Source organism: Malus domestica, chromosome 11 (assembly GCF_042453785.1).
Source record: "Malus domestica chromosome 11, GDT2T_hap1".
In the NCBI taxonomy this organism is placed as follows: domain Eukaryota; kingdom Viridiplantae; phylum Streptophyta; class Magnoliopsida; order Rosales; family Rosaceae; genus Malus; species Malus domestica.
Genome location: NC_091671.1, coordinates 1,909,234 through 1,981,322, shown reverse-complemented (window position 1 = coordinate 1,981,322; position 72,089 = coordinate 1,909,234). Strand labels below are relative to the sequence as shown.

The following is a 72,089-nucleotide window of genomic DNA, read 5'->3' as shown; positions in this document are numbered from 1 at the left end:
AACACGGTGGCCACTTTCGTTTATATAGTTCCGATACAATGGTTAGTGTTTGTATATACACAAAATTTCATAACTTGTAAGCTACATATGCAATTCAAATTAGAGGCGCAGATTCAAGGTAAAATTGTTAGGATATGACAAGAAGAAAATTTCAAAGTGGAATTCTTCAATTGTTTTGGAGGAAGGAAGAATGTGAATTAGACCTTTCTCATACTACCATGGAATGCTTATCCTCAGATATTTAGCGTAAGAAAAAAATCATACGCCTTCCAGAACAAAAGGAAGATAAACATGCGATCCAGACAACTCCCATGGCAATTTTTTTCCTTATTAGAAATTTCAAGGAGCTGAAGACTATTTCAAATCAAGAAGAGAAAGCTGTATGTATATCGTTTACTTTTCAGAGCCTCAAAAATAGAATTTCATCCCACATATACATACCCACCTCTCATTTTCACCTCTTACCTAATTAGCTCAGTTTAGAAGTGTTTTTCGAATGACCAATGTACTTTTGAGATAGCTAGAAGTACCGATGACATTACTTGGCAAAAAACAACCAAAAGTGCTTTCTAAAAAGCAACTATCATTTTCTTTTAGGAGTTGTTAATAAATATTTTTAATAAACAGTTTGTTATGTTTCTATTAAAATCACTTAAGAACAAAAATGTTTCTTACTCGAGCAATCCCATACTAGCCATTAATTATATATCATATATTTTACACAAAATTAATTATGATGTGGGATTGATACTCTTCTCACATCAGATTACAGTTATTAATTAGTGTCAATAAACGATTAATTGTAAACGAATAATTGACTTTTGAATGTTGGCGTGCCTTCACTTTGTAACTTCCCGTAATACATATTTAGTCATATATTGAAAACTTATCTAAATTGGCGAAGACTAATAGCTGTTATCATATATTATTATACGTCTCCTCCCACGTTTTCTGGTTCAATATCATCCTTCATTTGTTTTTCTCAAGTGTACTTCCTCTATATAAACGCCATGCCAAGAAGAGCAAAAACCAGTCTGGATCACCAGAAACCCTTAGTTATGGCAATGAAACTTGATTCTTTGCTGTTGGCTGTGCTATTTATAATTGGCATTGCATTGACAAACGCTAAAAAATCTCCTGTTATACCTAGTCGTTATAGCACTACCAGCCTCAACAGGACCAGTTTTCCTAGAGGGTTCATATTTGGCTCAGCTTCATCAGCTTACCAAGTTAGTCATATGCCTTTTATCTGTGTTTTATATATTAGCTTTCTTTTAATGCCAGATCACCAATTAGCATCTTTAACAAATATACTGATGTCATCATTGTGTACTACAGTATGAAGGTGCATGGAATCAAGGTGGTAGAAAACCAAGCATTTGGGATAACTACACCCACCAGTATCCAGGTACCTCCACAGATGCATCCCGAATCAAATTATATGTTTTCTATACCAGCGACATTTTACTTTTAACCAATTTAAATGCCAAAGAAGGAGATTTGGACTAGGATGCATGAGGGGGAGCACAAATTTCACTCTAGCTAATGTGGTCACGCCCACGTCTGCAACCAAAACCACATTGTTTCTTTTTTAAATAACTTTTTCTAAATCTCTGGTGTCGTTCTTTTGTTCTATAGGTTTCTCCAATTAAGCCAAATTTAATTTATCTCTTCGCCGGCCTGCTGCATGCATGCCTTTTTTATCTTTCAAAACCAAACGTAATCTTTCATTCGGAACCACTTCATGAAATTCTGTTTATACAACAATATATTGTAATTGGATATTTTGGTTAAGTCATATGGTGCGCCAACTGTAATTAGTTATTGAATTCCCCCTTTTTGACAGTGGAACTTAAATCTCTCATTTACAAAGTGGAGAAAATTACCTTCAGATTGTAGTGCTAGTGTCGACTTCATGAAATTTAGTTATTCTTGACTTGTTCTGCTTTATATAAGTGTAATAAAATAGCCTCGTGGGCATTCATCATGGCCAGGGTGCAATCAAGTAAAATTTCTTTGGTCGTTTTCTTTTTCTGTCCTGACGGGATACCTGTATTTCCGGCTATAAAAAAATGAGGAAAAAAGAAACCGACTGAAAGTTCATATATAATATCTAAGTGTGTGTGTGATAATTAACATATCCTCTTTATACATTTGTAGTTCAATCTATTTTTATAAACAAAAACGGCGACTTCATTGTGTTGTTACCTAACAATAATTACAAGTTGCATGTTTATTTATTTCAGTTGATATTTAACTGAACCTGGTCCGGTGCAGAAATCTTATAACACATATAAAAGAAGCGATTTTTCCTTATAGATGAATAGATTGTGAGTTGCAGTACACACACACATAAGTATAATTTCTGCGATCATCTTTCTCTAAAAAATAAAAATTTCTTTGGTTAAATGCAGAAAGGATCAATGGTAGCACCACTGGAGATGTAGCTGCTGATCAATATCACCGTTATAAGGTTCAAAAATCACATCAAATTTATTCTCCATACCTTCTTGAATCTTGATTCAATAAGCACACGACCATAAGAAAATCCAGGACTTAATTCTCAGATGAGATTTATTCTTGTAGTATCTTTTGTGTTATCATATGTAGGAAGATGTAGGGATTATGAAGAATATGGGCTTGGATGCTTATAGGTTATCTATCTCATGGTCCAGAGTATTACCAAGTAAGTGGGTGGTTGTACCCCGCGTTCACGTATTTGTTTCCAACAAATCCTCAATATATTGCAGACAACTGTCCTGTTTTACGCCCTTTGAAGGTATTTGATTATTTGTTTCTTCTAACTACAATTAGATGGAAAGCTAAGTGGGGGTGTGAACCAAGAAGGAATCAAATACTACAATAATCTCATCAATGCACTCCTAAGCAGAGGTGATACAGCTGCCCAGTATCATATATCCTCCCACCTTACAAAATATCTAATAAGAATACGTTATAACCGAACTTTTTACTTTTAATGGTCATGTTATATATAGGTCTAAAGCCATTCGTGACAATCTTCCATTGGGATCTTCCCCAAGCGTTAGAAGAAGAATACGGGGGTTTCTTAAGCCCAAAAATTGTGTGAGTGAACGCTTATATCCTCTGCATAAAGATCGTTTATTTAAATGCGTACTGATATAATTAATGCATAAGCTTCAAAATCAGCACAAAATAATTGATTTTGAATCTTCCAATATGCAGCAATCATTTTCGAGATTTCGCTGAAATTTGTTATAAGGCATTTGGTGACCGAGTGAAGCATTGGATGACCTTGAACGAGCCATGGACCTATGCAGTTAATGGTTATGCAGAAGGAGCTTTCGCACCAGGAAGATGTTCAGCTTGGATGGAGCGAAACTGTACTGGTGGAGATTCTGGTACTGAACCATATTTGGTGGCACACAACTTCCTCCTTGCTCATGCAGCTGCAGTAAAGCTGTACAGATACAAATATCAGGTATTAATTATTTTTTATGGTCATACTATTGGTTCCTCATTCAAAACTCTATGTGACACGCTATTAAGTTATAATTAATACAACATTGAATAGTTTATATAGTTAAATAGACAAGGGTTGTACCTTTTTCTTGCTCTGAAAAAACCAAATTTGCGTGATAATGTGCAGAAAATTCAGAGGGGCGTAATAGGGATGGCACTAGGGGTACATTGGTTTGTGCCTGTTTCTAACAGCACGCGCCATCAAAATGCTGCATTACGATCTTTGGATTTTATGCTTGGATGGCAAGTATATTAATAATTTTTATATTTTAACACAACTACCTTAAGTGGCCACCAATACTTTACATGTATAATATTGACTTTATTCTTTAATTTTTCTTGTTTATATAGGTTTATGGAGCCATTGACAAGTGGTAGTTATCCACACACCATGAAAGTTCTTGTTGGAAAACGATTACCTGTATTCACGGCAGAACAATCCAAGTTAATAAAAGGGTCATATGACTTCATTGGAATAAATTACTATACTACTCATTATTCAAGCTATGCACCTCACAATAATTCTCTAAATGCAAGTTACTTGACTGATGCTCGCGTTTTTCAATCACGTGAGTACAACAACAACAATAAAGTCTTATTTCACTAATTGAAAAGCTTACTTTGATCAATTCAAGTTTAGTAAATTCTAATATTCATTAATTTTGTGCAGCATTGCATAATGGGGTCCCTATTGGTCCGCCGGTACGCATCAAATTATTAGCTTATGTTATTAGTATTCGAAGGATAATTGTTTTCATGTAATTAGCTCAATTATCTTCAAATATTGGGTTGCAGGGTGCTTCAAGCTGGCTATATGTTTATCCTAAAGGACTTCAAGAACTTTTAGTTTACACAAAGAAAAATTATCAAAATCCTCTCATTTACATTACTGAGAACGGTAATTATTTTTAAACCTTGATTAATTAGATCATCAATGTTTCAGTTAAGTTCTATAAAGTGATATAAACTTAAGGATCGTACGTGATAACAAATTATGTTTGCAGGCATTGATGAGTGGAATGATCCCACATTATCACTTGAGAAATCTCTCAATGACACCCATAGAATTGATTACATCTATCAGCACCTCGATTACCTTAACAGAGCAATCAAGTAAGTTCTTTTTTAACAAATAATATTATTTATACTAAGAGGGTGAGAGATTGGGCTAACAATAATGTGGTTCAAATTTGTCTTTGGCAATAATTAAATCTAAGATTTCTCACTTACAAATGAAGAAGAATATCATTAAACCGTAGGACTAAGTGACAAAAAAAATTATTTTCACTAGTTATTACTAAGGTTATTTATATATATGGTCTAGCCTTCTTACATTTTGGTTATTTAATCATTAAACTAGTAATCATTGTATTTAATTTTCCTCTCTTTTGTTTGCAGGGATGGTGTCAATGTGAAAGGATACTTTTCATGGTCGTTACTAGACAATTTTGAATGGTCTGCTGGATACACAGTACGGTTTGGTTTGATCTTTGTGGATTTCAATGATGGGCAAAAAAGGCATTCAAAACTGTCAGCACGATGGTTCAAAAATTTCTTGAAAGAGTAGAAAGAAGGCCGATTGCAATTATTGTTCGTGACATAGACATTTAAGCATATCATTTCCCTTTTTAAATATTTGTATTCCTTCAATAATATGAATTTTATTTTTGTCTACGGACAAAAATAAATGTATGTTTTGTACCAAAAAATCAATAATAAATGTCTATGGGGATCAAAATTCTAACTTCCTTGCAGCAAACTTATCAGTCTGCGTATAATACAAATATGAGATAATTATTTCAACCTATGACATTCAAAATCCAAAGAAAAGTAGCATGAAAGTCAGATTTAGATCGTAAATAGAATAATGCTTGGATGCTTTCTTAAGGGATGCACTCATTCACCGACTTACTTATAACGTAGATATATGTTTGTATGAAAAAACTACATGTAGCATACTCACAACCCTACGTCCTAGGTGTGTACACGAAAGCTCCTATTTCTCCGAATATAGCTCACAAGGGCTCAATTTTAAGACTTGAATGTAATCCGTTCACAACTTAAACTACGTGTACCGCATTGACCGCTTCTTATTGAAATATAGGGCCAGGGAAAGCTTTCCAAGTATATCCCCTTCTTTGTTGTCCAACATTTTAGGTTAATATGCATGGAAGCGTTTATAAGAATCGAATCAGATGGCATAGCTTTCAAATTAATATCATTAATTCCTCAGTCCTTTTGTTATTTCATGGTTTCTACATGATTTATATAAATACCTAAAACAAAAATACGAACTTAACTATGGCACTCCAAGGCAGTACTATCCTCTTCAGCTTGCTACTAGTTCTTGGCTGTGCAGTGACAAGTAGAGCTATCAATCAAAGCCATTTTGGTACTACATGTGACACTGGTGTCCTAAAACGAAGCAGTTTTCCAGCCGGTTTCATTTTCGGGGCAGCTTCAGCGGCCTACCAGGTAGTACTTGACTTTGGCTTTTTCGCTAAGGTTATGGTCAGATGACAAGCACGGTTTTGATTTATATTTTCTGTGCGCGCACGTGTGTTGAATTTAGTATGAAGGTGCTGCAAATGAAGATGGTAGAGGACCAAGTATATGGGATGCATTCACTCACAAATATCCAGGTTTTATTCTTTCTTCAATTATCAAAAGGATATTGAATTTCATTTAGCGCTGTTTAAGACTTTAAATCCAAATCTTGAGATGAGGTAATTGATGGTCAATAAGCTTAATTTGGTTCTTGGTTGCTAGCTCTTAACTCGTATCCACAACGTTCGCACGGATAAAGAAATGCGAAATGCAAACAAATTAAACATTGACGTTAGACATACTAATATAGCTTAAACAAAATTAACAATAAATACCGTGTTAGTTGAAAAACTACAATAATATTTTAAAAGGGCAATATATTTATTGATTTTATTTTTAATTCTACATGTTAACGGTCTATTTCAAATATCTTATATGTTTTAATGGGAAACAAAATAGGTAGGATAGCAGACGGCAGCAATGGTGATGTGGCTACTGATCAATATCATCGCTACAAGGTACAATTAATTAAGCCCACACCATATATATATGAAATCATGTACAAAGAACAACAAGGTTTCTTTTTTATATGCCTATACTTTCTCTCTTTTTTTTTTATTGGATTCTCTAACTTCCTTGCTGTTATAGGAAGATGTTCAGATTATGAAGGAAATGGGATTTGATGCTTACAGATTCTCAATCTCATGGACTAGGTTGTTACCAAGTAAGACGATTCATAAAACTATGTGTGAGATTTTTATTTTTATTTTTAATTTTGATTCGTTCTTTGTAATTCCTACATTGCCTTGAATTTTCAATACCTGAAAAATCATAAATTAAATTGATTATGAGAGAGGGGATCGTTGATCCCATACATAATATAGATAGGTTACTAATATTTTTCCTTATTTTTCATTGATCTGTATTATAAGAGATTTTTTTCAATGTGTCGGCCAATACACCAAGAGTTAGAATACAAATGGTTGAATACTTAAAAAAAGTTCAATCACTTATATTATGGCACTGGCTGTATGAACCGTGTTGCCGAACATGGAGTTTTTTTCTCCTATCAGAGGTGGGAGAATTAACGCTTCTCGCCAACTACAATCCCTTGCTTAATGATTTTTCATATCATACGTGTTGAATGATTTTTTTACGCCATGTGTTTAGTTGATGCTTTAACATGTTTGTCCATACATTAACTTGGATCACATTGATCAGATGGAAAGTTAAGTGGCGGTGTGAACAAAGAAGGAATCAGATATTACAACAACCTAATCAAAGAGCTTCAAGCCAATGGTTATGCACCCGACTCCTATGACTAATAGATAGGATAATGTTAGGAAGATCAATTTTTTAAACTAAATTTTGTAAATCGTATGATGTGTATTGATGATTGAATTATTACTTAAGTGTCGATTAACGTGCTTATTTTCTATTAATGACACATCATATGATTTGCAAATTTGATTTACCTAACATTACTCTACTGTTATGCGTCCTTAATGAAAAAATTAATAAAGAAATCAGCTATTGATATTCATTTTCTTTTTTTAATATATTAATTGGTGAATGCAGGTCTAAAGCCCTTCGTCACAATTTTTCACTGGGATGCTCCCCAAGCATTGCAGGATGAATATGGTGGTTCGTAAGCCCTCGAATTGTGTAAGTGAAAGTTCAACTATTCCCGTTGCATATCGAACCAAAACATTATCACTTTTTGATAAGACTTGCAAATATACGCTCATTCGACAATAAAGCCTTGCTATAATACATCATAGAGATTCACAAGTTGTGCTGTCTGTGGATCGTGTTGTGAAGAATACGAATAATACATCCCTTGAAAATATTTGTATAAGAATGTAACAAAAAGCTTACTCCAAAATTTATGATTTTCTGTTTGTTTTCATTCTCCTCCCAATATACAATATACAGGGAACATTTTCGGGACTTTGCAGACTTATGCTTTAGGGAATTTGGTGACAAAGTTAAGCATTGGATCACGCTAAACGAGCCGTGGAGCTATACTACTCATGGTTATGTAGAAGGAAAGTTTCCACCAAGTAGAAAATCAGGGACTGAGCCATATTTGGTGGCACACAACCTACTTCTATCTCATGCAGCTGCTGTAAAGTCGTATAGAGAAAAGTATCAGGTCATTCTTAGAAATCTCTAAGGCATTACTATAATCCAATTATATATATAGATGTTTATGTCAAAAATATATTTAGGAAAAATTAGTATCCGGTCCCTAGTTCTTACTGTTTATTAACTAAGATCTTATTAGTTATCAAATTTTGATTCAAGTTCCTAGCATTAATGTGATAATGAATTTACATGTTTATTATATAATTTTTTAATATAAAAATTAGTAATTAATTTAGGATTTAATACTCACACCTCTATTAAACTTCTAATTAATTTTCAATTCAAACATTTCCAAAATAATAATAAATTAAATTAAATTAAGTTTGTACCTATTAGTTTTTTTTATATATAAAAAGATTCTTAATTTTTAATCTTAAATGTACCCATTCATATAATTTTTCAATTTTTTTAATCTTAAATGTACCCATTCTCAAATATAGCAATTTGTTATATGTAAAATGTACCCTTTTTTTAATATAAAATCCATTCAAATTTTTTAATCCATGTTTAAACTTATATGGGTACATTCTTTTTCGTTGATTTGAGAATGTATCCATGTTTTGGTACAATAACTTTTTTTGTTAATTTTGGTTAATGTACCCATGCATATATGTATACACACACACATACACACACACACAATATAATAGAGAGTATAATTTATATTTTATTATTATTTTTAATCCCATAAAATCTCATTAATATAAACAATTACAAATTTCAATTTTTAATTTTTAATTTAAAAAATATAGTTACTTACATTATTACATTAATGTCAGGGATCTCAATCAAAAACTAAAAACTAACAAGGTTTCAATCAAAGAATATTGATAACTAGGGATCGCATCCAAAGTGTCCCATATATTTATTATTTGCAAATGCTCAAATAATAATTTGTAACGTGTGCAGGCATCACAGAAGGGCATAATAGGAATAACGTTAATATCACATTGGTTTGTGCCATTTTCTAACTCAAAGCAGGACAAAGATGCCGCACAAAGAGCATTGGAGTTTATGTTTGGATGGTATGTACATTTAAAGGATAAATATATATTTTTAAATATAACGATAAATTATACTGAAGTGGGGGATAAATTGGTTTGAACTCATCGTCAATGAGATTCGAATTTAAGACATTTTGTTTACAACTGAAGAGGAATATAAATAAACTATAGTAAAAATGGTAAAATTTATAAAGCAAAGCAAAGTAATTGCAGTGACTAATTAATTATTGCTGCAATGGAGGAAACTATTACTCTTCTCACTCTACAAAATACGATAAGACATCACCACATATACTTACTCGAAAGAAAGCTTTTTTTTTATTTTTTTTTATGAACAAACGATTGTATTTACACGAAGGGGAATGGGTGAGCTTGGCCTCACAATGGGTTAGTAACAATGTGGTTCAAATTCGCCTTTGAAGAGAATCAAACATAAGACCTCTGATATATAAGTAAAGAAGAATACTATTAGACTGTAGTACTAAGTAGCACATGAAAGAGAGTTTATATCGAGCTATTATAAGGAAGGAGAAGATCGACAAAATCGGAAATTGTCATTTCGCAGGAGTGTAGAAAATTGTTTTAGAAACCATTTGTTAATTTAGGGCTTAGGAAAATTTGAACTTTTTAGTATCACTACAAATGATAAATTTGAAGAAAGAGGTTCCACCATAAAATTAATCCGTATGACGAATAGCCTAACTTACTTATAAGCCAATGCAAAGTCCCTTCTTCTATTAAAGAAGAATTCATTGTCAACAAAACTAATTAGGTAATATTTGAGATGAGTAATGAGACTATCCAATAGGATAATTTAATTTTAAACTCGTGTTTAGCCAAGTTGACTAGAGCACAATGTGCTCCACTCAAGTTTGAATTCACCTCCCTAAAGTTTAGTTTTAAACTCGTGTTTAACCAAGTGTAATTATAATATTGTTTGTTGAAAGAAAAATGTAGTAATTTATGGTTGGTATATTCCATTTTTATATAATTAATGTAGGTTACAATTTCCTTTTAAAATAGAGAATTTTAACGAAAAGCTCTCAGTACTGTTCACTTGAATGAAAAACCACATTTTTACACTAAAAAGGTCAATTATGGTACTATTCACTTTACCTTTTACTTTGTCCTTGTCGTTAAAACTTAAAGTTTTCAAACCATTTTCATTAGTTTTTCTTTTAAAATATAGGTTTATGGATCCCTTGACGCATGGTCACTATCCGCATAGTATGCGATCTCTCGTCCAAAATCGATTACCCAAGTTCACCAAAGAACAATCCAAGATGCTAAAAGGTTCATTTGATTTTCTTGGAGTAAATTACTACACAGCATATTATGCAGCCAATGCACCTCCTCCTAATGCCAGAAACCCAAACTACACGACGGACTATCGTGCCAATCTCTTAAGTAAGTAGAAACCTAAGAGCTTTGGCTGACGATGTTGGCTTTCTTTCTTTATTAGATATACACTCACAAGGCTTTGAACTTGTCTATTGCTGCAGCTGAGCGTAATGGGGTTCCAATTGGTCCAGAGGTATGTACTGTGTGAGCCTTGAGTGTATATATATACCTTAAACTAGTATAGTAGTATACATAGTTTCTGCAAATATGTTGATCAAGTTTCATTAAGTTTCACCCTCTTGATATTTATTTATAGTGAAATTGCTGAAGTTTCACCCTCATGATATTGCAGACTCCTTCAGATTGGCTTCATGTTTATCCAAGAGGAATTCGAGAGCTATTGCTTTACACCAAGAGAACGTATAAGGATCCACTAATTTACATTACTGAAAATGGTAATTTGTGGCTTTTAAATCACTTTGTGTTATCAAATGTTGTCCAATATATACTAGACTTACTAGATATTAGAAATTACGTAACAATACCACCTATCATTGTAGGAATTGATGAGTCGAATGATCCCAAATTACCACTTAAGGATGCTCTAGTTGATAATCAAAGAATTGACTATTATGATCGTCATTTTGATTATCTTCATACTGCGATATTCAAGTAAGCTTATAACAAAAACAAGATTTCATTCTATTACTTGATGACTAAATAATTTCGCTGATATATATGGTTGTATATATCTGATTCATATTCATATTTTCGAGCAGGGATGGAGTTAATGTGAAGGGATTCTTTGCATGGTCATTGTTTGACAACTTTGAATGGGAGTTGGGTTATACTGTAAGGTTTGGCATCAACTATGTGGATTTCAAAGATGGGATGAAAAGATATTCCAAACTCTCAGCCTGCTGGTTCAAGAATTTTCTTAAAAAATAAAGTCATTTGAAGTGGATAAATTGTATATTTTATTTTTTCCTAGCACGTCATAAGTCAAAAGGAAATGCACATGGTGAAAATGTGAATTTTTGGGGGATTATATCCATCATGTGTTGGGTAATAATCAGCAATCAATGAAAAATGTATATATATAACAAATGTGTATATATATATATGTATGTATGTATATATAGAAATAAAAAAGAGATGTACGCGAGCTTTGCTGCGAAGTTTGAAACATTGTCGAAGGTGTAGAAGGGTTTGAAAATATATGTGCCAAAGAGTAGTGTGTTTATACATATATTCAATAAAATTTCCATCTACATCAAAATAACCTTCTTCCCCCTCCTTGTTCAAGTTGAAAGTTTCTTTTCGAATCCCATCCTCAACAAAGTCCTCGTAATTCTGCCAAAAGATGCCCCCAATCATTGGCTATCGTTTCCATTGATCCAATTAGCAGAAGTATCATGCAATCTTCTCGTCTGAAAAAATTCCTGCCAATTTAGAAAGAACCATTCCAAATTACAGATGTACTCTATTAATTTAACCAAGAGCATGCATGGCACCACTACTATTAAGAAGCAGCAACTTATAAAGACAAGTTTCTACATTCCGTTGTTAAATTGCTACCAAGAACTTGCACGGAAAAGTGAAAATGACCAGAAAGATGATGTTTATAAATTATATGCACACTGAGAGGAAAAATCTTCTGCAAGTGAAAAAAACGTATTTATATAAAACAGACATGTCGCTTCAGCTTGAGCTTGCGCATCATCTGAAAAAGCCTCTTGTATCCATTCCAATTACTATTCTGTGGAGCATGTCCCTGTACTATTCCCCACCAGAATCAACCATAAGCGCCATCTACATTAACTGATTCAATACCCTTAGCTGCTTTTGTGGAATTTAATTAATTTCATGAGAGAACTATATATGAAAGAATTATATATTCGGTAAAGAATGCAACATATATGGAATATATAAAGCAAATGAGGAATCTATATATGAAGTGTAATTGAGAGTAACAGCATATAAATGAGTAACATATACAGTGTTGTACTGGAGAAGGGTGTATACATATATGGAATATATAAAGTAAGCTGGAAATGGAATGTGTAATTCTAGAATCAATGGTATCTGCAATTTTATAATCATTGTTAATTTTTGGATTTATTCATGCAGGGTGTTTCCGTTTTAGAAAGTATTCGTAGATGTTTTTCTATTTGTTTAGTTTATAAATCAGAATGTGAGAATTGATGGGTTCATTTTGTGTAACACTACAGCTGCAAGATTGGTTTTTTTTAATATTTTTTGTTCAAATGAATATAGTTGAATACTTTAAATGCACGAATTATCAAGTCCATATATGTATGACTGACAATATGAAAATGGAAGGATGCTTACTCTCTTTCGGGGAAAGATGTAACGCATGTGGTTGCACGTCTAATTCTGTAACCAAATGTGCAATCTTGAAGCAGCAAGAGTATCAATAAAAGCTCTTATGTAAGGAAGGTTAGAAGCCATACTGAAATGGGACTCAAGCCGAATCCCTAACCGTGTATTTCTGTTACCCGGAAAATTGCATCTCCCTCACTAGTATTAAATATTAACATAGACTAAAATGATATACCAATGTTATAGAACAGTAGCAGAAAGAATGATGAAAAGAGGAAGACGAAAGCTTTGTATATTCAGAAAAGCAAAATGAATCCAATGTATCACAAATGACAGTTACAAGAGCTATTTATAATAGCTAACCTTTCAATACAGAATGACTCAATTACCCTTTCTAACAACTTTCTTCTAACTAACTCAAACCAATTGATTAACCAATATAGTTACATGAATCAGTTATAACTATATGGTTATTACTCCCCCCTCAAACTGAGCTGAGCTACCGAAGTGAAGTTTGTTGCAGAACCAACTCCCAAGCCAAGAGTTCGGCAATGTTTTTGAAAGATTGGACTATGTAACCCCTTGGTGAATACATCAGCTACCTGATCCTCTGTCGGAATATAGTGAACTATAAGATCTCCTTTCTGGACCTTCTCACGCACAAAGTGAAAATCAGTGTTAAGGTGTTTGATCTTGGAGTGAAAAACTGGATTAGAGCTTAGAGCCAATGCCGAGAGGTTATCGCAGTACAAGGATGGTGGGACGGATATGGTTTGATGAATATCTTTAAAGACAGAGCGGATCCAAAACACATCAGCTGCACAGTGTGCTAATGCCTTGTACTCTGCCTCGGTAGAGCTTCGAGAGACCGTGGACAGCTTCTTAGATTGCTAAGAAATTGGATTGTTCCAAGATACACAACAAACCCTGTAATGGATCTTCTTGTGTTGATATCTGCTGCCCAATCGGAGTCAGAGTAAGCAGTTATATTGAAGTCCTTGCTTTTTGTATACTGTAAGCCATAGCCAATAGTGCCTTGTACATACCGCAAGATGCGTTTGACCAGGAACATATGTAAATCAGTTGGTTGTGCCATGAATTGACAAACCATGTTCACCGAATGGGCTATATCAGGTCGAGTAAAAGTGAGGTATTGAAGTGCCCCAACTATACTTCAATAGTGACTCGGGTCTGATAACAATGTTCCTTCACCAGCAAGAATTTGAGTATGAGGCTTAGATGGCGTGGAAGTAAACTTGCAGGTCTCCATGCCTGCCTTTTTTAACACATCCTTAGCATATTTAGTCTGAGAGATAAACAAGGAACCATCATCTCGATACTGTATATGCAGCCCCAAAAATTAGGTTAACCGCCCCATATCTTTGAGATCAAACACACCAGCAAGATCATCAATTACAGACTGTAGTTTAACTGAGTTTGAACCAGTGAGAATTATGTCATCAACATACAACAATAAAAGGATTATGTCTCCACCATCAAGTTTGACAAATAGACTACTATCGGAAAGAGAGGATTGGAAACCAATAGCAGGTAGAAAGCTAGTAAATTTGGAATTCCAAGCTCGAGGAGCCTGTTTTAAACCATAAAGAGATTTAACCAATTTGCAGACATGCTCAGGACATGTAGCATCCACAAAGCCCTGTGGTTGTTTCATATAAACCTCTTCTTCCAAGTCTCCATGAAGAAAAGCGTTTTTGATATCAAGTTGTCTTAATTGCCAACTGAACTGAGCTGCTAAGGCTAAGATAAGTCGTACAGTGGTATGTCTAACCACTGGACTGAATGTCTCTGAGTAATCCAAGCCGTGCTCCTGAGAGTACCCATGTGCCACCAACCTGGCCTTGAACCGAGATATACTACCATCGGGATTTTTCTTGACCTTATACACCCACTTACTTCCAATAATAGACCGATGAGATGGAGGTGGAACAAGGATCCAAGTGCCTTGAGTTTTCAGTGCATTAAACTCCTCTTGCATAGCAAGTTGCCATTCTGGTTTTAATGATGCAGCCTTAAAATTTCTAGGTTCTTCCCCATCCGTGATGTCAGCAAGAAATGAAAAACCTCTAGACAAAGTTGGATGGAAGTTGGTAGAAAAATCAGCATAGAATAACTCATCAAGATGTAAGGAATGCAACTGAGGTAGAGAAACAAGACATCCCACATAACTCTTCTTAACAATGGTACCAGTTTTTAACCTGGTTTGGATACAATTCTGATTGACATCTGTGATGACTGAATTAGTAGGATGTGAAAAAGGAAGAACTACTTGGAGTTGTGCAGGATCAATGACAGGAAGCAAAGGAGTAGTAATCGGTGAAGAGGAATGAGCATAAGGTGTTCCAGACCCCTGATTTTCTAATGCTGGTGAAACATGATCTTCTGATGTAGTAGTATTTGGAGAAAGTATTTTTGTGCCTGATTGAGATAAAGAGTTCTGTGATTCTGCAGAATCCGTAGGTCTCCTTGCATGTGACACTGGTATAGAAACAATAACAGGTACATCCCTTGGTTGTGCATGGTCCTCATGTCTATCCACCCGTGCAGGGCTTGTGTGTTGAACCATTTTCGCAGGAAATACAGACTCATCAAAACAGACATGTCTAGAAATGATAAACTTCTTGGTCTGTAAGTTATAACAAATCACTCCTTTGTACCCCTGTGAATAGCCCAAGAATGCACACATCACTGATCGTGGTTGTAACTTATTAATGTTGTAAGGTCTCAGCCATGGAAATACAGCAGAGCCAAAAATCTTAAGAGATTGTATATCAGGTACCTTCTTGTACAAAGACAAGTATGGAGAACTGAAAGACAAACTTTTGCAAGGCATATTATTGATTAACAGAACGGAATGTGCACAAGCAAAGTACCATAACTCAGAAGGTAAACCAGAAGCACTAAGAAGAGTGATTGCAGTTTCCAAGATATGCCTATGTTTCCTTTCTGCCACTCCGTTTTGTTGAGGAGTATAAGGAAAAGATATGAGCTGCAAAATGCCCTTGTCAGCTAGAAATGAAGTAAAACTCTTGCTTGTATATTCCCCTCCCCCATCTGTTTGCAATGACTTGATTGATGTACCAAATTGATTAAGAATAAACTTGTAGAACTTAACAAAGATGGTAAACACATCAGATTTATTGCTCATGGGAAATATCCAAACAATTCTTGTATATTCATCAACAAATGTTACATAATACATATATCCCTCTATGGATCTTACAGGTGATGGACCCCAGACATCAGTATGTACTTTCTGAAAAGGAAATGTACACCTATCAGTTCTAACCGGAAATGGAATCCTAGACATCTTGCCTTGAATACAAGAGATACAAGTACTATGATTATCATCTGTTTGTACTAAAATATTGGACTGTTTCAACATTGTAGTCAGTACATCATGAGCTGGATGTCCCAATCTCTGATGCTAGATAGTATTCTTCACTGCTTTGCCCAAATAAGCTGCTGGATACTGTGTTATGAACTGAGAACCCTTTGTACTTTTAACCACAGGGATCTAGAACAATTCATCAGGCCTACTCCTTCCGTGGTACACTATCTCCTTTGTCTTCTTGTCCTGCACAAAGAATTCAGAATCATCACAGATAAACCAACTGTTGTTATCTGCACATAACTGTTTCACAGAGAGTAAACTCCTAGCAATATTAGGCACATGTAAAACTTTATTAAGAATTAGAGAACGTTTAGGAGTGTGAAGCATAGTTGAACCAATATTCTTAATTGGTAGACCTGTACCATTCCTAATTGTTATCTTCTCAGATCCCTCAAAAGGTATTACTTGAGAGAAAGCACTAATATAAGAAGTGATATGATGTGACGCACCAGAATCAACAATCCAAGCATCAGGAGGAAGAAACTGAGAAGTCTGTTGTGCAGTCATTGCAGACAATGATGGAGGTGGAGGTTGTCCTTGATAAGCATAGTTTCCCCTTTGATAACAATCCAAGGCTGAGTGACCCCTCTTCCCACATATTTGACATTCGACAACAACACCCGTAGTTGGGACATTTGAATTCCTGTGAAAACAATTTACTGCAGTGTGCCCTCGTTTGTTGCAAATCTGACATTCAATCAGCACTGTAGTTCTAGTATCAACCATACCGGACCAATTATTATTTCCATTCCCAGATTGTCTTGAACCCCCTGAATTGCCAGAACTATATCCCCTTCCTCGGAAGCCATTGTTATATTTGTAATTGTTACCACCTCTATAGTTATTGTGACCTCTATAGTTATTCCCAAAAGATCCAGACTGTGCATTCAAAGATTGTGATCTAGGTGCATTTTGACCACTGTAATTTGCAGAAAAACCGTAACCAACTGAGTCATTTGGAAACTGAGGTGGAGGTTGAGAATAATATGATTGTTGAACTTGAGGTGGTGGGAGGGACGATTGTGAAGCATTAGGTACAGCAGTGACAGTACCAGTGCCAGCAGTGATAGCTGGAATATGTGCATGACTTTGAGAATTGGAAGATGAAGCAGAAGAACCAAAACCAGTGTTGGAACCCGAACTTGACCCTTGAACATAGAGTGCTGACAGTGTATTCAGTTCCCCTTCAATTTCCCTTTCAGTACCAAGTAACAATGCTCGAAACTCCTTCAACGTGAGTGTAGATTCCCTGGCCAATATAACAGTACGAATAACACCATACTCCCTAAGTAATCCAGCAAGACCAGCAATCATAACATCATTATCTGAGATAGATTCACCTGCAGCACTAAGTTGTTCTCTAATATGTTTAAGCCTCAACAGATACTTATCAACCGTATCAGACCCTTTTTGAATTGTGTGTAATTCAGTTTTCAAATGATTGATTCTGGATTTAGACACAGTGGCATATTTATCAACCAGATTATTCCAGGCTTCATACGCCGTTCGACACCCAATCACATACTCCATAGCCTCATCAGTAAGAGTAGCAAGCAAGAGGCTCAACAAAGCGATATCAGTTGTCTCCCATTCAGTATACGCCCCTGTGATCTCCCTTGTGACCCCATTATTTGAATCAACAACAAACTTTGATGGACAAGGAGTTGTACCATCAAAATGACCAAACAACTTATATCCTCTTAACACCGACTGAAACTGAAAAGCCCACTTAGCAAAATTATCATCCCTAAGCTTGATAGTAAGCATTCCTAAAACACCTTCAACTTTAAACGAAGACGCAGCCATGCCAAAAAAACGAACACTGCCACAAATCCAAAACCGACTAACCAGAGAGATGAACACCGTGGACAACACAAGAAAGATTGACACTTTCTTGCAAGAAAATCGTGAATCAAAGAAATACGAACAACCTTCTTGAAAACTGATATACCAGAATAGCACTATCAACCCGTCAATTAACTATCGCACAAAACACTATATCATACTTCATTCACCAATTTACCAATGCAGGAGAAATCATAACAGAATCCCCAATTCACAAGAATCATGACAGACTCTCAAACTCCATTAAAAAACACAACTACTATATCAGAATTCATTCATCAACTCAGGAGAAAACATAACAGAATCCCCAATTCACAAGAATCATAACAGACTCTCAAACTCCATTATTATCCAGAAACAAAATCAACATTCAAGACACAAATCCAGATGAAGAAACAGGAACGAGATCACCTGAACGGAATCAATTCTTCAACCACAACGCCAATCCTTCGAACACCAGTGGAAATGTCAGTAGCCCAAACGTCCAAAGAACCCAGCGAAGAAAATCATTGGGGGAAACACCAAGAAACTGAACCAGAGTAGCGGAAGAAACCCTAGGATCGAAAACAGCAGCGAGCCTTCTCCGGCTCTAATACCATATTAACATAGACTAAAATGATATACCAATGTTATAGAACAGTAGCAGAAAGAATGATGAAAAGAGGAAGACGAAAGCTTTGTATATTCAGAAAAGCAAAATGAATCCAATGTATCACAAATGACAGTTATAAGAGCTATTTATAATAGCTAACCTTTCAATACAGAATGACTCAATTACCCTTTCTAACAACTTTCTTCTAACTAACTCAAACCAATTGATTAACCAATATAGTTACATGAATCAGTTATAACTATATGGTTATTATTAAATTCATTAATGAACATGGTGGTTAATCCATCAGCTTTAATGGCCATATTATAAAAAAAAGGGCAGAAGCTTTTGAACCCAAGTACGTTCAAAGAAATTAAAAAGTAAATTTTCATTCACCGCTTCCCATACTATAACTTGCTCCTTGAATCTATTGATAACAGAATGAAGCCTTGAGTTTGTATACAATTTAACGCTTTTGATAGCATGAGCCTTGTTCAGCTAGTAGCACAATATTTTTCGTTTTGTATTGATCTCTTTGTTTATCTGCCTTCGAATTGTTCTATCAATGCCTTTTGTTATACCTCAACTTTAGTGTTTTGATCTATTGCAATCATATTCCGTTTCTTGTAGGCTGCCTGGCATGCTCGAGGAACTTCCTAAATCAAAAGAGCCAGTGAATTCGCCTTTGCAGCTAATTTTCCCCTGTCCATAGGCAAGAGCATTGATCCCAACATAAAAGCAAAGACTTGTAATTATACTAAAAATATGCGCGTACCTTTCTGCATAGCAAGGAAGATAGTGATGAAGCACTCTGATTCTGCTATTTAGCATCTTGATGGCATGTGAATTCCTGTAAGATGAGCAGCCACTGCACACAACCCAGGTTGATATCGACTGCAACTACGTGATAACGATGGTCGTGACTTGTGAATACTTGATTTCAACAGTTATGATTGTTTGATATCGATCGCCGTGACTACTTTATGTCAATCGCTTGATCTTGACATGGATGTCATTCAATAACAGGACATGGTCCAATTTGATGAGGAGCGTTGAGGATTATTGATTAAATTTACTAGATTTGAATTATTTTCTCAGTTATTTCCTCAAGACTTTGCCTGCTTGTCTTGAGGATCAAGTTTATTTTTATTTTCTCCTAGTATTCTATCTTTTTTCCTATAGTTGTTTGACCAATAAAGGATTTTGACATTTATCTCATAACCTTATTTTTAACTGAAAAAAGTTGAGGTTTCACCAGTAACTCAATTACTAATAAGTACATGCAAGGTTACTTATTTCATCAATGTATGATTCAATCTCAACAGACCCCTCACGTGTAACTAATACCAAAACTAGGACGTGGACAATACAAATCGGATGATGTGGAGCATGTGTGGCCATTGGACTTCACACGTAGGACCAATGGCGGAACCAAGGATTTACAACAATGGGGTCAAAAATAGCTTTAAAAATCGATCATTCTAATAGACGAAGCTACATGAGGGTGAGGAAATTTCTGTTTTCTGGCTTTTAGGGTTTCCTTGCTCTAGCACAGTGCAGGCTGCGTGCGGGTTCGCATTTTTTTTCCTTAAAGAAAAATACCAGGCTTGGCCAATGAAATGAGAAATGAAGATCTGCATTTTGCAACTTTTGGAAATGGAGTTTTGGTTCTAAGTCTGTTGATGCACAAAATCTGGAGGATCTTGGACCAACGTAAATCCGCCCGTGAATCATACAAACACATAAGAACACAATGATGTATCGTGGTTCACCCTAATGTTTGGGCTATGTCCACACTAATGTTGATTCCATTTCACTGTATGAATGTATGGATTACAATAGATCGGTAAGGGAGCTCTCTGTGGACGCAACCCTTGCCATTTTGCTCTCTGTTTGGCTTATAGGGTATTGCCCTCTGTTTGGATGTGAAGCTTTCTTGTTTCTTTTGTGAAGGTCAAACTTCTTTAATGAGGGTGAGGGAGAGTCCCTTTTATAGAATAATGGCTCCCTCCCCTTTTAGATAAATCATGGGCTTAGGGATGAGGCCTAAAGACGAGGCCCAATATATGGTCCCAACATGAGTCCCCTAAGTCTTCAGTCAAGAGAGTCTTTTGGTTTGAGACTTCAAATCCAATCCATGTATGGGCCAAAGTGACTAGATGTCGTCCAGAATTGGTACTCAACACAAGGCAATGCTCAACATAAAGCAATACTCGGTTAGAGGTATCACACATTACGAGACTGCTCGGCTGGAGGCGATGCTCATTACGAGGCTGCTTGGCTAGAGGCTATGCTCGCGACAAGGCAGTTGCTCGGTTGGAGGCGATGCTCGTTGCGAGGCTGCTCGACTAGAGGCTATGCTCGCTGTGAGGCAACTCGGCCCGTGGTATTCCTCATTACAAGTACCTACTTTATGTCGACATGCACTCAGTATGAGTTGATTCTCAACATGACTCGGGTTCGGTTGTCGGGTTAGAGAAGAGATCATTGTTCGGACTGAATCTTTGTCACCATGAGCATGTGGCTCATCAGTCTATAAGTTAGTAGACTTCTTTAATCAGCAACAATGTTGATCAGTGGATCTAGTTGCTCAATAATTCCTGACAATAAATGACAGTATAAGTATGACTGTATAATGAATAAATCAAATTGACAAAATTTGTCGAGATAAAATATTGTGCTATGTGCCTTTTATAAATAAATAATTTATTTAGTCGTGTGGTAAATCACATGTTGTATAAGTGACATAGTTTAATGGCAGTCACAATATTCTAGGCCATGAATAAATATTGCACATGTACTTGGGTTAAATATATGTCACTAGGTAATAAATAATATATATATATATATATATATATTATTTTCATTCAAGTTGTTGATATCCAATTTGGTCAGATGAGGTGATAAAATAATTATATATTGTAAATGGTGTAGTAGGTGTACAGACTTTGCCACGTTTTATGGTAGTGGTCTTATAGTGATCAAAGTAATGATAAACATCACAAACAATAATAATAATAACATAGTAAAAGTAAGAATCTAAGGCAATGTGACCCAACATAATAAGCACATAAAAGTAATCATGTAACCTTATTATAATGACAATGGGGCACACAACCAATATATATATACATATATATGTATTAGTGAAAGTTTTGTGAGTGCCGCACTCATGTGACAAACATAATAATAAAATATTAAATAATAATAATAATTGTAAGCTTGAAGATCAAAGACAAGCAAACGTTGTAAAGCATGTGCATACTGTAAAAGAAAATGCACACTATAAAGCAAACACTGTCATTTTCAGTGATGATGTGGTTTCTTTTAGGCATGGCAGACAATATCAAAAGAGGATAATAATAGAATTATTGTAAGAAAGCTTATCTTCTGCCTAGTTTTCCATTGGTGGTCGTGGTATTCGCAGGAGATGGGATCCGGGTATCAGTGGTGATGAGTATACTCACTGCTTGCTCTGGCACCGCTTGGGGTGGTGCTTGCTCTGGCACTGTGTAGGGTGGCTGTAGCCAATGCAGCTGTTGACGTGGCAACCTCGGAAGCAAGGCAAGTCATCTCCCCTGACAAATCTCTGAATGTCTAGATTTTTTATTCTCCTACTAGTGCACATAGCATCCTTTAGATTCACACAATTCTGTGGAAACATATACACACCTAGGTACTCTTTGGTAGGACGATTCCAACGGAATACTGCCACAGGTAACAACCCCAGTAACCTTGACGTTCTGTCCGTCAATGGCACCTCTAAGCTCAGCATCTGGGTACCTCCTCACAAACCCTAGCAACCATTTTCTTCTCCAAACACAATTCCAGACAACAACCACCAGCATCGGCACCTTCGACACCCGAAACTCCATTTTCACCTCCTCGCTCAAAGTGGTCATCGACGAACTATATAGCACTTTGCTTATCGAGCCAGCGTGTTCCAGCTGACCGGACGACTTTCTGTCCCCGGAACTTAGTGGGCCCGAGCCCAATGGCCCGGAGGTGATAAGGCCAGTTACCTGAAGCTGTGGAGTCAAGAGGCCTGAGGATTTCTTAGAAATTTGACCGGAGTTGGGTCCCGATCGAACAGATTCGCTGTTGTGTTGGGAGGAGGAAGAAGGGCGTGAGCCTGAGAGCTTAGAAAGAGGAGAAGGTCCTCTAGATGGAGCAGAAAGAGGAGAAGGTCCGCTAGATGATGATCGGTAATTTGGCTATCGAACATTTTGCCTAGCTCTCTAGATTTCTTCACATCACCGCCAGTGTATGGGATGACGTACGACTCCATTGTCGGTTGACGCTCTTTTAGCTACTGTTCGGGCCGGCCCGACACCACCAGCCAGCTGCTGAGCGGGTGAGATGGGATTCAACTACTCATTTGTGGTGTTGTTACAAAGAGGAAGTAGTAGCAACACTTGTAGAAGTTAGAGTTGCAAGTGAGGAAGAGAGAGAGAGAGTTGGGCGTCTCTTGGGTTTTGTAAATCCACGATGGACAGTGGTGAGGTTTCACGGTGGTGAGATAAAAAAAAATGAAAGGGAATCGACATAGCTTTTTGTGTCGTTTCCCACAAACGGCGCCAAATGTTGATGCACAAAATTCGGAGGATCTTGGATCAACGTAAATTCGGCCGTGAATCACACAAACACACAAGAACACAAAGATGTATCGTGGTTCACCCCAATGTTTGGGTTACGTCCACACTGATATTGATTCCATTTCATTGTATCAACAAAGTCTAATGAAAAAGATGAGGGAGGAAGAAGAGAGACTCTCTCTCTGTCCCATCCCACCCACATGCCCTTTCAAAATTACCCTAATTTGTTTTATTTTTTTAGCCATTGGCCAATCAATGTACGCCACCTAACTGGAATTGTCGACATACATCTCCTATTCTCTCAACTGTAAAACCAAAAGGCATAATAATATATTTTGGATGCCGCCAAAACAATGTCTTTTCCCATTTTTTCCCTTTTTGCACCGAAAAAGAAAAGAGTAGTCCAAACTTATTCGAGTCAAGGAATCCCAACGCACCTACCTCTCTGCTAGTGCATGGGACAACTGCTACGAAGAAAGTGAAAGTTCCACTAAAAAATCAATTAGCTATATGAAAAGTAGTCAAATTACTCAAAAAAACCATGAAAGACCCCTACTTTCATCCGTGTAATCTCAAAAAAGTTAATTGATATCAACCCCTACATCACGAAAGAAGTTATTGATATTTGGAATCTTGGATTTTGTCCTAGGTTTTACGGACACCTTGACAAATGTTGTCTGTCTACTTTCTTGTTAGAAATCGATGCGAGAGATGCTTTAAGGTTAATTTGATTCTGTCGGACTAGAATACCATACGCAATATTCATTTGCACCTATCTTAATGCTACAAACACAAGCTACCTGACATACACGTACGTACACATCAACTAACTCTCGAATTCCTTCTCATTAATTGAAAAAAAAAAAAAGTTGTGTGACGATTACAACTATCACTACTAGAATTATGCTTATAGAACACCATATTTTGCACGCCATTTGCAATTGGAGGCCATAGATATAAAGCACTCACTCTTACTATTTTTTGGTGTCTTTATAGTGGGATGCCACTGATATGGGTGGCCTTCTATAACATTACACATCGCTCAAGGGAGTGGATCATCTATGCCTTATATGTATATGCCCATCTCTTCCTAGCACGAGGCCTTTTGCACGAGGCCTTTTGGGAGCTCATTGACTTCGAGTTCCATCAGAACTTCGAAGTTAAGCGAGTTTGCGCAAGAGCAGTCCCAGGATGGGTGACCCACTGGGAAGTTCTCGTGTGAGTTTCCAGAAACAAAACCGTGAGGGCGTGGACGGGGCCCAAAGCAGACAATATCATGTTACGGTGGAGTTGAGCCCGGGATGTGGTGAGGGCCTGGGTCGGAATGTGACACCTTCAACATTGAGACACCAATGATTGGTGGCTGTTAAATAGCTTTATTTCTTAAAAAATAATTTCTTGTGCATTTGTGATTAAATGGGTCACCAATAGAATTTATTGGGCACCAATAAAACAAATAAAAATACAATTAACCTATCTCCCCTTCACAAAAGTCCAACTCATCCCCTTCATTCTCTTCGCTCGCTTCCCCCTTCATTCTCCCTCTCCTCCCTCTCCTCCCACCCATATCATCTCTATCCCTCTTCTCTTTCAAGCAGTAGCGCCTCCGTCTTCCGGTCACCAATGACCATCAAATTATACGTCCAGAATCCTCTTCCCTTCCTCTTTCCATCCCTCAAGTTAGTTTTTACAAATTCGTAGCAGAATTTTCTGAATTTCAGATCTAAGAAACTGTGACCGCGAGTTTTCAGGCCAATTTTCTGCTTGTAGGTTGTGAGTTCGAATGGGAAGGTGTAACAGATTCATCCCTTTCCATTAACTGAAAACAAGGATCCAAATGTATCCTTTCGAACTTGATTTTAATTTTTTAAGTTTTTGTTCTTAATTTTTTTAAGTATTATTTTTCGGAAACTTCAAGCATCTAATTTGTGCATTATAGTGCACTGTTTTGGTAGAGAACCTACCTGAGGATCACTAAGTGGAGAACCTTAAGAGTATACTTGGTGAAGCTAAAAAGTATTTTTTTTTTTCCTTCTTTTTCTCCCCATTCTGTGGCATTACTGTTCTCTTTAGTTTTGGTTATAGCATGGTTTTCAATCTTCCAGTTAAGAGTATACATATCAAGTTATATTTCATATGATAAAAGTGTAACATCTGTGTCTTTCTATCTCAATCTCACTCTCAATTGCTTTTAATTTTGGGCAATTATTATGTCCTTATTGTATAGCTTGTGAAGCAAAAAATACCTGAGCATGATAAAATTACTTAACAAATTTATCTTATTACTTAGTTTTTAGAGCCACCAAGTTTATCAATATTCACCAAGTCCATCTCTATTTCCAGTGCCTAGTTTCCAAAGGCGAAGTTAAGCCAGGCTGGGAACTCTCTCTTTCTCTCTTTACCTTTTGTTTTATTTGTCAAGGAAGTTGATTGGGTTGAACAAAAAGGAATAAAAACAAATGAAAACAAATTGAAATTTGTTGGTGCTTGTGTTGATGTTGAATTTGTAATATATTAAGACCCAAAACTTAGATAAATGGTCCACTTTGATGTAAATTGATAACATCAACCCACTAGTTCAAAATAGTGAGTCTTACCTTTAGAATGTTTTTGTGATGTAATTGATAACCATATCCACTGATCGAAAATTTATCTACTCTCAAGTATATCACTTGTGAAATGTTGAGACTCATGAATTTATCTGCTGAAAAATTGATCTACTTGCCACATCAATTTTTCATGTGGAATGTTAAAGACTCATACTCGCAAGTATATGCTTTTTATGCAGGTTGTAGGAAACAATAAAACTGTAAAGGCATACTTTTGTGTGTATTTTAGTCATTTGATCCATGTGCTTATGTGTTTGCAGGTAGAGATAGCAATTACTGGGGCTCAAGCATTATGAGGAGCATGTCACTCTTAAAAAACATGTTTAGAGGTGTTCAAAAAATGTGAAGTCTTTTAAGTGGCAATTTCCTTCAAATTTGGTGCCTATTTCGTACTTTGACGGATAGTTTCATATTCTTTTAGTACAGCTCATTGGTTTTAGACCTGATTTTTTTTTAATATGTGATTAGTTATGGAAGACTATAGCAAAACTGCAATTATGTGTAGTCTATTAAATATATATATATATATATATATATATATATATATATATATATATATATATATTTGGGTGCCCAGATTAATGGGCCTTCTTAAAAAAATATATATATATTACAACATGACCACTGATGTATAAAAATTATATAATATTTCAAAGGTGTACTATTCATTGTGCCACCGTTATCTAAGTGGTGGTGTTTGTAACAATAGAGTCCTCTACATAAGGCACAATCTCTAATTTAGTGGCTGCTTGGTGGTATTAAGGTTTGACATCAATGAGAGTATCCACAATTGACAATAGACACCAATGAAAATGGGTGTCTTTTAGCCAAATTTTAGTAGTGTATAGTTATATACAAATAAACTTTGGATCAACTTTTTAAATGTTAGCAGCAGCCAAGCATAATGATATCCTAATAGAATAGTTCGCAAAACGTTGTTGTTTAGTGGTTGCCTTTTGGCATCAAAGTTTTTAAGGCTTCATTTAGGATTTGCTATCATAAGATGTACTTTTGCTCAAAAGAGCTTATGTTCGAAGAGCTTTAATTAATACATTTTAATTAAAAGTTTAAAGTTGGTTTGGAATTGTGGCGTTTTATAAAAGCACTTTTAACAAAAGAGTTTACTAAATAATTAACAATTTTTATTTTATAACTGTTTATTCATTTAGCACAATAGAAGCAATTTTTTATTTATTTTTTAAATACAGTAATAACAAATTAGTCCTAAATTTTTCACGAATACCAAATTAGTCCTAAATCAAAGTTTTTAAGGCTTCATTTAGGATTTGCTATCATAAGATGTACTTTTGCTCAAAAGAGCTTATGTTCGAGAGCTTTAATTAAAAACATGTTTACATTTTAATTAAAAGTTTAAAGGCTGGTTTGGAATTGTGACGTTTTATAAAAGCACTTTTAACAAAAGAGTTTACTAAATAATTAACAGTTTTTATTTTATAACTGTTTATTCATTTAACACAATAGAAGCAATTTTTTTTTTAAAATACAATAATACCAAACTAGTCCTAAGTTTTTCATGAATAAACATATGATAAAAATATTTTTTCAAAAAACGCTTATAAGTAGCTGGCATTAATATTTAAAAAGAGATATAGAAGAAGCTATATTCGATCAAATGATATGAAAAAGATGGCTACATAAAGGAGAGGAGAGATGAGCTTTATACAAAATATAAAGCTGTGTCATCATCCCGATTAAAGGATATGAAAAAATGACTACAGAAAGGAGAGGAGAGATGAGTTTTATACAAAATGTAAAGCTGTGTCATCATCCTAGGATTGTGACACCTGTCATCATCCTAGAGCATTAAATCTAGGAAAATTTAACGAAAAGCTCTCAGTACTGTTAACTTTAATCAAAAACCACATTTTTGCACTAAAAAGTCAATCCTGGTACTATTCACTTTACCCTTTATTTTGTCCTTATCCTTAAAACTCAAAATTTTTAAGTCATTTTTATTAGTTTTCCTTTAAATCTATGCACATAGTACTCCTAACAGCTAGACCGGTGTTGCCGGCAACCGGCACACTTAGTCAGAACTCGCCGTCCGTGATTCCCCACTCAATTTATAAATTTGTTTGAAAGTTGAAAACCGCATGCCGTTGTTATGGAATCACAATGTTTCGGCCGGTGACTCGGTCGCTCGCCATAGAACACAAGGAGAATATCACAACCAACCCAAAAATGTTAACCACAAATCTCCAAGTATCAACCAGATATCTTCTTGTTTTGATCAACGATTCTGTAATTAGCCATCATTTTTTAATCCTTAATTTAGTCCCTAAGTTTAAGGACTATACCATAGGAATCTCAATTGGAACCAATATTCCTTTACCCGAGACCCTATAGAGGTTATCAAAAGTGGTGGTGGAGGCCTTATTTTAAGGTCCTTCATTGGAAATGTCCTTCCATATATGTTGCAGTTAAATTTACCTGCGAACAAAATATTAACAACACATCAACAACCATATCATTCACAATTTCACATATTAACAGCTGTAAATTCACATAATTAAAATACGGATGGTACATCACGTGTTTTTAATGTAAGTGGTGAGAAATTTTATTTTTTAAGTTAGTAACTTTTTAACACACAAATCCCCTCATTTGTATAATGACACGTGGTGTATCATCTGTGTGCTCGTCACACTGAAATGTCTCTCGATTAGGTGACACCGAAAATGTGACTTGAAAAAAAGTTATTCTCCTAGTCACGTTTTTGTATCAGTAAACCAACAGCCACTCCAACAATATTCTCGTCACTAGTTGCTCACTGTTGCTCTTTTTTCTACTGATATATTAGCATGCAGTCTTTTTCTATGTCTTTGTTTTGTTGTATTCTTCTCAATATATATTTGCTTGAGCTGTCTATAAATGCCTCCTGGTAGCTGAAGGTGCATAGCTTATTGTTAACCAAAATCAATCATGGCATCCAGATCTAGAGGCTCTATTCTTATACAGCTTATAGGTTTCTTGGTAATTGTTCTTGCCTCAATGGTGAAGAGTAGTAGAGTTACAATACCTAGAGTAAGTACTGATCTGTACGACACTACTTCCCTCAACCGGAGCAGTTTTCCTACAGGTTTCTTATTTGGAACAGCTTCAGCCGCTTACCAGGTAAAGTACTTTGCTGCATAAAATTTTCAAATTTTGCGTGTAAATTAAAGGAAATAGTGTGTTCTCCATGTATTTTAGATTGTGTGTCGTCATAAATATGCTGATATATTGTCATACTGTGTATCCGAATGACTGATCAACATGATTTTTAACTGAATGTAAGGTCTTGATTAATATTACAATATAAGTTTTTGTAGCAACATACGTAAGTCTTGCAACTAAATGTTCTTAACATATGATTTTGTCTTTATTATTTTGAGATGCATTTATCCACCTGTATATGTAACTCTACGTAAATTTCAGTATGAAGGTGCTGCGAGTGAAGATGGTAGAGGTCCAAGTATATGGGATACATACGTTCATAAATACCCAGGTCAGTTTTAATTTCTTGTTCTTCTTTTAGCTCAAATTTAATGGCTCCCTGGGATGCAAAGAAAAAAGAAAAAAAATCAACATTTAAGTAATAACTCAATCATCATTAACCAGGTTATAATTTACAAAATTAGTTAGTCTTCCTATTATCTTTTTTTTTACATTCTTTTTACCGAGTGGAATCAAATTTTAAAATTTCATGAGAGAAATGCAATAACACTTGAAATGTTGGCGAAATTATCAGAGGTCGTCTGGTAGCTAGCATCCATAGATGTTGTGGCATGATTGATTTAATAATATGCCCCGACGAGCTCAAACCATACTTATCATTGTTGCCGGCCGAACACGGTTTTATAGACGAGTGACGAATACTTTGGAATTGCATATTAAATCATATAGCATTCTGTTTAAGAGTAGGCCAAATGGCTAGCTCCCATTGAACAAATTATTTTTTCTTGCTTTTTGTCAATATGTTGTGACAAATTAAGGTAATCCAAGTTATAAGGTCTAAATAGATCATGCTCCAATATGATTTTCAACCTACCCTCCCAAATTAAGGCAACCCAAATTATTTTTTCTTGCTTTCTGTCAGTATGTTGTTGAATCAAAATGGATCATGCTCCAATATGATTTGCAACGTACCTACCCACAATGGGGGATTGGCTACAATACTTACATATATTTAATTCAATCACCATCTGACAGCCAAATATACTTCATAGAATATATGTATTTAATTCAATCACCATCTGACAGCCAAATATACTTCATAGAATATATGTATTTAATACAATCACTATTTAGTTGTCGAGATGATGAATATATTAAATACATGTAAGTAGTGTGACAAAATTCTCAACAATGGTTAGGGTTTTCCTTCTAGTTAACCTTCTCAAAGTTTAGAATTTTATTATGCAGTAAATTACTTTAATGTCCTATTTAATTAATTATAAGGTTTGCACTAATAGACCAGGCGTTGACGTTTGTGTATTTTGCTAACCTGATTGAATAAAATATTTTATGAATAGGCTACTCTACTCAGCATGATTTTAAAACTATACTTGCATTCAGTTTTGAACTATAAGAACCAAATTAAAAAAAACCTATAAGAGAGATTAGAATCACCACATACATAGACCAGAAAATATGATTTGGATTTTTTTCTAGTTACAGATTTTTCCCGGTGACAATGAGCAGTAAACTTAAAAAGAGTGAAATTCTTGTAATTTAACTGATAAATAATTTTGCACGTATAGTAAAAGAGTGAAATTCTTTATTAACTACATTGTAAAAGATGAAGATTTGGTACAGAGGAAGGGAAAGAATTGGTAAAGAGCAAAACAAAAGAGATTGTATTGATTGATTAGGAAAAAGTACACACTGAACTTAATGAAATAATAGCTATACAGTTCTTTATATAGTCATATATCTCAATTACACTAATACCCTTCTAATTATACTAACAAACTCCACTACTGAAATAGTGCCATGTGGCATTTCTGTTATTACTAAACATTTCTGTTATTACTCCCCCCTCAAACTGAACTTGGTGTAACCAAGTGAAGTTTGAACTAGCTGTTCTTGAAAACCCCAAACAAATGAATCCCATCGGGTGCCAATTACTGCCTTTCCCCTCAGGCCATGTTGTGGTGGAAGATTATGAGCCTTGAGCATCGCAAGAAGCTCAAAACAAATCCTCATCCAATCCCTTGCTGGAACAAACTCAGCACCGCGATTAGCAATATGACCAACAAGGTCAATCCAATTCTCCTGGACTGTCTCGTGCCTATTCTTCAGCGCTCCCAGAATTGATCCCAAAACTTCTGGATACTCTTCTCCCAAATACTCATACAAGACAACACCAAGATGACCCATCAGTTGCTCATCTTGGCACTACTTCATGACAACATCAATTCTTGAAATAAGATCTGTAGCTTGATGTCTGAACTTTGCACTCTTGTTACTCAAACGCCACTTAATGGTACCACAAATAGGGAGCTGTACGTGGTCTTGGTCTAAACATACCCAACTTTTCGACTGTGAACTGAGAAGCCATAGTTGACACTGCCAAGAAACTAAATCTACCAAGGAGAATGACACTCCCAAGAAACTAAATCTACCAAGGAGAATGGCACTCCAAAGCACAAACCAAAATCTCACACTTCTACTAAAGATACCAAATAAGGAGACTGACACTCCATGAACACAAATCATACTGCAACTTAGGAGAATGAAACTCCAAATCACACTGCAACTTAGGAGATTGAAACTCCAAGATTCATAGAAAGAATGACACTTTCTTCTTTAAATTGACAAGACAACTAATACTTGTAGAGATCAACACATCAAGACCACAGCTTCACTTCAATTAAACCTCGAAAGTACATCAAAGACCACAGCTTTAAGAAATAAGCATTTCAGATCACCAAACAATTCCAAATGACTGCTATCAACACTTCAATTATCTATCGCACAACCCATATACCAGAATTCATTTACCAATTCAGAAGAACACATAACCAAAATCTCCAAATCAAATTCGAGAAAAGAACCTAGATGAAGAAAATATCAACAATATCACCTAATACGAATCAAATCTTCGAACACAATTCACGAACAAGTCGTCGAACACCTTTGTAGCCCAATCGCCTAAGAGCCAAGAACAATCCGTCGAACACCTCTGCAACAACCCTTGAAGACGATAACAGCGGAAGAATCAGGATCGAAAGACTCCGCTAAAATTCTCAAACTTTTATCGAATCCATGGCGCCAAAAGCAACAGAGCTCGTCCGAGACGAAGCCTTCGCTGGCGTCCCTCTAGGGTTAGTGGTCGCATCGATCGCGCGCTTGAGGGAGAAGGAGAGGAAGAAGGAAAGAAGGATGCAGCGGCACCCAGATCAATGGTCGACATCCGCCAGGCCCACCACCATCCACGGCTTCGCTCAGTCCGGCGACCTTCTTAGCTTCCAGAAGCTGCTTCGGGAAATCCAGATGGAAAATTGAGGTTCTTGATTACTATTCTCCATGGAAATATTTGGAATTTTTTTTTTTACAACAGATTCAAGAAAACCCGGAAGAAAAGAACATGTGTATTTTCTGGCAGCTCGATGATTCTTTGTTCAAGACTGACAGTATCAAGGCAGAGATCAAGAACGGCGTGCTGAAGGTGGGTATTTTGAAGGTGAAGGAAGAGGAGAGGAAAATCCAGAGACCAAAAGTAAAAAAACTATGAATACAGAAGCATAAACGATCAAATACACGAAAATGAAAGAAAGTAATGAAGAAAGATAGAAGAAGAATCGACCACCAAGATCCATGGTGTGAGCCTTGGTGGCTCTGATACCATATTAACTACATTGTAAAAGATGAAGATTTGGTACAGAGGAAGGGAAAGAATTGGTAAAGAGCAAAACAAAAGAGATTGTATTGATTGATTAGGAAAAAGTACACACTAAACTTAATGAAATAATAGCTATACAGTTCTTTATATAGCCATATATCTCAATTACACTAATACCCTTGTAATTATACTAACAAACTCCACTACTGAAATAGTGTCATGTGGCATTTCTGTTATTACTAAACATTTCTGTTATTATTCTTAATATAATATTTGAATATCCAAGTTATTATGGTGAATTGCAGGTAAGGTAAAAGATGGTAGCAATGGAGATGTTGCAGTAGATTCATATCATCGCTACAGGGTACAAGAGCATATAACTAAATTGAATAAAAATATACATGCGATATATGTGGGTGTATTTCAATAATTAATTGTGAGACAATAATTTTAATGAAAACGTATGACATCATTCTCTGATTCCTAATTCCATATTTTTACAGGAAGATGTGGGGATTATGAAGGAAATGGGTTTGGATGCTTATAGATTTTCTATCTCATGGTCCAGAGTGCTACCAAGTAAGTTTAATGCCATATCTCATGGCCCTTACATTTGTGCTATATGTCCATAGGACTATAGATCTTTATTTATCTTTCACACTCGACTTTCAATTTTTAGCTATCAGATCAATAATTGAATAAGATTAAAGGACAATGATTAATAGAGTATGTGAAAAGTAAAAAATGGTATGTAAATTACACCACCCTTAAATTAAATCTATTAATGATGATTTTCTATATTTTTTTAGATGGGAAAATAAGTGGAGGTGTGAACAAGAAAGGGATAGAATACTACAACAACCTCATCAATGAACTCGTTGCCAATGGTAATTTTTAATTAAATACTGAACACTACAGGTATCGTTGAGTACTCAAAAAAGTAAATGGTAGTTTAATACTATTTTTCTATTAACGAATGACTGCAGATATAAGGCCCTTTGTAACACTCTTCCATTGGGATCTTCCCCAAACCTTGGAAGAGGAATATGGTGGTTTCCTAAGTCCTCAAATTGTGTAAGTGAATAATGTTATGTTACAATACAACCTTCTGCTTTTCGCATCCAATATTTATCCATGAATGACTACATCGCAGGAAGCATTTTCAGGACTATGCAGGGCTTTGTTATAAAGAATTTGGTGATCGAGTAAAGCATTGGATCACGTTGAATGAGCCATTGGCATGTAGTGTGGCTGGTTATGCCACTGGAGATTTGGCACCTGGACGATGTTCCGATTCGCTAAAACGCAACTGCACAGGTGGAGATTCAGGGGTTGAGCCATATTTGGTCACACACAACCAGCTTCTTGCTCATGCTGCTGCTGTTAAATTATACAAGGAAAAATATCAGGTGATATCTAAGAGTTACAGATCACTTTCGATATAGTTACAGCGAGACTAACAAAATGTTGTGACATGTGCAGACATTTCAAAAGGGATTGATAGGGGTGACATTGGTTTCCCTAGGTGTGGTGCCATTTTCTGAGTCAAAGAAAGACAAAGAGGCTGCAGTTAAAGTCCTGGATTTTACACTGGGATGGTTTATGGACCCAATGTCAAATGGTGACTACCCTTATAGCATGCGATCTATTGTTGGAAACAGATTGCCTAAATTCAGCAAGGAGCAGTCTAAATTGCTAAAAGGATCATATGATTTTATCGGATTGAACTATTATTTTTCCAAATATGTATCTGATGCACCCCAACTAGCTGTTAGCAATGCAAGCTACTTAACAGACTTTCCCGCTTCGATGTCAGGTACGAATGATATAAACTTAAAGTTATCATTTAGTTATATTATTCTTATTCTGACACACTTACTATTGGTGGTTAAAAAACTTGAACGTATAAGGCCTTTCTCGGTGGACCTGAAAATTTGAATTCGATTCTTATAAAACTGGAATCAAACTCACAAAGTGAGCCTAAAAATTTGAGTTTAATTGCCGAATGCAATATGCGGTCCTCTTGAGTTTAATTCTTATATAATAATGAGCCACAAAACTATTAAACTCACGCTAACAATAGTGTGTCATTTATAATTCAGGATCGAACTTGCTTATAACCCCCATGAAAGTAAGTGGATTTCACGTGTACTCCAGTTGATGTGCATGTTTGAAACCATGCATGCACATTCAGTTGGTATATAAAATATCTTAACGAACAGAGGATTTGAAGAAAATTAAAACTGCAGCCTGTAACTCTAAACATAATTAATGAAATGAAGAAGAACTGTAGAGAGAAAAAGGTTTTTGTATATTGCGGCATATTCGATTGGTAACAATTGAGCTTGCTTAGCTCTCAAGCTATTTCATTAACCTCCTAACAAACTCAGTTGTTCACTCACAGCTCGCTAACTTATTTTTCTGAGTTGGACCTTATTTAATAAAACGTACCCAATATATATGCGCTAAATTGCTGCATAAGCTTAGAGTAACCCTGACCGTTTGTTTTGCCAGATGAGCGTAATGGAATTCCCATTGGGCCAAAGGTGAGTATCAGATTGATAAAGTCTTATAATTTCCTTTTGAACAGACTTCATGTAATAATTAATATGATTAATAATCTGATCCAATGGATGATAGCTAGAGGATTTAGAAATTTAATCCTATATAGAGTGAATGATTACTATCACGACCTCCCAATTTACATCAAGTAAATGATCTTGCAGGCTGCTTCACTCTATATTTATCCGAAAGGCATTAGAGATGTTTTGCTCCATACGAAGAAAAAATATCATAATCCGCTTATTTACATCACTGAGAATGGTAATTATTTTCTATATGACTATTTATTTGGTTTATTTGGCAGTGCTTTTACAAGGACTAAAACCGTTTATAGAGAAAATGTTTTGGGTTCCAAAAGTACTTGAAGTACTTCTTGATGCTTCTTGCAAAAAAATCTTTATAGGTGTTTTTTAAGATTCACTTGCATTTTTGCTAAGAATTGATACCAAAGAAATTTCACCAAAAACGCTTTCAGTCATTTTAAAAGCACTTATATTTTCTGAGATGACGGAATTATTTTTATTGATGTGGTTAAGCTATAATAGTTCATATATAGAAGTTAAGGCTTTGTATTTGTTTCCCCCTTGTATTGTAGGCGTGAATGAGTTTAATGATCCTAATCTGTCGCTTGAGGACGCTCTTCTTGACAACCAAAGAGTTGACTATCACTTTCGCCATCTTTATTACCTTAGAGAAGCAATCAAGTGAGTATTATTATTTTTCCTTTTTAACTTTTACGTATCATATTCACTGATTTTGTTCGACTTTCTCTTTTTGCGAGAGAGTTGTTCTAATAATATGGTGATCAGTATATAGTACAATAGTACGGTGTTATTATGTCCACCTACCTATCATATTTTGTCACTTACATTACTTTGAGGGGAAAATAAGATACTTAGTTGGCTTAGCATCGAGAAGAATATGCATGTGGTAGGAGTTAAAATGAGTTTTATGCATAAAGAGAAATTAAAAGGTGTGTGAGAAAATAATAAGAGAGTGCATATGGAGTGATATATTACCTCTAAGTTCAATACTAGTATTCAACGTTTAAACTTGAAGAGGGCACATAAGTACATTTACCATTTAGTTGTCAAAGAGAGTTTTTCTTAATAATAGTATATACATTATAGATCAATATATAAATTAGATATCTAATCTTTATTTTTTATTTTATTTTTTGCAGAGATGGTGTCAATGTGAAAGGGTACTTTGCGTGGTCGCTATTGGACAATTTCGAATGGACTATGGGTTACACTGTTCGATTTGGTATCAACTTTGTTGATTATAATGATGGGTTGAAAAGATACCCTAAGCTCTCAGCATATTGGTTCAAAAAATTTCTCAAAAAGTAAAGACATAATTTATGAGTGGCTCAAAATATCGACAATAAAAAAAGCAGATATTTCTTTCCTCTATGTTTAGGGGTTCTTTCAATAGTTGGAGTGTTTTATACATGATAATAGGATCTAAATATTTATCGAGTGATGAACGTTCTAAATGTTTTATATATTTTATTTCTAAGAGTAAATTGTAGTAATAGTCTCTTAACTTTAACTCAACTGGAGCAATAGTCCCTAAACTAAAAATCAATTATCATTAGTCCCTCAACTCATCAAAACGTGAAACTATGGTCCCTCCACTAAAAATTTATTACCATTGGTCCCTCAACTTTAATCCAACTGGAGAAATTGTCTCTTAAATTTAACTCAATTGGAACAATGGTCCCTCAACTTCAACCTAATTGTAGCAATAGTCATTCCAACAAAACTCATTTTGACAAAGTTGATGAAAATGACCATAGCTACACGTTTTGATGAGTTGAGGGACCCCAATTGTAGCAATGGTCCTTCCAACATAACTTATTTTGGCAAAATTCTAACGAAGTTGACGAAAATGGTCATAGCTACACATTTTGATGAGTTGAGGGACCAATGGTAATGAATTTTTAGTTGAGGGACCATTGCTCCAATTTGATTAAAGTTGAGGGACCATTACTACAATTTACTCTATTTGTAAACATAAACATTTTCAACAGACTAATAAATTTAAAAATAAAAACTATATATTTTTTTTTTTCAAAAAAATGGAAACTACACATATTGAAGTCTTAAAATAAGCCACTGCAAACTTGCAAAGATGGTAATTCCACTAAAATAATTGAGCTTTGATTGTTGTTGAAAGGACAAATACCAATACAAATTATCACATATATAAGTGCTGAAAAGTCGCTATCTTGCCATGGTTTCCACTATATAATTCACTCTTCCTCTAGCTCTATCTCGAAGCAAGATCATCACCATCAGGATATCCCAGAATTTGTTCAGGACCCCAGCATTTGTTATAGCTAGCAATTAGGGGAAAACTTTTTGCATGTGATTTTGGCTTTCATAATAAAATATACGAGAAGAATACAAAAATGAATTGTTGAAGAGCCAAAAGAATAGGGCATATGCTGGTTTTATCTTGATGCATATGCTCTCTTTGTTCACCATCAGCACAAGACTAATTAATCATCTCCTACACTACACACATATAAACTTTAGTGAGAGCAAAAGAATTATATATGTTTGAATTGTTGAGAGCATCCTACATTAGAGAATGGAGGTTTTGCACTAATGTGTATAATATCTTCCTAGTTGTTGAAAGGATTCATTAATTAGATAATAAAATCTTTGTATTAATGCCTAAAGATCTCGAATCAATTTATTTTGAGTTTAAATATTCATATCCTGATATGGTATACAAGCAAACAATCTACGCGTCAAACCTAATATTTACTGAATATTGTCGGGTTTATACATCTTACCTCTCAAAATATATGTATGAGAGCCACCAAATAATAGTGAGATCCACACACATCATGCAATGGATGTTATATAGAATTATCATGCACATACAACAGTTTCTTCACTAATCCACCATATAAAATCATGTGTGGATCAAGATTTTCCAAGACTAGCTAGTATATGCTTTCGATTTCAAATATACGGTGAAGTTCAATACTTTCTTTTGTGTCACCCTAAAAATCACATCTCCTAATGAAACCGAATGAGTACTACATAATATCAATAAATAGAACATTTGTAGCCACAGAAAGTAGGACCAACTTGAAAACATATGATACTTCAATTGTAACAAGAAGACATCTTGATGAGCTCGTCGTTTTGTCGAAAAACGCTTGCATGTGCTCATGTTCACATGGATCTGGACCACATTGGCATAATGTGTACAATTAAGCAACAATGGACCATATATTGACTGATGTACGTTTCGACTGTGACAAGCTAACTCAACAGCTTTCCCACACATGTATTCCTACTATATATGTACTTGCACTAGTGCCCCAATTATTGGTTAGAGAAAGAGTAGCTGATACCAGTCTATAAAATATTTGATATTTCTGTTGTTCTCAATGTTATGTTATTATTTTGTCGATATATATATTTCTTAATGTTGACATTGTACTAGCAACTGTAGTTTGGGAAGTATCACACTTTTATTGACTCCATAATAGGAGAAAGTTTTAAGTGTTCCCGTCATCCCACATCACCATCACACTTGGTATACCCATCCAATCAGGGGATGTCACGTTTCCCATTAAAGTGTTTGTTTAATTGATTTTCTTAAAAAATAAATCAGAAAGATTCTTTAATGGGAAACGTGGCATCCCCTGATTGGATGGGTACTTGAATATTGATAAACATATATTTTATTTTCAGCTTTGCTAAGAATACACACACTCGTATATATATATATATACGCTCACAATTTTGTTCCTTAAACCATGGAGTTAATGCCCATTGCTACTAAACACAGTTCCAGCTTTCTACATTGCGTAATTGTGGGGAAAGCTCGCCAATATCATTGTCAGAAGTCATATGAGTTAAAACTATGTTAACAAATAACAAAGGGAAAGAGAAAGAGTTATGGACCAAAAGCACACACTAGTTCATAGTTCAAATAGAGATGCTATACGGAACTCCCTTTCCTGTAACCCCAGGTTGTGAAAAGGGTTTCAAAAGCTCATAAGGTACAACCCCAGCTCCATTTCTGTTCTTCAACTCACTACTGGCATTTCGATCATCGATTGTTCGTTCAAGCGCCAACAATCTCCCCTTAAACCGTTCAAACGCCGCCTTTATAACAGGCTCTTCAGCCCACGCCTGCTCCATCTTCTCTCCAATGTACTCTTCATCCGGTGAATGATTCGACAAAATGTCCAAAACAGCCATGATTGTTGTTGCTTGGATTTGTGTAGGAAAGCATTGCAAAAGTGCACTGTCAGGTTTTCTTACGAAGTTTTTCCAATCCTCTTCTGAGGGGTCCTCAGTGGGCATATTGGTCCTTGCAATTGTTGGCCTGCTAGGAAAATAACCTGCATAGGCATATTGGCCAAAGTTGACAGCTGCATGATGACCAGATGCTACCCAAACCATTGTTGTGATGATGCCCATTAGGTCTTCCGGAGTGTTGAGTTCTGGCCACCATGGCTCATCTTTTTTGTCAGCATGGCCAACTGTTTTGATTTCTGTCCACCATGCTTGGAGCTCTTGATCAGTCTGGACAATGCTGGAGTCTGGGTAGTAGTGGTTTACATAGTCAGTGACCCATTGTTTAATAGCATCCCATAAGAGGAGTCCATCATTGGCAAAAGGGTAATCTTCAATTGTTAGCCTTAGCCCATGTGGAGCAGTTGGGTCCTCAACAGCCATGCCCCTAGCAATTACAAATTAAATATCGTCACTAACATGTTAGTTAAACAGTACCCTTAGAAGAAAATTAGAAACTTTGTTCTATTATCATATACTTGAGGAAGCTCACAAGAAAATTTTTCAATAATCACTTATATTAGTTCCACAAATGGATTGACATATGAGCCACTAATAGACCTTTCATCCACCTCATTAAGTCATCCTGGTATATATCATGAAACTACATGCAAGTTAAGCATGTTTAGTTGTCAAACTGTCAATCTAAAACGTCCTTTCAATCAAGAGTCCACATAATCAGTGTCCAAATACTTGTTAGCATGTTAATTATATCATAACATGTTAGACTCTTTAACAAGAGACATTTCCATAACATGGTGTATCTACACAGCCAGATAAGAGTACATACCTTCTAATAAGGTCAGCTGGGAGTGCCTCTTGGTCAAACCGCCATTCCTTCCCATACGCAACAGAGCAAAGCTCAAGGGAGTACTTTTTGGGCGAAAATGAGGTTTCGATGATACCACCGGCATTGATAAGTGATTCACGAGCAAGAGAATTAATCTCCATGGTGTATCTGAAATGGGGATGTAACAATCTATAGATTGGGTGCATGACACTCAGTTGCCGATTTGTGGCGATTATGTAGGGTTCTGTGGCACAATGTGTTCGTAGCCTGCAAAGCAACGAGAGATACTATTAATCGGTTCCCCTAGACTATTGGGTGAATAAAAATATTTCGACTATATTATTTGTATGACCTTTTAAATCACTAGTGTAAGAATGTGATATTTTATGTAACATTAATTTTATTTATGTCTTACCAGTGACTAACAAGCTGATGATAACCAGAATCGTGGGCAAGGACATGAGCTTTAGCAAGCCTCCAGAGCCAGACATCCGTGGCATTCCACGCCGGTTGGAAAACTTGCTTCCATTGTGGCTTTCCGTCCATCGGTGGTCTTGTTAGCTCAATGACCAGTGGCCTGAGTGTACCTTCAGGGGTAAGAAAAAACAAAGTCCTCGATCCATATAGTGTGGTGCCTTCGAGCTTTCTTACTTTGCTAACATAGGGTAAAAACAAATCATGGTAATCTAAAATAAACAACTTCTTTTCTTCTATGGCCTGCATGCATATATCAAATCCAATTAAATGACATAACATGTCAGACTTCGAACAAGAACATATATTATTCTCTTGTAAATAATATTATGATATATCTACCTCAGTAATTGTTGCGAAGCCTCTAATCTCTTGTTCAATTATTTCTTTGGTTATAGCTGATTCAGGCGGACCATAGATCTCTGGGTCTAGTTCACTCTTCAGTGGCCATTCCTGCAATTATATTTTATTTATTATTTTCGTATTTTCTTTTTTGGAATTCTATTTTTGACAATATGAACGAGAATAAGAAATAAACTTAATGCTTAGTAGTGTCACTATACAGAGATAAGTAATTCATACCGTCACCAACTTGATGCTGTATGGGTTGAGACCTGCAAGAGTCTGCCTAGCAAACTCGTCGTCCCTAAACCAAAAGAATTTGTCCCCTAAATATAAGCCCAGGTGCCAAAGAAGAAAGTTCAATTAGCTAGATATAGTGAGAGAAAGTTATGCAATGATACAAATACAAACATAAATGTCACTTATACTATGATCTAGCAGTATTCCTCTTCACTTATAAGTGAGAGATCTTAGGTTTGATTCTCACTAAAGGCGAATTTGAACAATATTATTGCTAGCCCATTGTGAGACTTATCCCACTCCCTCATCCCATGAATATAGAAAATATCGTTTGTTCAAAAATAAAAAATTACACACAAATAAATGGAGAATATTTAATATTTTTACTTTTATATTTTTGGATTGTTGATGTGGACCCCACACACATATATATGCTTTATTTTTCTTTTCTTCAACAGTCTACAAACTATATATAAGGAAAAAAGAACAATAGTCGCAGAATAAAAGTGCTTAATTTGTGACTTTTTGTCACGCTTTTATATCCGCAACCTAACAACAACAACAACAACGTTGCTCAGTAATTGTTGCCTATTTTGTTTTAGTTTCACTTAATTAACAGTTGTGAGATTCATTGTATAATACACATATATTGGTGCGTGGGAGGCTGAATTTGCTTACGATTCATTGTTTCTGGGGGTACAAAACGCAAAACGTCATCTCCAGAAGACATAACCTTGACTAGCCTGGGAAGCAGGGCTTTGAGAACCCCTTGTTCCTTGAAGGGAGGCAACTGAATCCCCTCGTGGAAAAGTGAGTCTATGGCCGTGAAGTACTTGAACCCAAGATCAGTGTCGGCGATCGCTATCTCCAGCGATGGTACCAATGCGTGCATCACAGAGTACAGTGTCTTTGCTGAAAATGTTAGCTGCTTTACTTCTGAGAAGGCTTCATCTCTAGGAACGTACCAATGTTTTCTGCTCCTTTTCTCGTACAGTGAACCTGTATGTATAACCATTGATTATTAACTTTAAGATAACATTTAAAAACAGTGTTCTCTTGTCATACAATTATATACAGTACACAGTTTTTTTTTTTAAATTACTATTATTAAGGAAATGGGGAAGACTTCGAAACAACTACATTAATTTAGAGAGGGAGTTCTGAACCTGGGGATGCATGGGTAGAATAAACCTAACACCATATCGACTAGGAGATTGGGCCACATGCAATAATAGTACATGGTTAGCTAGCTATAATTTTGTCACGGCGAAGTCAATTCTTATTTGGGTTTGTGCAATCGATCTAAAGTAATAATTTGATAGAATAACATGTTAGATTGTAGTGAAAAGAGCATGTAAGACCATCTCCAAAGGAGATGTCAAATATGCCAAATAGGATTAAAAGACTATAAAGTGTTCTCCAATGGATATGTCATATATGATGTGACATGTGAGTCATTTGACTCCTTACTTTCTAATTGCCTTTTTTTTTTATAACAAACAAAGAATGAGTCAAATATATTTAATTTAATTTTTAATGCATGAGTCCCATTAACAACCAATAGAATAAAAACTAAAACTAATTTTGATTATTTTTTAATAGTTAATGTAACTCTAGGCCCAATAAAATAATAAAATAAATATTTGACACATCCATTGGAAAATAAGAGAATTTAGCACTTGTATTCAATTTGTCACATCAACCATCAAATAAAATTTTGACATACTATATTTGATATCTCCTTTGGAGATGTTCTAATATCGTACCTGTGTCACATGGTAGTCGTCCAGTTCTACAACGTCTGGGATACGGGAATTCTTTGCCACCAAGTACTGGTCTTTCCAGTCTTAAATTCTTATCAGGATCACCAAGATCGTTGTAAACATCATAGTCATATATCCTCTCGAAGCTCTTCCGCTCTCCTTGGCCATTGCCTCGCAAGGTCACGAGCTCCTCTTCTCTTAGCTTGGCCAACCCACTTGGTGTTTGAGATGGCAAGTATGACTGTTCCACACATGCACACAAGCACGTACCAGTCGAAAAGAAGGTCGAGATCAAACGGTTAAAAAATGGGACATTTTGGATGCGGTCCCTAGCTATCAATATTCTTTGATTGAAACCTTGTTAGTTTTTAGTTTTTGATTGAGGTCCCTGACATTAATATAATAATGTAAGTTACTATATTTTTAAATTAAAAATTAAAAATTGAAATTTGTAATTGTTTATATTAATGAGATTTTAAATAAAACCCATAATTTATGGGATTAAAAATAATAAAATATAAATTATACTCTCTATTATATTGTGTGTGTGTATACATATATGTATGGGTACATTAACCAAAATTAACAAAAAAAGGTATTGTACCAAAACATGGATACATTCTCAAATCAACGAAAAAGAATGTACCCATATAATTTTAAACATGGATTAAAAAATTTGAATGGATTTTATATTAAAAAAAAGGTACATTTTACATATAACAAATTGATATATTTGAGAATGGGTACATTTAAGATTTAAAAAATTGAAAAATTATATGAATGGGTACATTTAAGATTAAAAAATTGAGAATCTTTATATATATATATATATAAAAAACTAATAGGTACAAACTTAATTTAATTTAATTTTTTATTATTTTAGAAATGTTTGAATTGAAAATTAATTAGAAGTTTAATAGAGGTGTGAGTATTAAACCCTAAATTAATTACTAATTTTTATATTAAAAATTATATAATAAACATGTAAATTCATTATCACATTAATGATAGGGACTTGAATCAAAATTTGAGAACTAATAAGGTCTTAGTCAATGAACAGTAAGAACTAGGGACCGGATACTAATTTTCCCGTTAAAAAATTGTAGGTTGGGTTTTAATGAGTAATAACTAATAACAAGTAATCCTTATTAGAAGCACAACAAAAGTTTTAATGAGTAATAAATTCTCTATTATTTCATTCTCCACGGAGCAAAATTGCAATCCATGTTTAATTCGATGTCAACAGATTGAACCAACTAATTAATTTGTAGGGTTTTTATTAGAAGCACTACAAAAGTTTTATTAAAAATTAAATTGTTTTAGGGAGAAGCACCTGGTTTTTCCACAAAGCACTTTTTGTGCTATTATAATCCAGATCAATTTTGTTGCTGATTTGTTGACTGTTGGCATGACATGTCAGCAAGCCATGTCACTTTAACTACAGATATAATTTATTTTTTAGCTAGAGATATAATATATGTGATTGGGAAAAGGCTGACCTTGTTTGTGAAGAAGACCCTCTTTGCGGGATTGTCATACTTGGAGTGAATCCAAGAGTTACAGCTATGATGAACAGAGCCACATGGGAGGCCATCGACGACAATTTCCTTGAGAAACATCTCCTTGCGGTGCTCATTCTCTACCAAAATAGCACCTATCTCCCCAAAATCTACTGGAACTTTGAAATCTGTCTCGTATATTATCTCTCCTTCCTGTCGGCGACTCCTGTGTGCATACCCCGCAACCTTCTCCTTCTCCTCTCCAGTTTCTTCATCACAAAGCTTAACAAATTAATAAATCTTCTTTTAAAAAAAAAAACATTACCAAACGTTAATTACAACATGCATCTATTTTTAACCACTAAGTATATCGAAATTCTAAATCTTTTTTGAGATGAAAAATCTCAATTAAGTTAATAGCTAAAGTTTACTTTTGATCAGATTCAGATAGAAGGGAGAAATTGATTATATACTTTGTATTTTAATAAAGCAAAATGCTAAAGAAACCATATTTTTGTACTACATTGGTTTATCATCTAAGGCGGCAAGTAATATATACATACCAATTAATGAGCTCACTCCCCTGACAAACCCCACAGCGGGCGACTTTAAACTCTCTCTATTGTTCTATCTCTCTCGTATCCACCTTTTTGGGTTTGATTTTGCAAAAAATAAAAAATAAATAAAAAAATCGTAAATACACATAAAGATATATAGAGGGAATGAGAAACCCTATAATCATTATCGAAGACTCCTCCCATCAACTTCCACCCCTTCGAAACGCTAGTTCAAGAAACCACAAAACCCCTCTATTAACATCAACTCCAAAGAATATATGGTGCAGGAGAAAGAAAGAGGGAAGAAAGGAGAAGAGAGAGAGAAAGTAAAAAAAAAGAATTATAATGCTAGAAAGATGAAATATTTAAATCAAATTTACAAACCAAATAATGTGTAATCAATAAAAAAATAAGCGTTTTAACCAACACTTAAGTAATATATAATCCAATCATCATCATCCACATCATTTGGTTATAAATTTTGCCGTCGGTGGAGTGGGGTGACTGGAGGGGTAGGTTAGGGCGCAGGGTTTTTTTCTGGCATAGGGTTTTTTGGCTGACCATTTTAGGTTGCTCGATCAGAAATTCTTAGACAGGTCATTTGTCCTTTAATGTTCGCATGATAGTAGTTAAGATATGGTTTGATGCATATGCATGCTGTGCCGAACGCTATATATACATACTTACTGGGATCAAGCTCAGCGCTAACAAGCTCCAATAAGAGTGATTGACCGAGCAAATCTGTTATATCATCAAGTCCTCGGGCTAGACCAATGTGTGACAGAAAGCCTCCGACTGTAAGCGTCACGGTTAGGGTGGCCTTAACACTAATGAACTTCTTGGTGACAACTTCGGTAGTCACAATGGTAGTGGTGGTGGCTGTAGGAGGAGTGGGAGTAGTAGGGTCTGGAATCGGAGTAGTAGTAATTCTAGTAGTAGTAGTAGTAGTTTTAGTCGTGGTAGTAGGGGTACTACTATTATCACTACTACTACTACTTGTGGCTTTTATGTTTCTGTATTTAATTTCCGGCTGGAAGGAAGGCCTTGACCAGACAGGAAATGAAGCACTTCTGGCTCTGCCATGAAAAAATGGCTTTCGAAGGAAGAGAGTTTGGCTGGATTTTGATTGGTGAACTTGGGGCTTCAACATCTCTTTATTTGAGCGCAGACACAGAGAGAGAGAGAGAGAGAGAGAGAGAGAGAGAGGATAACGAAGATAAGAGTGTGTATGTTTGGCGACTTGGGCTACATGAAGTTATCATTATATAGAGAGTAGGGAGAAGCATATTTAATTACAAAAAGAGTATTGCTACGCTTGTATCTATTTGTACTATTAGTAATGCTAGGGATGCTAAATTTGTAGCTAAAATTTCCAAACTAAATGGTGTGTCACTAATAAGAAATGAGCATGTTTATCAACGCCTAAGTAAATCATCAACTTCCATGTCATTTAGTTTTTTTTTTTTTTTTTAAGGGAACAACTGGTGGCAAGTTACGGTTATCCACCCTTTCCGGGGGCCGGAAAGACTCACAGAGGTATTTCAATCTCTCCCTGCCACAAGTCTAGCGTCCACACCAACAGCGGGTTTCGAACCCAAGACCTTCCGTTTTTAATTTGAAGGAAGCCTCACAATCCGTCATTTACCACTTGGCCACTAGCTCATGGTTCATGTCATTTAGTTTATAAATTTTATTTAAAAATTTAGTCTCCCTAGTATTACTCTGTACTATTATTGTATCATCTCTCTAATATTTTCCTTACCATATTATTATATCACATTCAGAATACCACGTGATGTGGAAGTTGAGGTGTCAACCTAGGTGGAATTTCTGTTTATTTAAATCAATGTTTATTTTTTTTGTTTATTTTTTTGCTTAAACCCTATCTGTTAACGTCCCTATTCTGCACGATTCATCCCTCCACCTGATCTGAGGCAAACAGATGATAATTCCAGTGAAAATTCAAGCCAAAAGCTTCGACAACATCGGGACATAACATGGAATGAAATTTTCATTCCTAGAGGAATGGAAAGAGATTTTGGAGCTAACCAAAAGTCCATGAAGAATTAAGAAAAGAGGTTGTCTTCCAAATCTTCTTCCACTTGGCAAATCCCCAGCAGTAGAAGAGAAGGGAAAACATCGTATCCTATCCTTTTTATATTTTTTGCTCAATGTTGCTGGGATAAAACCCTATGAAATCCAAAGTTTGGCTAGAAGGCACAAACCATTGAAATTGCAAACTTGAAGTTGTTGGCAGAGCAAAACAATCACTGTCAATCGCTGGAGCACGATCAGGTTGTAATTCGCCCAGTTGGCAGTGATGAAGGGGGTTGAACATCATCAATCGTCGGTGAAGGAAGGTGAAATTGGAGAGCGAAGAGGGAGGAGGCGCAGCGGTGAGGTTGAAAACATGAGCACGTAGGTTTCATTATTATTTTTGTTAATAATTTTATTAATAAAAAAATCATTGATGTAAAATTGTAAATATCCACCTTGGTTGACATAGGAATTTTTTAATTGATGTAGATGTTCAACTCAATTACATAAGATGGTATAGAATTGAAATATATTTAGATGGTAAAAATAGCATTACTCAGAAAAATAGGCACCTTCCCTTTTGAAATTTTGGTGGTGAATCAGAATTGTTTATATTGAATGATCGTGAATCACAATAAAGAGAAGGAAAAGAAATGAAAATATAAGATGACGATTCATGTTTGTATTTGTATTTTTTTAAGAGAAATAGGACTTTATTACGTCAAAACATCCCCATCGTACGTAAGCATAGCATGCAGAAAAAGGTGGCTAATAAAAAACCTTATAAGGGCAATCCATATGGAAAACACCCGCGCAAGAAAAAAGAGTCACAGATGCCTTCGATTACAATCATTCTAATTTATTGTCATCAAATAAACAATTCATAAGTCATGGAGTACTCGAGCTTTCCCAGTAGGAAAAGGTAAACCTGTAAGCTATATCTTGCAATTGGGTGAGCAAATTGGTTTTGCTTCACGAGGGACAAATTAACTAAACTTTTTTTCTCTTACAAGAAATGCTATCGATCTCTTTTCAAAGTGGAATTCTTTATGGATCTTTTTATTTCACAATTTAATGTTAATTTCGTGTCAAAATTACAACATTTTACAAAAAATATAAGGTGACAGAGAGTTTATGGAGAATCTTCTTTTTGAGAAAGTCCCCTTAGCATTTATCTTCTCTTATTGGGTTAAGTATACAACAATTGTGTTTATAAATAGTGGCAAAGCTACATAGCCAGAAAACAAGACCAGGAGCGAGTTCTAAGCCCCCTGGTTCGGCTGGAAATTGGAAAACACGATGGCTATTTCTGTTTGTTCATGCTACTGTGTTGTTCCTTGCACGCTAGGCTTTTGTTTTTTAATTTTAAATTCAGGCAAAAACCAGGTAAAACGGTGACGTTTGATTGTTACATGAAGAAAAAAAATCCGTTCTAGTTTCCCATTCATCCCACCTTTCCTCTCCCAAACGACAAAACCCTTTCACTTTTCAAAAGTGTGCCCCAGTCCCAGTAAGCACCAAAAGGCCACGCCAGCTAAAACCCCGTTCCATTGGCCGGATTTGGATCCTCGTCGGATCCCTTCCTTGGGAATCCTAGGGATCAACACACACATATCATTGATTAAAAATCGTGCGGCCCCAATTAAATATTTTTTATATTTTTAAAAGTAAAGCGGTCTTGTTTTGCATGAAGAATATAAAAAAGAAAAAAATTATGGCCGCACGATTTTTTATCAATGGTCCATGTGTGTTGATCCCTAGAATCCCCAGGGAGGGGATCCGGCGAGGATCCAATTCCCCATTGGCCTTCCATTCCAGTTGCCACGTCAGACTCCAGACGCCACGTGAGCAAGAAACAGGATCCTCCGGATGCATCAATCTCATCAGTTCAACCGCAAATCGAACGGTCGAAAGGCGATCACCTGTGTGCTGACAGAAACAGAAGTTGTGATGTCAGTAGTGGCCTCGGATCCTCTGCCTCAAGACAGTGAGTTGGTTGAGATGTGGGCGGATGTCGGAGAAGACGACGGCCCTGGATCGCAGCAGTGGCCAGGAAAAAGGCACTGCAGAATCGGCTAGAAAAAAAAAACAATTTGAAGATAAGCATAATTGCAGAGAAGAAAGAAGAAGAACTGAAGAGGAAGAAGCAGTAGCAGCAGAACCGCATAGAATAGAAGAAGAAAGGTGTTGGGGGAGGATCCGGATGATCCGGACAAAAGGGATCCGAAGAGGATCCAATCCCCGTGAGCAGCTCTTTCCCAAATTTGAGGTAAATTTTTTATTTTTCTGAATTTATATTGTTTCAAACCCTAATTGATTACTTTTATTTAATTGACATAGAATTATAGGATAATACACCAAGAGCTCGTTTGGATGTGCTTTTAAAATGACTGAAATGGATTTTGGTGAAAATATTTTTGGAAACAATCTTTAATAAAAATGCTAGTAAATCCTTGAAAAGCATTTAAAGTGCTTCTTGTAGAAAGCACTTAAATTGCCTTGTGGAACCCAAAACATTTTATCTAAAAGTGTTTTCAATCATTTAAAAGCACATCCAAAGGAACTCTAATATGGTTATTGGTTATTGATAATTGATATGAATTCTATGAGTATTGATGACTGAAATTGTTGTTTAGATTGAAAATTGAATTCTTGATTATTGATGGATTAATTGAATTATTGAATAATGTATATGATTATTCATATTGATTGGTTGAATTAAATTTTTCTTTATTGAATAATTTGTATGATTTTTAGTATTGATTAATTGAATTGTTAGGTTAATTAGTTACTAGTCATATTAGTATAGTCTACTCTAGGATTAAGAGTCTAAGATTTTCTTTTCTTCCATTATACAGTTACGTAATAGAACGATACTATAAGATCCTGGATATAAACGTCAAATGCTTAATCATCCACCTAATTATTGAGAAGCAATTCGTAGTCCCTATCTTCAAAATGAACCATGCCAACCAAAATCCCACCTCATGCCAAGGAAAGTTAGCGACAATTGATGTTTTATAACTCGTTGGTTTGCCCTTTTTTTAACCTTGCACTCTTTTAAGTTCGCCCCTTCTCCCGACAATTCCTGATTTCGCCATTGTTTATAAATACCTAATTTTAGCAAATATGAAAGTAATTCTGAACCCTAGTAGATTATAGCAAAATTCTTATTATACTAAGAAACTCTAATACGTAAACTACCACAAATACTCTAATATAAAAATTAAAATACACCTAACTGTTTTTTCCATTTTTAAACGTGATATTCACATTTGTTGTGTATATCACGTTTAAGAATGGGAAAAGCAGAACAAACTTGAGAAATTGAAAACGAAATAACCAAGATAAACAACACCAAGAATTAGTGGTTCGGCTATATGTGTCTATGTCCACTGGCAGCAACGACAACCTCTCACAATATCAATAATGAGTACAATGTTAACCTTGCCAAGTCTATGGAACAAAGACTTGACGAAAAAACCTGAAAGAACAAGAAAAAAAAAAGCATACTCTTATCTGTTCTTTTTGTTTTTCTCACACACACTTTGCCCTTCTCTCACTCTAACACCTTGAGTGGTATACAATTATTGTTTTGCTCCAATAAAATTAGTACAATAGCCCCTTTAGATAGACATAGTAAGGGTCTTCTTCAATAAGGATTACTATTCTAATTCGAACATGAACCATTCTCCAATTGAGAAACTAATTCCAATTGAGAAAACAATTTAAATTGGGTAAACAAATTAAATTGGGTAAACAACTTCAATTGGGAAAACCATTCCAATTTGGAAAACAACTCCAATTGGAAAAACCACTCCAATTGGGAAGCACACTTAATCCTCTATGTCTATTTTTCAAATAGACTTAAGACAAGTCATCATGAGCTGGATAAACCCAACACTAACTGCTAACATTTCCAACATTCAATTAACTTATAGGAAAGTAACTTTTGCACACACATTTTATCCCCAAATACTCTTTTTAATTTGAGTAGTTGAACTGAATAAAAAAAAATTAAAAGACAAAAGTAAACATAAGTGTGCATAAAGAAAAATTGTACGAAAATCTTTTCTCTGACCTCATTGCAATTATATATCACAATGATTTGCACTGATTTTCTTGCTTGATGTAGCTAGGGAGAGCTTTTACGCTATCCTACTGAAATTATAACATTTGAATTTCTGTTACATTCTACATTTTCGAACTGATATAAAAATAAAAATAAAAGCGCTAGAATCTACATCTACAAATTGATTTTTTTTTTAAATTAGTAAGTTGAAGTGTGGTCCATATGTATATTGATGCTGCTATTTTGTAATTAAGTAAAGAATATTCAAAACTCAACTGACACATCAGGGTCTTGATATTCATTTATCCATGATACCAATACGTGAAAATTAATTGTTTCCACACAAATTGTATTCACATATCAATAAGACTGCAAAATGACAATAATATCCTTTCTTCGGTAAACCCATATATAGTAATGCTGCAAATAGATTTCAACTTGCACTACAGCAATCACCTTGTGCGACGAATTTGAACGTTGTTGTCAATCACCTTGGAGTCCGAAAAAAAAAATCTGCTACCACAATCTAGTCCGCCTTAATGGTGTAGTTGGCAGCTATGTATATGTTGAAGAAACGTGTGAGGCTCTCGATCAAGGTAAGCTGCATCTATCAAATACCAAGTACGGGAAGACGGATCTGCACCACAATCGTCATTTGATGGATAATATTTAGTGAGAACAACTTTGGTTAGTAACAGTACTCAATCATGAATTCATCTCATTGTATTGTAAATTTGTAACGAAAAAAGGGGCATATGGACTCCTTTCAACTAATCTCTTTCAAATCATTTAATTTATTTTGAAAATAACAGACCGGTGATGTGTGAAAGAGCGCACAAAAAAAATGATGTGAAAAAATCGTCTCCCTTCAGAAAGGAAATTCAAACTAAAACCATCCTCGATCACTATCGCATATAAAAGAACAAAAGCAAGCACATTATATAAGAACTGCACATTGCACAGGTGGCCCTTGTTCTAGCTTGGCCTTTTCTTGGATCTTATTTTCCTTGTTTTGTTTTTTTTTGTTGGTAATAAGTTTTAGGCAGCTGATCAGTTGCTTTCGATGATTCGCTTCAATACAAAGTCACAAAAACAAAGGCAATGCACGTGAAGATTGAAGGAGGAGACGAGTGGCGTACTGGCGGTGGAAACTGTAGAGCCATAAGGACGGAGATTCCTCGTAGACAATGTTAATTTCTACAAGTAACAAAGCAGGGTCCAGGATACGTAAGAAGATGATATGGACATACATGCACACCCACGCAATACATATTTTTTTTTCCTCGTCTAGTCTACTACTTGAGATTATAGCAATCGATATCCATATGGCCCGGGACCAAGGGCCAACATTTTGAAACTGTCTTGTTATATAGTGTATGGGTAAATATGCAATATAGTTGTTTTTTGTTTGTGTTATCAATAACTGGCTATGAAAGTTTGAAATTGTCAGAGAGGTGCCATATTGGAGTCTTCGACGCTAAAACCTAATTCCGTGTATTTATGTTATCGATAAAGAAATGGTGTTATTGACACTTCAAAAATATTATTATTCATTACTAAAAATTTGGACACTGAGCACAAACTTGAAATTGTGCCCTATGAAGCTTATTCTTATATATAAACACCAATATGTTTTCTATATCTAGCGACAGTAATGCAGCAACAAAAATGTTAATTGTGTCCTTTGCTGGCGTGTTCATTGTTCATAGGACCCAATATATTGTTTTGTGATAAAAAAGTGAAGCACAAATACGGACTGAAGATCCCCTCCCGATCTCTATCTGGAGATCCGACGAACCCTTAAATCCTGGTCGTTCATGGAAATCAAACGGCCATAAATGAATCGCGGAAAACAATGCAGCGTTAGATATAAATCAAGGGAAATCTCTCCTCTGTGGGTCTCATATCACTGAAATCGAAAAAAGGACAATTTATAATCACATAGCGGTGGTCAATTGCAATCAAAGGGTAAAAACAAAGACGTTAGAAAGAAAAAGAAAAAAAGAGAGTTATGAGCCTTCATGAATCATAACTGATACCCATGGCGGTGGTGCTATGAGCGGAGAGAGAGAAAAAGTGGAGACGAAACTGAACGAAATAAACTAGAAAGGGCTGAGGCAACCGTGAAAGATTCGGAGACGATCTCAATGCCACAAATACAATCCATTTCTATGAATGAGGATTCTCTTTGGATTCTCTTTATGAGGATCCTGTGGATCCTTTAATCGTGTCCGCTTATCGTACATTGTGCGATCAATTTTCATTAGGTATTGTTTATATTCAATTTTAAATAAAAAAAATTTACAATGAATTCTGATCGCACGATGTACGATAAACAAATACAATTAGAGAATTTCTAGATTCTTCACAATGAGGATCCTCATTCTATTTCTATGTCTCACTTTTGACAATCTAACAACCACCAAATTGGCACAATTTGTGTGGACAATTTCTTATGAGAGAGAGTGTGGGAGGGCCAATAATCGAAGACAAATAATATATAACAAACAATTGTGGCTTTTATGTGTTAAATAAAGACACAAATATGATGCTCGTGTGTGTTGTCCATATTTGTGCCACTCGTTTAAAGAATGACCACAATAATTGGTGCCCTTATAGAAAGGAAACAAATAAAGTTTATTTGTGTGATATTTTGGACAATGAGACAATTTTGCTTTTGTGTCCTTAATTTTATACCTAAAGGCCAGTGTTTTTTTTTTTGGTGGTTTATAAATTTATAATAATTCATGAAGACATTTTGAAAATATTAATAGGGTGATATTAGGGATATTAAATTTGTAGACAAAATTTTGAAAACTAAAGTACATGAAAGTTAATAATTGGTTTATTACTTAAGCGCTAATAAACGTGCTCATTTTTATTGGTGACACATCATTTAGTTTGCAAATTTAGTCTACAAATTCAGTATCCCTAGCATTACCCATATTAATCACAACAAAGAGAATTTACTTTGTCAATAAAAGAAATTAAATCAACTTAATGTTATTTAGCACTTATTAAGTTTTCCCCACCCTCTTTTTTTTTTCTCTGTATCTTTTTTTTTTTTAACAAACGATATTATCTACACTAAGAGGGTGTGAGAGTGGGATAAACCTCATAACGAGCTAGCAATAATGTGGTTTATATTTGCTTTTGGCGAAAATTGAAACTAAAACCTCTCATTACAAGTAATTACCACATAACTAACATGAGTGAAATTCTTTTTCAAGGTAAAATAAGGTGAGTCAGGGGCTCAACGAATTCCTCTATTGAGCGTACGCGGGGTTTCAGTGACTCATGGATTGTATTCAAGATGATGTCTCTTACTAGCATTCTAAAATGGTTTGTGCTTCATGTTATGACTCTGGTGAGGCCTCAATGTCGTAGGTTTTGATGTAAGGTTCCACTGAGAACTAATGAAATATCATTAATTGTACTTCTTGATTATGTTTAATGATTTATTATACTGTATTGTTTCTTCATTATAATTTTTTTATTCTTCCAACAATTTCTGATTTAATCGTTGCGTCATGCTCATAAAAAATTAAAAGTGCTTTTAGAAGAAGTACATCTCCACAAAGCACTTCCAAATGCTTGTAAGGTATAGGGTTTATGTTGGAGGCAGATTGTCTGCCCTTCCAATATCATACCCTTCTCATTCCCTCCTATTTGTGCGGTCACTGTTAAGCCACGTCAACATTTTATATTCCTATTGTTTTTTGTCTTATTATCTCTATAAAAAAATCAATATAAAATATTGATGTGGCTTAACTGTGACCACATAACACAGGAGGGGATGGGAAGGGTATGATAAAAGGAGGGCAAACAATCTGCCTCCGTTTATGTTACACACACATGTACGAGTTACAACATATTACCGGGAAAACAAAACGGTTTGTCATCCCTCTATCATTTGGCTGGAAAGAAAAAAAAGGAAACTTTAACGAAAAGCTTCCGGTACTGTTCATTTTAACGAAAAACCACATTTTTATACTAAAAAGTCAATCCTAGTACTATTCACTTTACCCTTTATTTTGCCTGTATCGCTAAAACTCAAAGTTTTTAAGTTTTTTTCATTAGTTTTCCTTAGAAAAAAAATGTCTATAAAAGTGTTGGTCAGGTACACATGTCCAACAAATGTCAAATCCAATCCTCAATCAACACCATCCATTATCATCACACTATACCTAATAAAACCCTAGCTTTCTTTGCTGCTGCTGCTTCTTCTTCTTCCTCCTCTCTCCAAATTTCGGGATTTTCTTCTTTTTCCCAAATTAGGGTTTTTTTTTTTTTTGGCAAAGGTATGAATTGGGAATTTGGAATGGAATCTGGATTAGCAGCAAGAGCCAAGCGGTGTGAGAAATAATTGCCAAAATTTAACACCTAATTTCATAAATGTCATTTTTTAAAAAACTTTCAAATATAACAGAAAACTCATATGAATAGACCTCAATACACTCAAAATCCAAAACTCAACGCTTGAATAGATCTCGTCGGCATTGTTGTTCAAAGTGCAAAGCCGGCAGAGAAGGATTTTGAAGGTAAGGACGCTGCAACCAGTAAAACATCCTCTACAATCAAACCCAATGTCGTGAGTTCCACATAGAACTAGTTAAGTAAGTTGATTGTCTGAGATGAATCACTCTCTAATTCAACAAAAGCGAAACCCATTCTCCTTGCAAGACTAATACCTTCAAGTGCTGCCATCATTTCAATCTGGGCAACAGACCTAATTCCTATGATGCACGGATACTTCTGTTTGGTCCCGTATCCTGTATCCGATACTTGTCCAATAATCTCGGATACTCGTCCGACACGTACCCTGGTTGATGGACACGAATTTGACATGATGGATATGCGTATCCTACATTTAGGATACATCTATCCTACTTTTAAGATACATTTACACTTTCAAAAAAAGGTAATGAGGAGGAGAAAATTAATAGGAGACGTTTATAATTGAAAGTTGCTAAATACAAAGAGCTTCCCTCTAATTAAAACCATGAATACGACTCTCACACTTCTTCGACTGTATAAAGAGGATTAGATTTCGAACTTTCCTTCTCTAATAACTCAAATGTAATTGAATTTGAATGATGAATTATGTTTTAAAATGTATATTTTTGTTGCTATATACATTTTTATTTGCCCTATCCATAGCGTATCGTATCTTAATTTTTAGAGATTTTCCGTATCACCGTGTCGTGTCGTATCGTATCGCCGTATCCATATCTGTATCCATGCTTCATAGCCTAATTCCTACCTTGTTCCATGCACTAGCAGCAACAAATTAAAGCACCTTGCCAATCCCTAATAATTAGACCCACTCTTCCCAGACTATTCTCAAACCTTGTAGCTCCATCCACATTCACCTAAACCCAACCCTCTCTAGAAGTCTTCTACCGATGTTGCAACAGTTGCTGCGGCGACGACGAGTGAGAGACAACTGCCATAAATTCCTGAAACCATGCAGTAACCCGCTGAACAACATCAAGTGGGTGACCAATCCTGCCTTTCCACACTCTAGAGTTTCTCTCCTGCCAAACAACCTAAAGAATAATGCAAACTGAATTAAAATTCTTTGGTTTATGTTTATTTGGTTTTTAATTTTGAGGGTTTAATTCATTGAATTTAGTTTATGTTTATTTGGTTTTAATGTTGAGGGTATTTAAGTCTATTTAGTTGAATTTTCTGTTTTTTTGAAAATTTTCATAAAATGTGACATTTATGAAATTTGGTGTTAAATTTTAGCTATTATCGATAAAAACTAGTGAGAGAGATTAACTTGTTGAACACTCTAGTGAGTGTTATACACTAATTGTATATATGGATATAAGTGTCATTTTGTTTTATAGAAAATTGAAAGAGTTGGGTGTTGGAAAAGGAATCCAAAAGAATAAAAATAAAAATATTACAGGGTCAGTCAAGGGCCGAGTCCAAATGATGATGATGGGCCTGATCCAAATAAAACTAGACCGACTGCGATCAGATCCTAAATAGATAAAATCCTACCTAGTTTTTAATTCAATCATTGTGGTCGTGATTGATACATAATTTCGAAACCATAGCTTAAGCCATAAGGTATCTCTAATATGGTGAAGCGCTCCGATGACCCCAATGACTACCGTTCTCGGACAAGAAGAAGGTAAATCAATCTCTCTCTCTCTCTCTCTCTCTCTCTCTCTCTTATGGGGAATTGGACATGAATTTAAACTTGCCAAAATTTGGGATTGAAGAAAACCTTAATAATTTTGTGGTGTTTGTTTCAGTGTGTTGGATGCTTTTGGTGGTGGTGATGCTACTCTTTTTCTTCGAGTCAAGGAAATTTTTTTTTTTAATAGAAGCAATAGAGTTTCATTACCATAAAGAACTAATTACAACGGTGCCATAGGGGTATATATGCTCCAGTGATCAGTTTCTTGATTTGGAGGAAATTAGCACAAGAACATAAATAATTTAAAACCCCTATACGATTACCTCACAAATCATACCACTAAAACGAGAAGTCTTGAAACAAATATGTTGGTAGGTAAGACGTGATATACCAAGCATCAAAACCCTCACAAAAGCCATCGTAGTGAGCGAGACTACAAAACACCGTAGCGGCACATTCTTCTTGACAAAGCAAGCAGACAAAATAACAAAACGACCTAGACTAAAAACACAAGAAAAACAGACATGTCGACAGTGGAGGAACGGGTGCAGAATTGGCAGGAGACATGGGAGCAGAGCCACGTGCAGAGATGGCAGGAGGCATGGGACGCCGGCTGTAGCTAGGGCGACACCCATAGCACCAAAGTCGGTCAAAAATTATGCCGCTCGGTGTGGGTCGTAACGGTAGTGAGGTCCCAAGGTTTGCTGCATCTCACGTTAAAGCCTTACGCGGTGAACAACTGGATCATGATAAAACTGCTCGTCTGGAATGTGATAGGTGGTGGTGGTGGTGGTGATGATGAACTAACTATACATTGTATTCTTATTATTGTGCTACCGCTATGCTACTTCACGTATTAGATATTATCTACTTGTTATTCTGTTATAGGCATTGGTTATGGTAACATGACTCATAATTTCACACAATTTTTTTTGTTAACACACAAAACTTATGGTAAAAGGCACACTTTTTTGTTTGTTAAGTTTATGTGCGAAGTCTTTCCTTTATAAATTTGCTGAAATAAATCAAGAAATTTCCATAATAATTGCAAGCTTAATTATCCAAATGAGAAATCAAGAGAAAAATCGACGAACATGAAACCCGATTAACAAGCAATAATTTAACACAAACTTTTGGATGCCTGGTTAACACACAAAACTTGAAGAAATAATTCTTCTTTTTCATACAATCACTAACACAAACTGATGAGCTACTCACCACTTGAATGGTTTTGAGTCCTTGATGATAAAAAATCACGACGATGGTTTTGAGACCTTAATGAATTTGAATTTTCCAGCTTTACAAGAAAATGAACTTCATGAATTGGAAAACGCTATATATGAAGTGTCATACCTTGCATGAGCTTCCTTTGCTAATCGTTTTTAGATATAACTTCTCACTTTAGTATCTGAGATTTAAAATCAATAGAAATGGTTCTTAAGTTCGTCCACCATCAATCATTTTGATCATTTTGTGAAAAGTCATTAATTAAGGATAGAAAATGATCAAATGATCCTCAATTTTTATCAAATCTCTTTGGCCCATTATTTTTAAATTGAATGTATTTTTGTGGTCCTTATTTAACAAAATATTTAATTAATAGTGGACAAACTCAGGAACCACTTTCATAGATTTCAAATCTTATGAAGCAAAATGAAGAGTTATGTCAATCTCAAAGACCATTTTGACTAAAAAGTCATTATGAAAACATCTGGTTCGACATACCAAAACAACATGAGAATCAACCAACTTAAGGAACTGGGACGAAGGTGGATGTAGACGTTTATGTAGCCAAGTAGATATGCCAATATTGAATAGCATGGCCTAATCATGTGTGCAAATTTTCGCAGGTGGACTATGAGATGGCATTAGAGTACGCTACACAAAGCGGAGTGAGTGAGGAACCAAGAGACGCCATATTTCTGCAGTCATTGGAAGCTGCTGAAGATAATTTCATCGACTTGCATAGTCCCACATTCGTCTTTCGGCCGTTCTGCTAGGAACTTGTTTTATATTTCAACATCTTCTAGTTCATTTCTAACTGCAAACTGTGTCTGAGAATCATGACGTTACTGATTGTTTCAGTTTATATGTAATTAAAAGTTAATAATTGAAAAGGCATCTTTGAAGCTGAATTATGATGATTCATGAATGTGCATATAGATCTTCCTAGCTTGGGGAGAACTTGTACCCGTGTATATCGCTTTATCTCTCTCTCTCTTCTCATGTGACCAATCATGGAAGAGGGAAGATATTCCCGGGATTCAAGTTTCTCTCGTGATCTTGATATCTAGCATGCTACGAATATCTGTGGGTGGAGGTTAACACAAGCAAAAATTTACCGATCAATTTGGGATGAATAAAGAATTTAGGTGCCAAAGTGACACAAACCCAAAAGTTTAGGAAGCTAATATGTAATGAACCCCTTCAGTCATTAAATAAATAGTTAGCGAAAATTTGGACAGTAGCGGACAAATGTATATTCACAATAGGAGAGAATGTATTTGATAAAACCGTATAATCACATGATATGTCAGGCTACTTAATATCGATATGACATTAATTATTAATGACAGTTATATTTGATAAAATCTTATAATCAAATGATATGTTTGGCAACTTAATATTGATAAGACATTAATTATTAATGACATTTATGTTGTGGCAAACTTGTGTTTAATTAAATTAATTAAAATAGTGTGTTCCAACAACTTCACTATTGTATTTAAATTCAAATTTCTCATAATTTGATATTATTGATACTTGTCATTTACAGTTGATACAATACGAGTAGCGTTTTTTCATTGAAATCTACTGAAGAAGCAACTCACGATGTGATATCACCTTACTGGATTAAAGAATGACTTATATGACACGAGTATACTGTTACGTGATGTCTTATAACAATAAAATAAGAATATGAATACCCATTTTCTATAAGTTATTATTATCAAATGACTCGACATACTTTTTCCCAAGAATGGGGTGTAATAATGCCAAAAGGGAAATTTCCTTGCATGGCAAAATGTGAATTGCACAACCCTTTGATTATAAAAAACTGTTATCGAAGTGCAAAATAATAATTTTAAAATTATGATAATCAAAATAATAATTTTAAAATTATGATAATTATTCTCTAATTAATTATATGTTATTTATGGTAATTGTCTTAATTAAACACTATGCACCGCTCTCACTCTCAGTCACCATCTTCACTGAATTCCCAACCCAAATTTAACAGTTGAAATTGGGAAATCAAGCAAAGATCCATTCCAATCCAAACTTGCAGGATCAAAATCCCATTTGCTAGATTCGCAAGAAAGGCAGACAACTTACTGCATTTGGGTTCTGAAAAATGGGACCCCATATTGCCATTCTTGGAGCTGGAACCTTCGTGAAGACCCAATACATTCCACGGCTCTCTGAGATCTCCAACCTCCTCGTTCTCAAAGCCATTTGGAGCCGCACGGAGGTACTTCAATTTTCCAAAAGCTTAATCTTTTTATTTACAAACAATTAAAGTTTTGATCTTTTTCCAAATTTTTTGGTGGGTTTTGTTTGTTGTAGGAATCTGCTAGATCTGCTGTTGAGATTGCTCGGAAGCATTTTCCAGGAGTAGAATGCAAATGGGGTGATAAGGGCCTTGAAGAAATTATTGCAGATAGTTCGATTCTTGGTGTTGCAGTTGTTTTAGCTGGCCAAGCTCAGGTAAAACTCAAGCTTCTTTAAAAAAGAATAAATTGTGGGTTTTTTTTTTTTTATAAAATTTAAAGCTTTCTGGTTTAAATTCTAATTTGTTGGTAATTTGAATGTGTGAGGATCTTTATTGGATGACTAGTATTATAGGAATGCTTCATGTAGCTGGACTGTTGGATTGACTACAAGTTTGTTAATTTTAATAACTGATGTTGCAGGTTGATTTCTCATTGAGGATGCTCAAGGCAGGGAAGCATGTGCTTCAAGGTTAGTTTTAATTTTCGACGTAATTGTTAAGTTGTGTGAGGATTTGAGATGCCATCTTCACCCGCCATCAACTGCCGGGGAGGTGCATTTTTTTCTATTTGATTGAATGTCTAAATATTATGATGCAATGGTATGGACTAAATTTTTCTATTTGGGTGTGTGCTGTATCTGCTCACTATTGTTTGGCTGACTTGGTGGACTTGAAGAGAAACCTGCGGCAGCTTGTAAGTAGGATGCAGTTTCGGTTGAATTCATTGTGTTATTTGTTGCCTTTATATTTTGTATATTTGTATGACATATAGAATTGAAGATTCTGGCTATTTCTTTCATTGTTTTTACATTTAATCGTTTTATTGTCTACTGGATCTGCACCAAGGTTGAAGTTAATTTGTAAGCATCTTGAGATAGCATGCAACTTATGGTTTCTCTTGCACACAAAACTTTTCATGATATTAACTAGCTTTCGAGCACATAGGGGGTGTGCTATACGCAAGAACATAAGAAACAAAATGATCGTCAGATTGTGTGTCCAAAACAAATTTAAGAATTTCTTTTTCCCTCAAGCTTCTGTGCTTCCTATTCAGTTTTCCTCCATTATCTTTCTTATTTGACCATCACCTCTAATTCACACCACACCAGTGCTTCTATATCAGGATTAGATATAATGGTAGACAAAATATGAGAGGATATATGATTGTTCAATCCAAAAGTTCAAATTTCTAAGTTACTGATCTGATAATGCAGCTACAAGCGAATTGGAAACTGCGCTGTCAAGTTATAAGTCAATTGTTGATAATGCCCCTGACAAACCAATTTGGGCTGTTGCAGAAAATTATAGATTTGAACCTGCATTTGTTGAGGTACTCTGTTTCCACTGCATTAATATTGCTGAATTATTTTTACTTTTTCGACTTGAAATATCCTCATTGTCGCTTCACAGGGAAGGAAACTAATGACTGAAGTTGGAGATGTGATGAGCATCCAAGTTATTGTTGAAGGATCAATGAACAGTTCGAACCCTTACTTCTCAAGCTCCTGGAGGCGTGATTTTGCTGTAAGTGATTTCTTTCAACTTCTCCCTCATTCATTAGATATTACCACAAGCAAGATTTCCGGAGATTCCTTTCATGATTCCTGTACTACTTTGGTTTTCTTTCTCAACAAGATTATCTCCTTTATGGCAGGGAGGTTTCATTCTGGATATGGGAGTACATTTCATCGCAGGACTGAGGATGGTAATGTCACATTTTTCAAGTATTTAGTGACTAAAGTATGGTTTTGGTTTCTGTGAACACGTTCTGTTTCTCTTAATGTACTCTCTGCTGCTTATCCAAGTTATGAATGTTGAAGTTTTATCTGCTGAATTTGACATTATAGATGTACTTATGCTGAAGAAAGACCAAATAATGAATCTAGAATCTGGTGACAGTAAGTGACTACTTTATGGGACTGTCATGGAATTGGGGAGTTCTCGGTAGATGCGTATATATTGTGAAACAGTTAGGTGGTTCACTGGGCCTGTAGGCAATCGGTTTTAGAGTTGGCCTGATTAGTTCAGACTTCAGGTTATCATTTATAAATGCATAAAGCATGGTCGAGTAAATTCATCTTACGACAAGTATCTCAATTTGTCCTGTTCCCTTCAACAGCTTGCTGGATGTGAGTTAGTATCTGTGTCAGCTACAACCTCTCATGTTGACAAGACCTTGCCGGCACCAGATAGCATTTCCTCTCTCTTGTAAGTTATTATTGGATATAGTTAATTTACAGAATCTGTTTTTTTTTTCCTCCATATATTCTTGCAGCAACAAGTCCACATGTGACCACTGGATTTTGTTTCTTTAGTCAACTGGAGAATGGATGTTCAGGGGTTTTTGTGATGGTGGTCTCCTCAAGGTCACCAAAGGCATGTGGCAAAACTTAATTTCACTTTATAGTTTTTCATCTGCATAAACTTTTTTTTCTCATGGTGCTCTATATCATCAGATAGTTTGGCGATTTTCTGGCTTGAAGGGGACGCTGCAAATTGAGCGTGGGAACCAAGATGGACAGCATGGCTACGTGGTATGTTGAAATTCATCCTGCAGTGTACTTAATTGTGTGACATTGGATGTCAGAATCGGATTCTTTCCTTTTTTCCATCAAGACTCAAATTTCATCGAAATTAACTTGTAATAAATTGGCCAGCTCTTGATCGCTCATCGTACTATTATAGGTTTTATTTTATGGTTCTGATGGACAAAGCACAAGCTCCTTCTACCAATTTAGTGGAGTGGATGAAGAATTCAGAGCTTTCTTTAATGACATAACACAGGCCACTCTAAAGGTAAATTCAGATGTCAATCGTCATGCTATTTAGTTTTAACTTTTAGCATGTTCCAAGTGACCTTTGCATTTACATGTTTAGTTGTTTCCGTTTTACTACTCTGGTGTGTGTGTGTTTTCTGTTCATCCCCATTTTCTTATGGTATTTGCATTGTTGCAGAAGGGGACTAGCTACGAAGCTGAGCCTCGCATGTCTTTTTTGGAAGGTGCCAGAGATGTTGCCGTTCTAGAGGCAATGCTTGAATCTGGAACGAAGCAAGGGGCGCCCGTTCAAGTGAAAAAGTTTTGACCAAATAATTAGATCTCTCTCCGGTTGCAGTTGCTTACGGTATTGAGGTGCATTATAAGTTCAATTTTCTTTTCTTTTTTTTTTCTTTTTTTTTACAGTGAAATTGTTACGTTGAAATAAGAAAGGGAATACATTTACGTTACAACGTTGAAGAGTTCTAAACGATTGGTTATTGCCTCTCGAATGGTATCAGGATTGTAAAGGAGGAGAGTGTAGCTTCTGCAACTACACATTCATTAAGAGAATTCTGGTAAAGCTGTTTGATTTTTTCTGTTCAATCCCTTAACCTCTTCCAAACCATTGTCCTACCTGGGGTATATACGGTACACCACCACGAGGCGTAGAGATCCTTGATACTCGGTTAAAGAGTATTGTAGTCGTAATTCAGTTCTATTTGTTTTCAAAGCATTTCAGATCTAGTTGTGAACAGATCCTTGCGCATGAATTGGTTCCAAGAGTTCTCATCACTAATGAAATTTTTGTTGTTTCATTTGCTATGCACACCTGAAAAATGGAAACTTGTGAAAGCCACTTAAATCAAAAAGTACTTTAATGAAGGTTAAAAAAGTTGCGTTTCCTTTAAGATGCAATGAAAGTACGAGCATTGAACTCATGTGAGGACAACCAAATACTAGAGGCAAATGGCCTTCTTTTGTCAAGAAGCCCAATTGATCCATTCAAGCATAGCTTATCCCTTCCGCTTGTAGAGAACTGAGTTTCACGACTGAAATCTGCACACTTTTTTTTACTTTCTACCACTTTTTTTTACTTTCTACTCACCTGCTTATCCATTTTAATTTTCTACATGTTATAAATATGTAAAAGTTAGAGGGATAACCTTTTTAGTGAATGGAGCGAAGCAGGTGTAAAATGTCACACTGAAACGATAGCACAAGAGGATAACAAATAAAAGATGGAGGAAGAGATGATGTTATTGATCTTTCTTTCTTTCTGTGTGTTTTGATGCAGTCGAGTGCTCTATTTATAGAGCAACTCGTATTACTACATTTTGAAATTTACAACCCTCAACTTTGAAAATATGATCTTTTTGTTTCCAAAGTCTACATTCATCTGCCAAGGATTTCAATATTACTGTGGGCATTCATTACCCACTAGCATTTTCAACACTCCCCCTTGGATGCCCACATATCAACATCAGTTGCCTTATTAAAACCTTGCTTGGAAAAACCCAGTGGGAAAAAACCATAGCGAAGGAAAAAGAGTATAACTTTACCTGGATTGTTGATATAGTGTTAAGTATGCTTATGTTGCCTCGTTAAAACCTTGATAGGAAAAACCCAGTGGGAAAAATCCTAATCGAAGGAAAAAGAGTATAACATGCATGTATCATGGATGCTCCCCTTGATATATATCTCCCCTGATTCCGCACTCTCCAAATTTAGCTGTTTGGTAAGTTGACGTAATCCGATACTTTGAACTAACTTCTGAAACGTGCATTTTGGTAGAGATTTGGTGAACAAATCTGCCAAATTTTCATTAGAACGGATTTGTCTGACTTCAATAACTTTAGCCTTCTGGAGCTCATGTGCATTGAAAAACTTGGGAGATATATGTTTAGTCTTATTGCCCTTGATGAATCCTTCCTTCATTTGGGCAACACAGGCTACATTATCTTCATGAATGACAGTTGGAGTGTATGTCTTTGAAGTTAGACCACATGAATTCCGGATATGATGGATCATTGATCTTAACCAAAAACATTCACGACTTGCTTCATGTAAAGCAAGTATTTCTAAATGATTTGAAGATGTAGCAACTAATGTTTGCTTTGTTAAGCGCTATGAGATTGATGTATCTCCATTCTTGAACACATAACCAGTTTGTGAGCGGGCTTTATACGGATTAGAGAGAAAACCAGCATCTGCATATTCAACAAGGACATGGTCATTTGTGGAGTTCTTTGAGTAGAAGAAATCCATGTCTGTTGTCCCACGAAGGTATCGCAATACATCTTTAACACAATTCCAATGACGAATTGTTGGAGCAAAGCTATAACTTGCTAACAAGTTAACTGAAAAAGCTATATATGGTTTAGTACATTATGCTAAATATAATAAAGCACCTATTGCACTCAAATATGGTACTTCTGGACCAAGGACCAGTTCATCATCTTCTTTTGGACGGAATTGATCTTTCTTAATGTCTAAAGAACGAACGACCATTGGCGTGCTGAGTGGATAAGCCTTGTCCATGCCAAATCACTTCAGGATTTTTTCAATGTAAGCTGATTGGTAGACCAAAATTCTACTAGCACAATGCTCGATTTGCAGGCCGAGACAAAAATTTTGTTTTCCCAAGGTCTTTCATTTCAAATTCGCTTTTCAGATATTCAGCAGTTTTATTGAGCTTTTCAGGAGTTCCAACTAGGTTCATATCATCGACATATACTGCCACTATAGCAAATCCAGAGTTGGATTTCTTAATGAACACATAAGGACAAATGACATTGTTGATATACCCTTCTTTGATCAAATACTCATTGAGACGATTATACCACATTCGTCCAGATTGTTTTAGCCCATACAATGATCGCCTTAATTTGATTGAGAGCATACTTCATGGTTTGTTAGTTGTTTCAGGCAACTTAAGTCTTTCTGGGACTTTCATGTATATGTCAGCATCTAATTCTCCATATAGATACGCAATAATGACATCCATAAGTCGCATGTCAAGTTTCTTTGAAACCACTAAACTTATTAAGAAACGAAACGTAATTGCGTCCATTACAGAAGAGTATGTCTCCTCATAATCAATTCCAGGTCTTTGCGAAAAGCGTTGTGCAACGAGTCGTGCTTTATATCTTGCAATCTTGTTTTTCTCTCTTTGAATATTTAGCAATGTGTCTGCATATTTAGCAAGGGTTATAATTTGAGCTATAAAATTAACCGTGCTTTATATCTTGCATGTGTCTGCTCAATATGCAGATGCTGGTTTTCTCTCTTTGAATATGCAGAAGAGTATATAACCTTATTATGTTTTGATCCCCATGATTTGAGGGAATCTTATTATGATTTGAGGGAATCTTATCATGTTTGTCTCTTGAGGGAATCTTATTATTTTTTAGTCCCTCATCAAGATGGCGACGAATAAAGATCATGGCATTCGCCCGCTGTTGAGAGGATGAGTTGTTCTCTTCCCTAATGGTATCTCCAAGATTCTCTGCTTCCAGATGGATCTTGGTATCCAGTACCCAGGTAAGGTAATTCTTCCCAATAATGTCCAAGGTAGCATAATCAAGCTTCGCCAAGTTCGTCATTTTCTTTTCTGAAAGAAAATGAGATGTATAAGAACTTGCAATAATATGTATTCTTGGAGGAATATAGTGTTAGAACTTCGGTTCTTACAAATTTTTCATTTTGATCTTCAGGCCAAAATGATAAGCACTCGAAACTTCTGGCTCGAGATTTTCAGGGTGAATGAGGAGGGCGATTATACCGCACCTTTCTCATTGAAATAATATAACATAGAATGAGCGATTATTCCGCACCACTCAAGTAGCAGGAAAATTTAAATATGCAGAGCAGGGTGGGTGATTATACCACTCCACCTAAAATTGCAATGAAATTAAACAGCAGGCAAATTTAAATATGCAAGGTATGATGGGCGAATAATACCACTCCACCTAAAATTGCAGTAAAATTAGATCTGCAGTCCAAGATAGGCAATGATATCGCACCATCTTGGATCGAAGTAAGATTAAATTTGCAGTTCAAGATGGGCGATTGTACCGCACCATCTTGGATTGTAGTAAAATTAACATAAATAAATACTGGGTTAGTAATCAATATCTACACCAAAGAAGAAATCAAAGATGTATGTAACTATTAGGTTGAGAACTAGAAGCAGACATGGAGCAAACAGTTCGTCGCGAGGGTATATCGCGCAGTTGAGGCAGAGGAAGAAGATGAACAGTAAAAACCTTAGAGGAAACATTTTTTTTCGTTCGGCAAAGAGAAATGAGAGAATAGTTATATTTAGAGACTCGTGTTGATAACGTGTTATAAATATGTAAAAGTTAAAGGGATAACCTTTTTAGTGAATGGAGCGAAGCATGTGTAAAATGTCATACTGAAACAATAGCACAAGAGGATAACAAATAAAAGATAGAGGAATAGATGATGTTGTTGATCTTTCTTTCTTTGTGTGTTTTGATTGCAGTCGAGTACTCTATTTATAGAGCAACTCGTATTACTAAATTTTGAAATTTACAACCCTCAACTTTGAAAATACGATCCTTTTGTTTCCAAAGTCTACATTCACCTGCCAACGTTTTCATTCATCTACCAAGGATTTCAATATTACTGTGGGCATTCATTACCCACTAGCATTTTCAACACTACACCCTTTTTCCCTTTTTGTTCACCCGCTTACCCCCGTTAATTTTTCACATTTCTTTTTTGAGAACTTTAACGAAAAGCTTCAGGTACTGTTTACTTTAACGAAAAACCATATTTTTACACTAAAAAGTCAATCTTGGTACTATTCACTATACCTTTTATTTTGTCCTTATCGTTAAAATTCAAAGTTTTTAAGTATTTTTCATTAGTTTTCCTTTCTTTTTTTACCTTCTGCTTACGCGCTTTCCTCTTTTAATTTACCTGTGACTGTGAGTATAGACATTCAGTTGTCCACGGTAGCGTAAACATTTTGTTTTGATTTTATTCAATCCGCCCATGAAATATAAAATAAAAAAATGTGAGATGTTAAAAAGAGGGGTAAAATTCAACTCTCGTTTTCTTTTCTTTTTGGCTTTGTAGATTTGCTTTTGCATGGGTCGTCAGCCATGCCAACTGTTTTGTGTCACATCAGGAAGATGTTAAGAATCATACACAGAAATGGGGTTTATTTTCTTGCCATCTCTCCATTTTTGGATAACTTGATGGTTCTTCTACCTAACACACCTATAAGATATGACTCCAATCTCCAAAGTCTCCCACTTGGTTTTTCATCTACTCCTTTAATTTCTATATTTTAATTTATGTAATAACTACTCATCATTCTCCAATACAAATCTCTCCGTATTCGTAAGTATAACGAATCTTAGGAGGAATTCTTTTGTTCGTTTACGAACAATCAGCACAATGGATGAAATCAAAATACAAAAAAATGAGGTGTTTTTTGTGTACGTGATCAAACGACCATTTAGTCTGATTCTCCGTACCCACGAATTCCTCCCACTATTAAACATTCAAACTTTTAGTAATACTTGGAGTATTAAGTTAGATACCAAAAGAGAGGGAGGTTTTATTTTTAAGCATAAATATCAAAATAGTCCTTGTGTGTTTTCTTATCAGTCAAATTGATCTCCATGTTTACCTTGTTAGCCAATCTGTTAAAAAACCGTTAAAATTAACATGTGTCTTGCAAATGAAAGGATAGAAATGTAACTTCACTGTAAACCCATTAAAACCCATTAAAATACACGGAGACCAATTTGGCCAAATTAAAAACACAATGATCAAATTGATTAATATGGTAAAATACACGAACCATTTTAACATTTAAGCCTTATTTTTTTAATATCTTAAAAAATGAAATTTAATTCATGGTTCTAATATACCTAACAATAACAACAATTTCTTTCTCATTATTTTTCAACTGCAAGCATTGTGGGCCTAAGTTTTGCAATTTTTTTCTTTCTCAAAACATGAATACCATTGTTCATATATTAATGTAGGAGGTTATCCTTTGCTTTCGATATAGGCCCCATGAAAGTGAAACCCCCTTGTTAATGCCATATAAATCGAAATTTTGGCGGTATGGCCAAATAAATTAGTTTGTGACATATCATACATATATCATTTAAGAGTTGAGGTTCAATATTTATTTCATATTCGATTGTTTACCTCTACATTTCTTTCTTGGGAAGCGACTTTCGTGATTTTGTTTTCTCGACACTCATGTTTGGTTTTACATTTGAATTGAATAAATTAAAAAGAAAAAACATAAATACATAGAGGTGTGCATAAAGAAAAACAAAAAAGTTTTGTAAAACTAAATATTATGATTTATTTGATATTATTGATGACTGGTTACGAAGTTACCGCTTCGTTTTTGTAGGTTGGTCTAGTCTATTACTCTTTCTTTGTGCTTATTTCACTTTTAGGGGGTTGGTTCACTAGTACCGCCTTTGTAACTTCATGGTATAACCATGGATTGGCAAGTTCCTTGTGGTAAGAAAGGGTTTCGCTTCTGAAAATAATATTCCAAAGCTTTTGTATGTTCTCCGTTACTTGTACGGATAAAGCCTATGTTATAGAGTACATTACTTTGATTTAAAGATCAATTTCTAACCGCATAGCTTCATAATAATTGTGTAACACTCCTTTTTTTTTTTTTTTTTTGTCTCTTAGCCTTTGTTTGGCAAGCTGCTGTAAGTTTTTGATAATATATTTAATTTAATAGTGTTTATTCAAGAAAAGAAAAAATTCAAATAATTGATAAGAAGAGATAGGTATATTAGTATACCCTTTAGTTCGGAGTAGGATTCTCTCCCTTTACTTCTCATTCCCTTCCCTCTTATTTGAACGGTCACGGTTAAGTCACGTCAACATCTTATATTAATTTTTTATAGAAAAAAAAAGAAGACAAAATAAAAAATATGAGAGAAGGGGATGGAAATAGATGAAAAGATGAGGGAAGAGAATCATGATCCCTTTAGTTCACGTCACCTTCTTCTTGCACCTCACCTTAAATTAAGAAAATTGATATATAATATTTATATTATTTACACTTATGCAAATATTGATGATGTGACATGAGGTGAATGCAATGATTTTAGAATGGACTTGGATTGTCTGCCCTCCCATTTCGGTGCCCTCTTCGTGCCCTCCTGTTTGTGTGGTCACGGTTAAGCCACGTCAACATTTTATATTACTATTTCTTTTTGTTTTATTATTTTTATAAAAAAATAATATAAAATGTTGACGTTGTTTAATCATGACCACACAAAACAGGAGGGCACGAGGAGGGAACCGAAATGGGAGGGCAGACAATCCAAGTTCTTTTCGAACAGCCTCACTTTAATGTAGTCCTTTATGTAAGAAAATGTTACTACTATGAACACAATAACTTTGGCTAAATCATGCAATTTACATTTTTACCTATGTCTTTTATTCAAGCAAAAAAAAAAAAAAATAGACGAGACTAACTCTTAAGATAATAGTTGCACACGAAACACCTAATCTCTTCCAAAAATTGAGAACCATTACATCCAGAAACTCCCCGTCGCCCCTCCACCAAATATCAACAAGTTCGTCTTAAGGTCACATAGTAGTACTAGTAGTACCATTGAAATTTAATGATGTGACGTTAACCTTTTTAAGAACATGTACCCTCATCAATCAACTCATAATTACATTCCCATATGAGAATTAGTAAAGTTATTAGCCTTTTCTAACAGCACACGTGATCACAAATCAATTAATAAATTAGCTTTTTCTAACAGACAAGGATTGTCTGCCCTTTCACTTCCAGTGTCTTTATATGCCCTCTTGTTTGTGTGATCACGGTTAAGTCACGTCAACATTTTATATTACTAATCATTTTGTCTTATTATCTCTATAAAAAACAATATAAAATGTTGACGTGACTTAACCGTGACTACACAAAATAGGAGGGCACGGAAGGGCACCGGAAGTGGGAAGGCAGACAATCCTTGTCCTTTTCTAACATATTGACATAGGTAATGGTCGCCTTCGATGCTGGTCTATTGTGTGATAAACACATGCTCTTAATTATTTAGAGTAAATATCATACAATACAAATAAAGTGGTGACTTTTGAGTTCAATGGACGTACCTAAAACTGACCCATTTTGTATTGTAATATCAATTTAAGTGCTTGCGTTTATTTTGGAGTAAATTTTGAGTAAGCAATGACTTTTGA

At 35.3% G+C, this 72,089-nt stretch overlaps 4 protein-coding genes and 2 pseudogenes across 5 annotated transcripts; 4 read left to right on the top strand and 2 right to left on the bottom strand.

The window, feature by feature from the left end:
- Window positions 1-948: 948 nt before the first annotated feature.
- Window positions 949-5,245, top strand: LOC103447062 (beta-glucosidase 12-like). Its single transcript, XM_008386231.4, has 13 exons — window positions 949-1,229; window positions 1,339-1,408; window positions 2,415-2,473; window positions 2,611-2,686; window positions 2,815-2,892; window positions 2,997-3,084; window positions 3,205-3,460; window positions 3,629-3,744; window positions 3,853-4,070; window positions 4,172-4,203; window positions 4,297-4,399; window positions 4,506-4,614; window positions 4,900-5,245. The coding sequence occupies exons 1-13, from the start codon at window positions 1,011-1,013 to the stop codon at window positions 5,066-5,068; spliced, it is 1,593 nt and encodes a 530-aa protein (XP_008384453.3). The 5' UTR covers window positions 949-1,010; the 3' UTR covers window positions 5,069-5,245.
- Window positions 5,246-5,705: 460 nt separating this feature from the next.
- LOC103447061 (beta-glucosidase 12-like) lies at window positions 5,706-11,729 on the top strand (annotated as a pseudogene).
- Window positions 11,730-22,328: 10,599 nt separating this feature from the next.
- On the bottom strand, window positions 22,329-23,114 carry LOC114819428 (uncharacterized membrane protein At1g16860-like; annotated as a pseudogene).
- Window positions 23,115-28,883: 5,769 nt separating this feature from the next.
- Window positions 28,884-36,701, top strand: LOC103422589 (beta-glucosidase 13-like). Its single transcript, XM_008360651.3, has 12 exons — window positions 28,884-29,075; window positions 29,379-29,448; window positions 33,093-33,151; window positions 33,291-33,366; window positions 33,597-33,674; window positions 33,774-33,861; window positions 33,941-34,196; window positions 34,270-34,603; window positions 35,302-35,333; window positions 35,514-35,610; window positions 35,945-36,053; window positions 36,533-36,701. The coding sequence occupies exons 1-12, from the start codon at window positions 28,884-28,886 to the stop codon at window positions 36,699-36,701; spliced, it is 1,560 nt and encodes a 519-aa protein (XP_008358873.2).
- A 2,604-nt stretch (window positions 36,702-39,305) lies between these two features.
- LOC103422578 (linoleate 13S-lipoxygenase 2-1, chloroplastic-like) lies at window positions 39,306-46,492 on the bottom strand. The gene is made up of 9 exons (NM_001328852.1): window positions 46,030-46,492; window positions 44,786-45,054; window positions 43,290-43,527; window positions 42,202-42,522; window positions 41,524-41,609; window positions 41,284-41,394; window positions 40,883-41,184; window positions 40,468-40,734; window positions 39,306-40,065 (listed from the first exon to the last, which is right to left on the bottom strand). Exons 1-9 carry the CDS (start codon window positions 46,490-46,492, stop codon window positions 39,306-39,308), a joined length of 2,817 nt encoding a protein of 938 aa, NP_001315781.1.
- A 14,235-nt stretch (window positions 46,493-60,727) lies between these two features.
- Window positions 60,728-64,460, top strand: LOC103422579 (dehydrogenase FPY6). 2 transcript variants are annotated; one of them, XM_008360641.4, is made up of 13 exons: window positions 60,728-61,077; window positions 61,173-61,313; window positions 61,520-61,568; window positions 61,775-61,792; window positions 62,313-62,428; window positions 62,509-62,622; window positions 62,753-62,803; window positions 63,218-63,306; window positions 63,414-63,474; window positions 63,555-63,632; window positions 63,784-63,894; window positions 64,054-64,229; window positions 64,376-64,460. In XM_008360641.4, the coding sequence occupies exons 1-12, from the start codon at window positions 60,961-60,963 to the stop codon at window positions 64,180-64,182; spliced, it is 1,074 nt and encodes a 357-aa protein (XP_008358863.1). In that variant the 5' UTR covers window positions 60,728-60,960; the 3' UTR covers window positions 64,183-64,229; window positions 64,376-64,460. The 2 variants fall into 2 exon arrangements, with proteins under 2 accessions (XP_008358863.1, XP_008358862.1); XM_008360640.4 differs by having other exon boundaries at window positions 64,054-64,460.
- The last annotated feature ends 7,629 nt before the right edge of the window (window positions 64,461-72,089 follow it).

Coding starts and splice junctions, on each gene's coding strand:
- LOC103447062 (XM_008386231.4), top strand. CDS start 1,011: ATGCCAAGAAGAGCAAAAACCAGTCTGGATCACCAGAAACCCTTAGTT. Junction 4,071..4,171: donor TGCTCGCGTTTTTCAATCAC/GTGAGTACAACA, acceptor AATTTTGTGCAG/CATTGCATAATGGGGTCCCT. Junction 4,204..4,296: donor GGGTCCCTATTGGTCCGCCG/GTACGCATCAAA, acceptor ATTGGGTTGCAG/GGTGCTTCAAGCTGGCTATA.
- LOC103422589 (XM_008360651.3), top strand. CDS start 28,884: ATGGCATCCAGATCTAGAGGCTCTATTCTTATACAGCTTATAGGTTTC. Junction 33,367..33,596: donor ATGGTCCAGAGTGCTACCAA/GTAAGTTTAATG, acceptor ATATTTTTTTAG/ATGGGAAAATAAGTGGAGGT. Junction 33,862..33,940: donor TTCCTAAGTCCTCAAATTGT/GTAAGTGAATAA, acceptor ACTACATCGCAG/GAAGCATTTTCAGGACTATG.
- LOC103422578 (NM_001328852.1), bottom strand. CDS start 46,492: ATGTTGAAGCCCCAAGTTCACCAATCAAAATCCAGCCAAACTCTCTTC. Junction 43,528..44,785: donor GGGTCTTCTTCACAAACAAG/GTCAGCCTTTTC, acceptor TGTGTGGAACAG/TCATACTTGCCATCTCAAAC. Junction 40,735..40,882: donor CATCAGCTTGTTAGTCACTG/GTAAGACATAAA, acceptor GTTGCTTTGCAG/GCTACGAACACATTGTGCCA.
- LOC103422579 (XM_008360641.4), top strand. CDS start 60,961: ATGGGACCCCATATTGCCATTCTTGGAGCTGGAACCTTCGTGAAGACC. Junction 61,314..61,519: donor TTTTAGCTGGCCAAGCTCAG/GTAAAACTCAAG, acceptor CTGATGTTGCAG/GTTGATTTCTCATTGAGGAT. Junction 63,895..64,053: donor TAACACAGGCCACTCTAAAG/GTAAATTCAGAT, acceptor GCATTGTTGCAG/AAGGGGACTAGCTACGAAGC.